Source organism: Gossypium hirsutum, chromosome A08 (genome assembly GCF_007990345.1).
Source record: "Gossypium hirsutum isolate 1008001.06 chromosome A08, Gossypium_hirsutum_v2.1, whole genome shotgun sequence".
NCBI classification, from domain to species: domain Eukaryota; kingdom Viridiplantae; phylum Streptophyta; class Magnoliopsida; order Malvales; family Malvaceae; genus Gossypium; species Gossypium hirsutum.
In genome coordinates this window covers 4400835-4472923 of record NC_053431.1, presented here as the reverse complement: position 1 = coordinate 4472923, position 72089 = coordinate 4400835, and the positions used below count along the sequence as shown (strand labels likewise).

Below are 72089 nucleotides of genomic sequence, written 5' to 3'. Positions count from 1 at the left end.
AGTGAACCTTAGGAGCCCACCATAGGTAGAACCACTTCGAACCCCTAGTATTCACCCAAATAGGTGTTCTATTTATTCTTGCTTGCTTTTGCTTTGTACTAACATGTTTTCTTTTTGTTATGATTGCATTGCATTTTCATCATAAAAAGAGGTGTTGATTCACGTTCAATTGCTAAATAGAGAGCTTGTCATAAGAAAATGGGTTTCTTGATAAAGTGGATGACGATACGGTTGTCCTAATACGGTCCGAGAAGATATAACAAAAGAAGGATGATAGTTCAGTAGAGGACTATACGACTTTGCCTCGTTGCCTGAAGACTCAAGATGATAAAGATTATTCGAGAACCGCTAAACTTTTTAAAGAGAAGCCAACGAGCATCACAAGGATGAATGAGTAACGAGTCGCGGCCCAGATGAAGAAAAAAGAGATAGAAGGGATGTCCCTTTTGAAGAGTTCGGGAGATTTATCTTAACGCTCGAATGAAGAAGAGGATCGAATGTCCCCGCCTATGACGGCAAAGCCGTATATATATCTGCTTTATGTAAATAGATTTGTTTTCTATTCCAGTTGCTCTAATAGAATTGAACCAAGAATCAACGTTTCTTTTGGCATTCATTTCATGCATTTGCATTACATTGCATCATATGCATTAGACTTTCACGAAGTGACCCTAACTAGGTAAAATTATTTCAGTTACCCTGGAAACCAACAAAAGTCTAATCAAATATCACTACGGTACTCGTCGCCAAACGAAAGCAATGGATCAAAGGTTGGAAAGATTGGAACAGTTGCAACGAGAGATGCAAGATCAGATGCACGAACGACTAGCAAAAATCCAGCAAGACATGTTAGAATCCCAGAACACTGTGATGAACCAATTAAAGCAGTTATTGACTGGAAGGAATGACAAAGGAAAAGGCCCTTTAATTGATGCTGGGGATGATCACGATGACCCTGCCTATCCTCCAGGTTTCACCCCAACTAACATCCAAGCGCAACCAGAGGTGTACCCGCAGAGGGCACCTGTTACCATTAGATCCCAATACCAGGTCGGTGCCCCGGCATCGATGAACTTTCCAATAGGCTCGGGTTCTAATCCCGGTGATAATCCTACCAACCCCGTGTTTCTTGATCTCGATAACATGACAGAGATGGAGAAAGCAAAAACGGACTTGTCAAAACAACTTGAGGACCGATGTAGATGGCTAGAGGAGAAATTTAGAGCCATGGAGAACACCGACTACCATTGTGGAGTCGACGCCAAGGACTTGAGTTTGGTACCTGATCTAGTACTCCCTCCCAAATTCAAAATGCCGGAGTTTGAAAAGTACAACGGGACTAGTTGTCCTGAAGCTCATATAACTATGTTCTGTCGAAGAATGACAGGATACATCAACAATGATCAACTGTTGATCCACTGCTTCCAGGACAGTCTGATCGGGTCTGCAGCTAAGTGGTACAACCAGTTAAGTCGCGTCAACATCCATTCATGGAAGGACTTAGCACAGGCTTTCATAAAACAGTACAACCATGTGACAGATATGACACCCGATAGAATCACATTGCAGAACATAGAAAAGAAGCAAAGTGAGAGCTTTAAGCAATATGCCCAAAGATGGAGAGAGGTCGCGACACAGGTCCAGCCACCTCTTTTAGAGAAAGAAGCCACGATGCTCTGAAAGCACCGTTCATTAACCACATGTTAGGAAGTGCTACCATGAGCTTCTCAGATGTAGTGATGTCTGGTGAAATGATTGAAAATGCAGTAAGAAGTGGGAAGATAGATGCGGAAGAAGGCATCAAGAGATCAACCCCAAAGAACAAAGACAATGAGGTGAACAACACGAGTACATATAGCAAGGGTTATTCAAAACCAATTACGGTGAATCAGCCAAAAAAAATGGTCGCTAACCAACAAGGCTCATTGAGACAAGAACCTAGAGTGAAACTAGGTACTGAGAAGCTCCAGTTCACGCCAATTCCGATGTCATATGAAGAGCTATATCAAAATTTATTCAATGCGCATGTTGTTTCCCCTTCCTATTCAAAACCCCCACAACCTCCATATCCAAAGTGGTATGATGCGAACACACAATGTGACTACCATGCAGGAATTACAGGGCACTCAATAGAGAATTGCATCACCTTCAAAAAAACTAGTTGAAAAACTCATCAACATGGGTATTGTCAAGTTGGGTGACTCATCTACTGCAGAAAATCTGCTACCCAATCATGATTGACAATAAGGTGAATACGATGTATGAAGAGATATTGGGAAGTGTTCACATCAATGACATGCATGAAGACACAATTGAAGAAGGGACTTTGTTAGATGTCGACCCTTATAAACTTGGAAGTGTTCTAAATAAATCAGACTGTAAAAGAAGTCTCTGTAGTATTTAGAACCTACTTAGAGTAATATTCAGAATAAACTTGTTGCTTTTAGCCTGAAGCAATATGAACTCTTTTTGTGAAATAGGCTCATGTCTGAACGTCGTTATTTTAATGCATCTTTGCGATCATTTTTGAGCTAATATTCTTTCATTCTTTATGAATAATTATTCTTTCTTCCAAATCATTCATTCATTCATAATCATGCTGTACAGATAATTATTCTTAAATTCGTATATTCTTTTGCACCTACAACGGGTCCCTGAATATCAACGACATGAATGACACTGCTACAGACTCAGAACCTCCTTTTGAGTGAGACATGTGTTTAGAGGAATCTCATGACTTCGAAGAGGACATAGATTGTGGCCTATCTCCGTACTTATTGAGGAGGGTAGAACAAGGTGAAAAACAGATTCCACCTTACAAAAAATCAATGGAGTCCATGACTTCCCCTATGTGGGGCATGAAGGTTGTTAGGTCAATCTCGTCAAAAGAGTCTAGCGGTCATCAGTTTATCTGCACGGGAAGAAGCTGCTTCATATGCTAATGTCACAAAGTCGACAGCAATTTTTTTGAAAAAGATCACGTCAGCTTGAAAAGTCGAAAAGGATCATATTTGACAATGCACTAAATTTGAACAAGAGCACAATATCAGAAGTTTGCAGTCTGTTCAAGATTAACACCATATCGCCAAAAAAAAACTCTCTCAGGGCAACGCCCTCTTTTTGGGCTTATCGCGGTTTCACCTATTGAGGTCAAGATTTCCTTCTCTTTGAGTTTTTGGATCCAATCCTGGTTGAAGAGGAATGTTCAAAATATCTATCATGGTCAAATGTACCAAAAGCAAATGGTATGAGTTCACCAAAACAAGGTTTGCTCCAGAGAATTCCACAAAGGGGACCCGATATCAAAGAAGATCCTTCCCATACAAAGGGGACTTCAGAAGAAAGTGGATGCCAAGCCAGAAGGACCTTATGTGGAAGGCTTTATCTGGGAGAGTGTAGGTATTGACCAAGATAGATGGCAAGAACTTGCCTAATCTTGAGAATTTTGATTCAAGGAACAAATACTTCACTTAAAAAAAAAGAGAAAATTAATGAAAAAGAAGAAAAGAAAAATGAGTGAAAAAAGGAGAGGCCAAGGTGAAAACCCGCAAAGGGCGCCTTGAGACCAGAGGGGCTTGAGTTGAAAACCCAAAAAAAAGGGCGACTCAAATTTTGGATCAAATTGGGGATGAGGTGATCAGAGTAGCTCAAATTTTGATCAAATCGGGGCATGTAATGATCTTGCTATACCTGATTCAACAGGAAAGGGTAGGTAGCATCTTGGGGCATCGACAAAGTCTTGTAGATCTCCTAAACACATGTCAAACACAGAATGGTCTTTCAAAGAGTTGGTACAGAGAAGTTCAAGCTACGATATCTGGGGCATCTTGTCCTCATACTTTTTTTCTTGGAATACTTCATTCTTTTTCAAGATACGTGTTCCCAATTAATTCCCCTTTTATTCTTGCTATCCTTGATAATTTATCCATTTTGAGCTATGCTCTCAAATCAATTCTATTTTATCTATCGTTATGATCTTTTGCAAGCATGTTGCATTGGAATAATGATTAATGGACTAATAAAATTTTCACGAAGGAAGTTTTGCATATTACTCTGAAAAGTTTCTAAATAATATAGGAGCCTGAAGCAGGACAATTGTTTAGAACACTCCAAATTTAAAGGTTGGAAATTTGGGAAGGAATAGTCTAAATTTAGACTTTCTCTTTGGATTTTTGTTGTCAAATGCGTTGATTGACAAGATGCCATGTTGGTGACAAAGCTTGAATAAACAAGAAAGTGATGATCTTCAGGCAATAGGAAGAGGTTACCTCGGGAAGGAGAGCCCTTGTTTGCGCATGAGTCTTTGGTACGACACCTTGGGAACGATGTAAGGGACCAGAAGGATTTAAATCTTATACCCTTGAATTACGATAGGAGAAGATTGAAAAAAGCCATATCTTTCTACCCTTGGGTTACAGTAGGAGATTGATGGTACAAATTTTATGTCACAATGGATTGAACTACGATGTTCACAGTGGGGGCAATCAGATTACGTGTTTCTTTGGAAATGCCGGCTGGTCAAGAAGGCGTTGCGACACGTTAGTGATAAAGCCTTAATAAGCTTTTGAGCGATGATAACCTAAGCATTAAGGAATTATTTTCATGACATTCTGCATTCATTCAAATACCATTCACGCATGTCTAGTTAGGAGCATTTGATTCATTTTGATCATGCCATCCTAATCATTAGGCATAATTAGGTTCTTTATACAGGTCATGTTCCCTAGAGAACAGATCAGTGAAAATTGAAGATAAACCTTGCCTCTCTCAGTCGTAGCAGAGCTGGTTGAAGTTATCAGATCTTGCCTTCCTGCATTGACAGCGAAGCAGATCGAAGACAAACCTTGCCACTCTCGTTTGTAGTAGAGCTGGTTGAAGATAGCAGATCTTGCCTTCCTGCATTGACAGCGAAGCAGATCGAAGACAAACCTTGCCACTCTCGTTTGTAGTAGAGCTGGTTGAAGATAGCAGATCTTGCCTTCCTGCACTGACAGCGAAGCAGATCAAAGACAAACCTTGCCTCTCTCGTTTGTAGCAGAGCAGATTGAAGATTGCAGATCTTGCCTTCCTGTATTTGGCAGCGAAGCAGATCGAAGATGGCAGATTTTACCTCCCTGTGACTACAGTGGAGTAGATTGAAGCCGATAACTCTATCTCCCTGTATTTGGCAGTGGAATAGATTGAAGATTGCAGATCTTGTCTTCCCATATTGGTGGCGAAGTAGATCGCAGAAAGCAGATCTTATCTTCATGTATTGGCGTGAAGTAGATCGAAGGTAGCAGATCCTATCTTCCTATATTGGTAGGAAGTGGATCGAAGATGCAGATCTTGTCTTCCCATTTGGTGGCGAAGTAGATCGCAGAAAGCAGATCTTGTCTTCATGTATTGGCGTGAAGTAGATCGAAGATAGCAGGTCCGGTCTTCCTATATTGGTAGGAAGTGAATCGACGATGCAGATCTTGTCTTCCCATATTGGTGGCGAAGTAGATCGCAGAAAGCAGATCTGGTCTTCATGTATTGGCGTGAAGTAGATCGAAGATAGCAGGTCCTATCTTCCTATATTGATAGGAAGTGGATCCAAGATGCAGAACTTGTCTTCCCATATTGGTGGCGAAGTAGATCGCAGAAAGTAGATCTTGTCTTCATGTATTGGCGTGAAGTAGATCGAAGATAGCAGGTCCTATCTTCCTATATTGATAGGAAGTGGATTCAAGATGCAGATCTTGTCTTCCCATACTGGTGGTGAAGTAGATCGCAAAAAAGCAGATCTTGTATTCATATATTGGTGTCAAGTAGATCGAAGATAGCAGATCCTGCCTTCCTATATTGGTAGGAAGTGGATTGAAAAACAGATCCTATCTCCCTGTATTTGGCAGTGGAATAGATTGAAGATCAAATATGGCAGATTTTACCTCCCTGACTACAATGGAGTACATTGAAGCCGATAACTCTATCTCCCTGTATTTGGCAGTGGAATAGATTGAAGATCGAAGATGGCAGATTTTACCTCCATGTGACTACAGTGGAGTACATTGAAGCCGATAACTCTATCTCCCTGTATTTGGCAGTGGAATAGATTGAAGATCGAAGAGGGCAGATTTTACCTCCCTGACTACAGTGGAGTACATTGAAGCCGATAACTCTATCTCCCTGTATTTGGCAGTGGAATAGATTGAAGATTACAGATCTTATCTCCCTAAGCAATAGTGGAGCAGATCATATTCAGTCTTATATCCCTAAGCAGTAGTGGAGCAGACGAAGAAAACAACAAATCTCATCCCCATGGAGTTGCAGCAAAATAGATTTAAGTCATTGTTTCTCTGGAGCGCAGTGAAGTGGATTGAAGCAACGAGACACAGCAGAACAGAACGAGGCTACTTGAAGAAGAAAAGCACCAAAAGAAGCCAAGGCTCGGCAAGCCCGGGAAAATTTGGTCTTTCTTGGTCTTTGCTCTGTTTTCGTTACACGACAACGAGCAAAGAGGGGCAGCTGTAAAGCCCAAAATCTGCCCGGGGCCCGAAACTCGGAAGCCCAAAATCCAAAAGCAGCATGCCTAGGGCACGCCGCTCCAGCCTCTGCCCAACCCCTCGCACGCCTCTGCTCCGCGCCAGCCTCCACGACGCCCATACCGTCTGACACCCCACCATTGTCGGCCACGGTCACCTGCAAAGCCAAGAAGCAGGCGCAACAACAAGGAAAATAATGTAAAAAAGGAAAAATAATTCGGTTATAAAAACCGAAAATCTCACTACACTAGTGGGGATTTTTCTTGTAAAAACGAATGCACATCAAGAAATCAAAATAGAATAGAGTTTTCAAAGGTTGAATCCTTGCAATTTCCTCTTTGTTTTCTCTTACTTATTTGTTTTATCTTATTTTATTTTACATTTTTTTCTTTTGCAAATCTATTTCAAGTAACTAAAAATCAAAAAGCAAAAATAAAGGGGAGGGGAACTCACCGGGTGGCCGTGGTTGCGCCGTCAGAGGATCTCTCCCCCGTCGCCCGAATCGGGTCTAAGAGGTCGTGAACCTCCTTTGTTTTTGACTCCCGTGGGTTGAGAGAGCTTTGGCTTTCAAGGATACCATGAAGCAGGGGCTAATGGGACCACTTTCCGGCACCGGTCGCCGACCACGTCGGTGGCGCGACGGAGGTCTTGGGAGGCCGTTGGCTGAGCAGAGAAGAGGGAGTTGAGAGCATGAGGGTTTGTTTTTTAGGGTTAAAAAAAATGTGGTTGCAGGTGACAGATTTTTGGGGTTTAAATGATAGGATAAAACGGCGCCGTTTAAGGGAGGAAGACCTGCGCATTATTGCCCTAATGGATAATTTGCGCCTTTGGTCCCTCCAATCCTACTGCAGATTCAAGGCAGCCTTTCCTTTCATTTAATTTTGGCCACATAATTTGGCGTTAGATTCAATCTGGTCCTGTACAGACCAACGCGCATCAGGGACGGGGAATATTGCGCAATCGGTCCCCCATGTCCTCAGCGCCTTTTATTTCAGCCCCTAGCAACCTGTTTCATGTATTTGCAGTTTAAGGCCCGATCTTTTAATTCCGTTTCAACCACATCCCCAACATATTTAATTTATTTATTTTTAAAATATGTTCTGCTATCATTACTTATTTTAAGTTTTTATATTTATTATTTATTTAAAGATGTTTTATACTAAATTTATTTTTATTCTTATTTTTTTACATATATATTATTTCTTATAAACTTATATGAATATCTTTCAAAATTTTTATGTACATATATATATTTTTTTAAAAGTGTTTTATTTATTTTTTTTGTTTTCATTGTTATTTATTTTTATATATATTCTATTTATTTGAATTGTTTTTTTTATTTTTTTGAAATGCCTTTGCACATCATTTATTTGGAGCTATTATTTTCTTTAAATTGACTCTTATATATTGTTCGTTTTGTTTACTTTGATTATCAGCATTTGCATTCAATGTGTCGTGTAATTGTTGTCGTTATGTGTATTATTTCGTTTATTCATATTTCCATGCTATGATAATTCATTTGCGTACCCTATTGTTTGATAAATTGTTTCTCCTTGTTGTAAATTGTCATTCCATCAACACAACCCTTTTTCCATACGCTATTTCAAACGTTACGTCAATTTTTACCCAAATTCGTAAAAAAGGAAAATTTTGGAAATAAAGGCAATACTCGATACTTGGGATCTTCGAGAGAATTGGGCCCTAACGTGCCGGGTTCTAATTTTCTGTTGAATCTAAATACTCGAGAATGCTCTTTAATACAAAAAAAAATAAAAACTCATTATCGGGATTTCAATATGTTGTGTCCTAACGCATTGGATATGACACGTGGTTTTCTCGATATGAGGATTTTTCGAAAGTAAAGGCAATATTCCGTATTTAGAAAATTCGAGAAAATCGTGCCCTAACTTACTGAGCTTCGATTTTTCTCGTTGATTCTAAGTAATCGAATATCCTTTTAAAATTAAAATAAATGAGGTTTAAATAAAAAATAAAAGGCAAGCTTACTCTCAAAAAAAATACAAGGTGTCGTGTCCTAACTTACTGGATGTGACATCTTGTTAATTCGAGATAAGAAGGCATTTTTCATTTTGATTTATCCAAGTAATTTTTTTTAAAAAAAATAACGCAATATAAAGAAGGATCGTATTTTTAAATTCTTTTCGAGTTTTTAATTTTCGACATAAAGACATTAAATAATCAACTAAGGTACCAATTTTGGGCGTGTTGAGGGTGCTAATCCTTCCTCGTGCGTAACCGACTCCCGAACCCGTTTTTGGATTTCGTAGACCAAACTCGTTGTTTTAATAAAATCAAATCGTTTATTAAAAACAACCGTTTTACGAGGTGACCCGATCACACCTCATCAAAAAAAGATTGGTGGCGACTCCCATTTTCGTTTTTATTTTTAAAAACCCAAGTCGACCCCGTTTTCCTAAAAAAAAGGTGTCAACATATATGAAGTTTGATGAATTCGTATGAAAATATTAAATGTGATGGATTAGAATTGATGGATGAATTGTAAACTACTAAGTGTTTATTAATTGATGTTTCGTATTATATAAATTGTTGATTATAATTGATACGAACTTACTAAGCTTTAAAGCTTACTCTGTGAATGTTCTCTGTTTTACAGTGTTATAAAGCTAGCTCGGATCTGTGGATCGTCAACGACTCATTCACACTGTCGGACATCTATTTTCGTACCATTTTGAGAGTTGTATATATGGTATATGGCATGTACAGGCTAGAATTATCTTAGTAGGTTTTGTGATGTAATTATTTAGCCATGTGATATGGTTTGATTATGGTTGAACTTATGGTTTGATTTTGGTATATGATATGTAATGCAATATGGTCAATTTGATATGATCATGGATGGCCAAGTGAATTGGTCAATTTGGTAAGTTTTGGTATTGCTTAATTGAGAAATTGGTAAGATTAGGAATCATATGTTTTAGTATAATTTTGGCTTATGATTTGGCATGATTTGGCATGTATTACAAGCATGGAATTTGTTGATAATGATATGTCATGAATGGTGTATGTTTTGGTTGTGAATTGGTTGAAAATTTGGTACAAAATGTTTTGGTTTGATGCTTGTAGGGATGGTTCAAAGTGGGTGGCAAATTTGGCTTTGCAAATAGCCTATTTTTGTCCACACAGGCAGAGACACGGGCGTGTGTCTCAGCCGTATGCGACACACGGATACGGGCTAAGGGTGTTACAAAAATGGTAATTTCTCAATTTGGATAATTATCAATTATTGAGGTGTAATAATTAAAAAAATGATGTAAAAATCTTACTAGTTAAAATATTTTATTATTATTTTTACTATTATTTTATTTTAAGATATTTTTATATTGAATAATGATTAAGTAAATCTTTCAAGTTCACGCCACCACTATCCATGGAGAAAATGAGCTTTATTTTCTTTTCAATTTGGTCCCTTCCTTGAATTAAGAGAGAAATTCTTGAAATTCCATTAATTTTTTTAGTAAAATCAAGGCTCCAACAATCTCAAGAAGGAAGATTGTATGTTCATGTTGAAGCAGAGAGAAAATCAAGCTAAGGCTTGAAATCAAGAGAACAAGGTAAAAATTTCAAGGTTCCATCATGTTTTTAAGTTTAATGTTAAAGTACAGAATTTTCATGAAAAGTAGATGAAGTGATTCAAGTGTCAAAGAAAAGAGAAAAACAAATTATTTAAGGCTAAAGAGAAGGAAGTACCCTTGAATTCCCTTGTCAACTAAGGACTAAAATGTAAATTTTGTGAACATTGTGGTAAATTAGTAAAATAAAATGTAAAAAATTTTATATGGGAAATTATAATATTTTAAAAAATGGTTTAATTGAAGTGAAATGTGATAATGAGACAGACGTAAAGTGATGTTGAAGTGAGATTATAATAAATATTGTATGTTCATGAAGCTAAGGACTAAATCATGAACTTTTTAAAACTTATGATTGAAATAATAAAAGTGAAGAGCTTATAAAATAGATATGTCAATTTGGCCTTTATTCTTTTTTAGCTAAATTTAGCTCTCAACCTTTGAAAAATAGTTGAATTTGACCATCAATCTTTCAAAAAGAGTCGAATTGTTGTTTTTTTAACAAAAATATTAACTAAAACGTTCAATTTTTAAACATAATAGCTCGCATGTCAATTCATGTGTACTTCATGCTAATTTTTATGAACTTTTGTATAATTTTTTAATGAATTTAATAGTTATTATTTGGTGAGAGCTGGAATTACACAAGGACTAAAAATAACCAAATAATTACAGGGATAAATCCATAACTTTTTGCAAAGTATAAAGACTAATAGTAAAATTTAACTATTATTCTATATATACTTTAAGAATAGAGTTTATAATCAAAATTAAATAAATATTTTTATTATTGAAATATTAATCTGAGCCTAGTTGGCCCAATTTGTAAATAACGTTATCCAAGGCCCAACCTTTGGATAGGTTTACATTTTTTTAAGCAAGTCCAATTAATCAAAATTATTTGATAGAATCATATCAATGATCGAACTGATCAGATTATTAATTTTCAATTGATCAATTGGTCTGGTTTAATTAAATAAATTCTTTACATATTCATTAAAAATAAATAAATAAATAAATTCGATTCAATCAGTCTGTATCAATTTACGTATCAACTTGTTCAACCTTTTTTCTTTGTATTCGTTTTTGAATGATCCAGTCTAGTTCCAGCAGTCTTGATCATTAGGTGCATTCGCATTATATATAATTAGATTTTATCACACCTACGATGTGGGTTAAAAGAAAATATTTTTTTAATTATTCTATAGTGAATATAAGTAGGTTGTAATCGAGCCTAGTCAAGTCAAGCCAAGCCCAAATACTACCAAGCTCGAGCTTGATCAAACATCTATTTTTAAGCTTGAGCTCAGCTTGAGATATAATCAAGCTACTTAAATTTGATGTCGATTAAGATCGTGTACCAATTTTTTTACTCAAGTTTGAACTCGAGCTTGGCTAGATAATTAAGCTTAGGGTTAATAATATAAACTAAGGGTAATAACAAAATTTAATAATATAAAAATATGAAAAGCTCAACAAAACTCACGACTCATTCAGGTCAAGTATTACTAGCTCAAATTCGGCTCAATCATTACCGAATCGAGTTTGAATTTTTTCAAGTCGAATCGAGTAGTTTGCGAGCACCAATGTCTCATTTACAACCATAGTTGGAATGTAAAGGTGTCCATGGGCCATACCAAACAAGGCCAAGGCCTAGTTTCAAAAAATTCAAGCCCAAGTCCATTTTTAGGTCAGGTAGGCTCAGTCCACCCAAAAGGGCCATTTCACCTTTCAAAAAAAATATTAAAACTAAATTTTTAATTGACACTTTATATACATTTATAATTAAATTTAAATTTAAATTTAAATTCTTCTTCATTATTTAAATTGAATTTAGCTCCGGTTGGACTAGCCCAATGTGTGAAAATCCTTATTCAAGCTCAAAATGTTAATAAACTTGTATTTTAATACTATTTTTGTAGAGCCCCAAAATGTTAAGAATTTAATTGTGAGATTCTACAGTAATTAATTACTCGGCCATTGGATAGGTCTACTGAGGTGATAATAAACTTGTATTTTAATACTATTTTTGTAGAGCCCCAAAATGTTAAGAATTTAATTGTGAGATTCTACAGTAATTAATTTTTGTATCTGTGGTTCTGTGTTCTGCGATTGAGTTTAAGGTCTAGAGTTCGAGTTGTATCATTAAAAGTTTTGTTAGTTTTGAAATCAACCCATAAGCACGCGTTAGCCACTTAAGTTCTATTCAGTGTGAAATTGTGACAAGAATAAGCTTGTTGATTCATTGGTTAAACATATTTATGTATTCTATTTGGCTCCGAGTTCGAATACCATTGTATACATTAGGAAAATATTTTTGTTATATGTCAGAAATCTGCTTGGAAGTTAAGGAATTAATTTTAAAGATAGTTTCTTCTCATTATACAATTTTTATTTTTTCTTCATCTTCTTTTCGTTTTTATATTTTAGTTGTTAACTAGAAGTGGAAAGGGGATATGGGATTAACAGAAGTTCTGTTGTTAGTCACTGTTCAGAACGCTGTCGGTAAGTAACTGTCAATGCGAGCATTTCCACGAATTTTCCTTCGTTTTGTAAATTATTTGGAACGGAGGATTTTTGTAAGTTTCTAGAATATTTTCTAAAGGAGTGTGTATTTACTTAGCAGGAAGGGCTATTAACAACAAGGAATAGCAACAAGACAATCTCTGTGATTGTTGCTGAAGTTTCGGTAAGCTTGGGATATCTGAAGGTTTCGTGTCGAAACTTTTGACGTAGGTATTAAGTGAGTAATCGAGAAGTTTTGTTGATTAATTGGTTAAATTGTGTTACTGAATGCTTGTTTTAGGCTTCAAGGATCTTTAGGGTTGTTGTTATTTTGAAATATTTCCATGTGCGTATCGGAAACCTCAGTTTTTTTTCAAGTTTTGGTTGCTGGAAATGGTGGCTGTCAATGCCACACAGCCAGGCACACGGGCGTTTGACTAGACCGTGTGAGCCACACAGGCATTTGACTAGGCCGTGTGAGCCACACGGGCGTGTGACAAGCTGTGTAATCAACTGTGTAACTCACCGTTTGTCAATTTAGGGCCATAAGGGCGTGTGTCTAGGCCGTGTGTGGCCATATTGGTGGAGGGTTCACACGGGCAATTGACACGGGCAATTGACACGGGTGTGTGTCTGGGTCGTGTAACTCACTATTTGTCAATTAAAACCACACGGCTAGGGACATGGGCGTGTGCTCAGACCGTGTAACTCACTGTTGGGGTGTAAAAGTCACATGGGCAAGGACACAGGCGTGTATCCAAACCGTGTAACTCACTGTTTATGCTTAAAAATGACGCAGCCAGGGCACATGGGCATATGACCCGGCCATGTGACTATTAACTGGGACGAAAACTATCGTTTGAGGCCGGAAATGCTACTTAACCTTGATATTGGTTTTCTCATTTAAAGAGTAATCGAAATTGATTATATGAGAACTGTCTAATACATTGGGACTGATAAGTAACAACATTATATGTGCACTGTGATATCTACTATGTTTTGGGACTATCTTAGTTAATTATATAATGTATTAGAATGACTGAACATATGATACGAGTAATTGTAATCTGCATTAGCATGTGGTGGGAGGCTGTGAGAAGGGAGGAAGTTTGTCCTGAAATCGTGGCTATGCCACAATGAGTTTTACTCTGATTTTGGCGCTTGTCGCATGTTAATCTAACAACTAAGTTGCGTTTCTGTGAAAGTGTCATTGAACACTCTAAAGGTGTGCAGGGATGGATGGGCATTAAATGTCCATAGTGGTGTCGTGGGATGGCTGAAGATAGTGTGTAGCGGATGAAAATAGGAATATTGTAACACCCCGTACCCGAGACTGTTGCCGGAGTCGAACACGAGGTGCTAACAGACTTAATTCATTTATTTTCACAGTCCATTTTAAAAATTTCTAGACAAGCTGGCTAACTGCGTCACTGTCACCTTAAAAATCATATCTTGAGTTCCAAAACTCGAAAACCAGTTTTGTAAATTTTACCTGAAACTAGACTCATATATCCATCTACAAGTTTTTTTCTAGAATTTTTGGTCACGCCAATTAGTACAGTTTATTAGTTAAAATCTCCCCTGTTTCAGGGTTCGACTACTCTGACCTTCATGCATTACGACTTAGATATCTCCTTGTACAGGGCTTTAATACTTATTCCGTTTGTTTCTAAAGAAACTAGACTCAAAAATTAAGCTGTAAATATAGGGCATGACTTCTAATTATCTCTGGTTAATTTATAGTGAATTTCCAAAGTCGGAACAGGGGATCCAGAAATTGCTCTAGCCCTATTTCACGAAAACTTAAGCATCACATAAAATACGGCTCATATGATCGTTTCGTTACTTTCATATGAAAATAGATTCATCAAGGTTCGATTACATAATTTATTTACTATTTAATTCCATTTCTACTATTTTTAATGATTTTTCAAATCCATACCACTGCTGCTGTCAGCATCTGTTTTTAAGGTAAACTTTACCTATTTCATGGTTTTCCATGAATCAACTAGAATTTGTCATACAAAGCACCAAAATGATCATGATTAACCATTCCAATGGCTAATCGTTACCAAACATTTCCATACCTCTCAATGAACAACATACAAAATGATTATAATGCTATGCTCAAAGTATATATAAGCCATTTTCGCATGGCTATCCAAATTTATACAAAACCAAAGAGTACATGACCAACAACAAAAAGGGTAGTCCTATACATGCCATTTTCAGAGTTCAACCAAAAGTGTACCAAAAGGGCTTTGATAGTGTGGACGACTTCGACTTCGACAATCCCGAGTCCGATAGCTGACGAACCAAAATCTATAAAACTGAGATTCAAAGAACGGAGTAAGCATTTAATGCTTAGTAAGTTTTGAGCAATGAAATTAGGCACAACTGAAGTATAGCATTCATATAACTAAACGGATAATTTCATATACACATATTCTCAAAAATCAGTCCTACTTCACATTTCCAACCCTTATATTCACACATAAGGGATCAACTTAACCAAAGGCCGGAAGCTCATTAATTGACTGAACGAATAATATTTAAAAGGAATCAACTACTCCAATGCATATACGAAACGTACCTCATCGTTGGGATTTTACGAGCGTATTAATTGAAATTATTACAGCAAGATCGCTCATTCCCAAACCAAGTACCTTCAGAATTTAGCCGGATATAGCTACTTGCTCAAATGCCTTCGGGACTTAGCCCGGTTATAGTAACTCGCACAAATGCTTTCGGGACTTAGCCCGGTTATAGTAACTCGCACAAATGCCTTCGGGACTTAGCCCAGATATAGTAACTCGCACAAGTGCCTTCGGGACTTAGCCCGGATATAGTAACTCGCACAAATGCCTTCGGGCTTAGCCCGGAATTAGTCACTAGCACAAATGCCTTCGGGACTTAGCCTGGTTATCATCCGAATATCCATGCACATATCAATAAATCATGACACATCTATATTTCATTTTCATAACTAGAATTCAAACACAAGTCACTTATCAAGCATTATCATTTTCGGCTCAATAGTTACATACAAAGAGCATGATTTTGATTTACTTAAAACATGATCTAATCGAATCATAATCTAAGATCCATTACTCAAAAACTTACCTCGGATGTTGTCGAACGATTTCGGCGGCTATTCGATCACTTTTTCCTTTCCCTTATCCAACTTTGGTCCTCTAAGCTCTTGAGCTAATTCAAACAAATTTAACTTATTAAAGTCTCATTATGCTAGCTTATGGCCGAATATGACAAGGAGTTTGATAGGTCATATGGCTTCCTTTAGCTCAAATACAAAATGGTCATACGCATTTTTTGTAATGACCCGAATTTTACCGTTACCGAAAAAGTGTATTTTCAGGTCTCCGTTTCTGAAAAACGGATTCGTAAATATTTATTAAAAATATTTACGAAGTAAAATGAGTGGTTAATTAGAGTTTAATTAAGTGAATTTAATTTAATTAAGAGTAATTAAGAAAAAGGACTAAATTGAATAAAGGATGAAAGTTAAATTGTAGATTAAAAGAAAATGAAGAGGACCAAAATGGCAATTATGCCATTTGTCCTAAGTGAGGCGGCATAAACATAAAAATCTGAGATTTTTATGTGTTAAAATATATATTAAATTATTATTATTAAAAGTAAAGTAAATAAAAAGGAAATAAAGGAAAGAAACAAAATAGTAGGAAACGAAACAGAGAAGAAACAGGGGAGAAAGAAAGGAAGAAAAGAAAAAGGGAAAATAAGGTTTTAAAGGTTCCAAGTTAATTTGGTAAGTCAATTTAGCCCCTTTTCTTATGATTTTTGAGTTTTTTGGAATCCTAGAGATAAATAGTACTTGTTTTAAGTAGAAATTTTGAAAGTCATTAGATTTCTAAGTTTGGTTCATGTTGAATAAAATGATGGAATTGGGGGTTTATTTTATAGAAATTTTGATTGGAATTGAATAAAGGATTGAATCGTAAACTACGCTATAAGTTTTGAGTTTTAGGGATTAAATGGAAATAAATTCGAAATTATGAAAATATGCTGGAAATTTAATAGTTAAGTATGAGTTTGGACAAAATTTGAATAGAAATAAAGTATGAATTAAGATATAAAAGTAAGTGAATTTAGTTAGGATTAAATTGAAATTAAAGTAAATTAACATTTTGTACTAAGACTATTTTGGACAGCAGCAGTAGTCTAAGTTTGAAAAATCATAAAAAAATTGTAGAAATTGAATAAGAGGATGAATAAAATATAGAATTAAAGCTTATTGAGTCTAGTTTCTTATAGAAGAAACTATATAAGCAATTGAATTGTAAATTATGAGATATAATGAATTTTGTGAGACAAGGTCAGAATAAATTCGGGTTCCCCTGTTCTGACTTTGGAAAATCACCAAAAATTGGAGAAAAATAAGTAAAGGGTTAAAGTTATATTTTTAGAATCCCTAATGAGTCTATTTTCAGGAGAAATCAACGGGAATATTATTCGAGTTTTGTACTGTGAGATAATTAATTTTTAGTGAAGAAGGGACGAAACTGTCAGACAGCAGAATAGGGGTGAATTTTATTGTAAGAAGATTTGTGAGTCTAGTTTCAGGAAAAATTTGCGGATCTTAATTTAGAATTCTATAACTCAAGATATGAATTAGTAATGTATTAATGATTATGAATTGTATTAATTTCGTAGTCAATGTGGTACCGGAAATCTCGGCTAAGAAAGGACAAGACAAAGTCAACGGGAGTTAGCTCGAAAATTACAGTTTGTATTTCTATAATCCAAACTTAGTTATTATTTGTCATATTTATATACATATGGCAATTGTTAGTGTTAGAATTATGATGTTTTACAATTGGAATGGATTGATTTTGGTATGCGATGAATTTATTGAATTTATATTGATTGAAATTATTTTGATTGAATTTATATTGATTGAATTATATAATATATATGATTTATGTAGAAATTTGAATATTGAATGAATGTTATATTGAAAAATATATTGATTGGAAATATGAGGAAATTGATATGAATATATGAGATTGTGATATTTGAATATTTGATATTGAAAAGTGAATTGAATTGTATTGAATTATGAATTAATGTGAATAATTGAAATATATTGTTGAATTGAATGAAATTGTATGAATTGTGAAAATGGGTGAATATATGTGATTATCAGAATGGTATATTGATGAAAGAATTATTAAATTGAAAAAGTGAATGAAATACCCTATTAACTAGTCGGGCTGAGTCGGATATAATTGGCATGCCATAGGATCTGGAAGTGTACGGGATTTGCCGGCTTTACTGATCAGGCACTTTATGTGTCGTATTTCAGGCACCTCGTGTGTCGTTTTAGGCACTTTATGTGTCGTACTTTGATCAGGTACTATGTACCGTTTTAGGCACAATGTGCCGTACTGGTGTGTTTGGGTTGGAATCCGTGTATCCGTCAAAGTCCGGGTTTGTTAATAGGGGTAAATAAGTGAAAGATAAATTGAATAAATTTGGTTGATCAAGCTATTGAAATGAAACGAGAAATTGAATTGAGAATTGAAAATTTAGATATGAAATTGAAAATATGAACCAAAGGTTCATGAAATGATTGGAGTTCAAATTGATGATATATGATGCCACTTGATGAATTGAAATGTGATTTGAGATATATGAATCGTATGTATATACTGAAAGCTATCAGGGATAGTAAGTTGATACGATATAAATGAAATTGACTGTTATTGAAATGAATTAAAATGGAATATGATTGATAAGTATATAGTTGAATATAGTTTAATGATATTGAATTGTGAGTAAATTAAGGAAAGCTATACCGAATAGTAAGTGAAAGAACGGAGTAAATAGTAATGGATTTATTTAAGAATTGAATAATTATGTTATTGTGTTTATTATATGAACTGTATAAAATTTATATAGTAAGTAGTTGAAATTTATCTATGAATAAATAATTGAATAATTGTAATTATTATTATGATCTTAAGTATTTGTTATATTATTAATTGTTCGGATTATAGAAATACCACTGAGTATACCATACTCAGCGTACGGTTTGTTTCCGTGCGCAGGTTAAGTAAAGATAGTACGTTGAATCAGCATCCCAAGACGATCCCGAATTCATTAAGGTAAAGTATGTTGAGTATTGATAATGGCATGTACCTAGGACGTTTTATGAGAGTCATTTAGGTTATAGAAGTCTTGATGAAATGAGTAAATTATGGTTGGCAACGGTATGTAGTATGAATTTTGAAATTTACTAAGAATTCGTAGTGATTCTAAATTAGTCCCGAATTGAATTTACTGTTTATATTGGACCGCGAGGGCCCATTAAAGGGACGACATCTTAAAACTAGGATGTGTGTGAATATTTATTTTAATTAATGACCGGAATTGGACTGTACTGACTGGTAATGTCTCGTAACCCTGTTCTGGTGACGGTATAGGGTTAGGGGACGTTCAATTTTTAATCACATTGAGCAATTTAATACAATTAATCTAACATTTCCTCATGTTCACCTTTATGACCGAATACACACATCATTAACCTAATATCAATTAACTAAGCACTTTAACAAATTCTCCTCAAGCCGATTATCTAAGTCAAGATAGATTCATCATTATGCTCGCCTATAATCGAATACATGCAACACCAATCTATCTCATGTGGCCGAATATGCATGTCTATGTTGAAACCAATTATATGCTTAATACTTCCTACAATATAGTTACTTGTATTGACTACATACCATTTTGTTTCAAGTTCAAAACTCGGCTAATACACATATATACACTAGTAATCAAATACTAACATTTGCACTTCACCTTACTACCCTTTTTCATCCAAATAACATGAACAACAACCATATTTCTCTTCTACTTCCTACCATGGCCGAATGCATCAAGACACCATACCATTTCAATTTTGGTCATGGGTTAAACAAAGAACTTAATGTCTAACTCAAAAATGCTAAAAAGAAAATCCAAGAGTCATCAATCCACCATCACATGTATCATTACAAAGCTTCACATTTAGCATGCAAATGACATCAACACAAATCCACCTTGGCCGAAACTTAACTCATCTTCATGCCTCATCACCACAACATCAAACACCAACCAAGAAGACAACACCCATGGCCGAATATCATCTCCATCACATAGCAAAGATTTAAACCATGGGCTAGGTAGAACTCAAGCTAACAACTAAAAACATGCATGAATCTCATGGAACAACATCAAACATACCTCCTCCTAAACACCAACCAACCGAACATGAAGCAAGAAAATCCTCTTCTTCTTCCTTCCTCAAGTCACGGCAATGGAGGAGTAGCCTAGCTCATTTTTTTTTCTTTTTCTCTTTCTCCTCCTACTAACCACTATTATTTTATTACCCATGCTCCTTATTTTATCATTCCTCCTATAAAACACTAACATAACATGTTTATGACATGTTTTACCCATCACATTTTGTCCACCCTCATTGTCATGGCCGGCCACTACCAATTAAGTGGGGAAATTGACATGCAAGTCCACCCTTTTGATTACATGCACTAATAGATCCTTATAGATTAACCTATCACATTTCAAAAGTGTCACACATAAGTCCTATTAACTAAATTCACATGCAACTAACTAAATCGAAGCTTAAAACTTTCACACATTCATATTCACATATTTTAGACAATAATTATCATATTCAAATAATTTGGTGACTCGGTTTAGCGGTCCCGAAACCGCTTTCCGACTAGGGTCACTTTAGGGCTGTCACAACTCTCCCCCACTTAAGAAATTTTCGTCCCCGAAAATCTTACCGGTAAATAGGTTTGGGTATCATTCTTTCATAGAGTTCTCGGGTTCCCAAGTAGCTTCTTCCGTCCCGTGTTTGAGCCATAACACTTTTACTAAAGGAACCATTTTGTTTCGCAACTCTTTCACTTCACGAGCTAGGATTCGAATTGGTTCTTCTTCATAACTCATATCGGCTTGAATTTAAACCTCGGAGGGACTTATTATGTACGAAGGATCAGATCTGTAACGTCGAAGCATCGAAACATGAAAAACGTTGTGGATCCTTTCAAGTTCAGGGGGTAAAAGCAACCTATATGCAACTGGACCAACTCGTTTGAAGATTTCATACGGCCCAATGAATCTCGGACTCAATTTGCCATTACGGCCAAATCTAAGTATCTTTTTCCAAGGTGAAACTTTAAGAAACACTTTGTCTCCCACCTGATACTTAATATCTTTTCGTTTCAAATCCGCGTACGACTTCTGACGATCTGTGGCTGCCTTCAGACTTTCACGGATTACTTTTACTTTCTGTACAGCATCTTTAATCAAATAAACTCCGAAAATTTTACTTTCACCGAGCTCGGTCCAAAACAATGGTGTACGGCATTTACGACCGTACTAAGCCTCGTAAGGTGCCATCTTAATACTTGATTGAAAACTATTGTTGTAAGCGAATTCAATCAAAGGTAAATACCGCTCCCATGAACCACTAAACTCGAGGATGCAACATCTCAACATATCCTCAAGTATCTGAATTATCCGCTCGGATTGACCATTGGTTTGGGGGTGAAAAGCGGTGCTAAAATGCAACTTGGTACCCAAAGCTTCTTGCAATTTCTTCCAAAATCGTGAGGTGAATCTCGGATCTCTATCCGACACAATAGAAATAGGTACCCCGTGTAATCTCACAATCTGAGAAACATACAATTCAGCTAGTTTATCCAATGAAAAATCCGTGCGTACGGGGATAAAGTGAGCCGACTTAGTCAGTCTATCAACAACAACCCAAATCGCAACTTTCTTACTTGTCGACACTGGCAACCCAGATACAAAAATCCATCGTGGCTTGATCCCATTTCCATTCAGGTATCATGATTGGCTGAAGTAAACCCGTAGGCACTTGATGTTCCGCCTTCACTTGCTGACATACTAAGCACTTCGAAACAAAATCGGAAATGTCTCGTTTCATACCATGCCACCAAAACTGACGTCTCAGATCGTTGTACATTTTCGTACTCCCCGAGTGAATTGACATTCGGCTACAATGAGCTTCGTTCAGAATCATCGAAATAAGTTCTGAATTTCTTGGAACACACAAACGACTTCTGAACCTCAAACAATCGTCATCATCAATTTGAAACTCTGATTCCATATTCGAAACACATTCAGCCCGTTTTGCAACCAGTTCATCATCGACTTTCTGAGCTTCACGAATTTGATGAATCAACAATGGTTTGGCCTTTAATTCTGCCACTAACACATTGTCGGATAGAACAGACAAGTGTACATTCATCGCTCGTAAAGCAAACAGTGATTTACGACTTAAGGCATCCGCAACCACATTAGCCTTTCTCGAGTGAAAGTCAATGACAAGCTCATAATCTTTCAACAACTCGAGCCAACGTCTTTGTCGCAGATTCAAGTCTCTTTGAGTCATCAAATATTTGAGACTTTTGTGATCCGAATATACATGGCACTTCTCACCAAATAAGTAATGTCGCCATATTTTCAAAGCGAACACGATGGCAGCTAGTTCAAGATCATGGGTCGGATAATTTTTCTCATGTGGCTTCAGTTGTCTCGACGCATAAGCTACAACTCGACCCTCTTGCATCAATACGCAACCCAACCCAAGTAGGGATGCATCACTATAAATGACAAACTCTTTGCCTGATTCGGGCTGCACTAGTACTGGAGCTTCAGTCAAACAAGTTTTCAGTTGATCGAAACTTTTCTGACACTTTTCTGTCAATTCAAACTTAACATCTTTCTGAAGTAGTTTCATCAATGGTGTGGCTATCATTGAGAAACCCTTTACAAAGCGTCTGTAGTAACTGGTAAGTCCCAAAAAGCTCCGAACTTCAGTAATATTTCTCGGAGGCTTCCAGTTAAGTATGGCCGAAATTTTGTTCGGATCAACTCGAATACCCGATGCAGATACCACATGACCCAAGAAGCTAACCTCTCTTAACCAGAACTCACACTTACTGAACTTAGCATATAACTGCTTATCCTGTAAAATTTGCAACACTAATCCCAAGTGTTCAGCATGATCGGTTTCATTTCTCGAATAGACCAAAAAATCATCGATAAACACAACTACAAACCGATCCAAATACGGTCTGAAGATACGATTCATCAAATCCATAAATACCGCGGGGGCATTAGTGAGCCCAAACGGCATCACTAAGAATTCGTAGTGACCGTATCTCGTTCTGAAAGCAGTTTTGGGTATATCCGAATCTCGAATTCGCAACTGATAATAACCCGATCTCAAATCTATCTTTGAAAACACCGAGGCTCCCTTTAGTTGGTCAAACAAATCATCAATACGCGGTAACGGATATTTATTCTTTATTGTCACTTTATTCAGCTGACGATAGTCGATGCACAACCTCATGGTTCCGTCCTTCTTTTTCACAAACAATACTGGTGCACCCCAAGGTGAGAAACTTGGTCGAGCGAAACCCCTATCCGTCAACTCTTGCAACTGAGCTTTCAACTCTTTTAACTCGGTTGGTGCCATACGATACGGAGCTATCGAAATCGGTGTAGTCCCAGGTACAAGCTCAATACCAAACTCTACCTCCCGAACAGGTGGTAAACCCGGTAATTCTTCGGGAAAAACATCCGGGTATTCACAAACCACTGGCACAGATTCAGGCTTCTTTTCTAACTCTTTGCCATCAAGTACATAGGCAAGGTATGCTTCACACCCCTTTCTTACATATTTCTGAGCCAACATCGATGATATTACAGCTGGCAACCTATTCAAGTCAGTAGACTCAACTCGGATTATCTCGTTATTTACACACCTTAAATCGATGGTTTTTCTTTTGCAATTTACAATTGCATCATGTACGGTCAACCAATCCATACCGAGGATAACATCAAATTCGTCAAACGGTAAAAGCATCAAATCGACCGGAAAACAGGAACCTCGGATTACTAGGGGACATTTCTTGCACACTTTGTCGACAAGCACGTAACGACCCAAAGGATTTGACACCCGAATTACAAACTCAGTAGACTCAACAGGTAGAGTCTTACTGGATGCTAAGGTTTCACATATATAAGAATGAGTAGAACCAGGGTCAATCAAAGCAATCACATTAGTATCAAAGAGAGTAAAAGTACCGATAATAACATCTGGCGAGGAAGCATCCTCGCGTGCGCGTATAGCGTAAGCTCTAGCAGGAGCACGAGCCTCAGATCTGGTTGTAGCATCTCTAGATCCTCTCTGACCGCCACTAGCATTGCCCGTATTTCTAGATGGTCTACCCCGAGCAGTAGTAGCACCAGGTTTCCCACTCTGATTTACGTTCTGTTCAGACAATCTCGGGCAATCTTTAATAAAGTGGTCAGTTGATCCGCACTTGTAACAGGAGCGGTCATGGAATCTACAACTCCCCGAATGTCATTTACCACAATACTGACACTCCGTTCTGTCTCGACGATCATTTCCAACACTGGCGACCGAAGTGACTCGTGCACTCACAGGGGGTCGATCACGATCTCGTCTAGAAAAACCCGAAGTGTTTCTAGATCGGCCTAAATCATCTCTAAATTTCTTCGATGACTGTTGAAAGGGCCTCCCCGAAGACCTCTTACGAAACTCCTTTGCTCCCATATCAGCTTTTCTTTTCTCCATACTGAGCTCCTCGGCTTTGCAAGCTCGCTCGACAAGTACCACAAATTCTCGGATTTCCAAAATGCCAACATACAGCTTTATATCATCATTCAGTCCATCCTCGAAACGTTTACACATCACGGCTTCTGAAGAAATGCATTCTCGAGCGTATCGGCTAAGCCTTACAAACTTTCGTTCATAATCGGTAACCGACATAGAACCTTGTTTAAGTTCAAGAAATTCCTTCCGTTTTTGATCCACGAATCTCTGACTGATATACTTTTTCCGAAACTCGGTTTGGAAAACTCCCAAGTTACTTGCTCTCTGGGCACAACAGAAGTCAACGTATTCCACCAATAGTAGGCAGAATCACGTAGCAAGGAGATAGTACACTTTAGGCACTCATCGGGTGTGCAAGATAGCTCATCGAGTACCCGAATAGTGTTGTCCAACCAAAATTCAGCTTGCTCGGCATCATCGCTGTCCGTAGCTTTAAATTCAGTAGCCCCGTATTTTTAGATTCTGTCAATTGGGGGCTTATTTGACCTTATTTGGTCAGTTTCCGGAGGTATTGTAGGTGCGGGGGTGGTATTAGTCGGGAATGGAGGTTGTGGAACAGCCGTATTAGTTCGAATGTATTGGTTGAACCAATCATTCATCACGCTATAAAAAGCTTGTCTAGCTTCATCATTCGGATTACTAGCAATAGGTTGAGAGTCCGCCGACGCTGTCCCTTGTGCGGAAGCAGGCGCTACACTCTCAAGATCATCAGCTACCGCTCGGTTGGGATCGGGATCCATTACTATAAATAAACACATTTTCAATTGTCAGAAATCACCACACTATCAAATAATCACATAATGGCATCTATAGCTAGACCCAAACGTATTACGGTAGTCCTAGAATCGACTAAACTGTAGCTCTGATACCAATAAAATTGTAAAACCCCGTACCCGAGACCGTTTCCGGAGTCGAACACGAGGTGCTAACAGATTTAATTCATTTATTTTCACAGTCCATTTAAAAAATTTCCAGACAAGCTGGCTAACTGCGTCACTGTCACCTTAAAAATCATATCTTGAGTTCCAAAACTCGAAAACCAATTTCATAAATTTTACCTGAAACTAGACTCATATATCCATCTAAAAAAATTTTTCTAGAATTTTTGGTCGAGCCAATTAGTACAGTTTATTAGTTAAAGTCTCCCCTGTTTCAGGGTTCGACTACTCTGACCTTCATGCATTACAACTTAGATATCTCCTTGTACAGGGCTTCAATACTTATGCCGTTTGTTTCTAAAGAAACTAGACTCGAAAAGGAATTTGTACATATAGGGCATGACTTCTAATTATCTCTGGTTAATTTATAGTGAATTTCCAAAGTCAGAACAGGAGATCCAGAAATCGCTCTGGCCCTGTTTCACGAAAACTTAAGCATCTCAGAAAATACGGCTCATATGATCGTTTCGTTACTTTCATATAAAAATATATTCATCAAGGTTCAATTACATAATTTATTAAATATTTAATTCCATTCTTACTATTTTTAGTGATTTTTCAAATCCACACCACTGCTGCTGTCAGCATCTGTTTTTAAGGTAAACTTTACCTATTTCATGGTTTTCCATGAATCAACTAGAATTTGTCATACAAAGCACCAAAATGATCATGATTAACCATTCCAATGGCTAATCGTTACCAAACATTTCCATACCTCTCAATGAACAACATACAAAACGATTATAATGCTATGCTCAAAGTATATATAAGCCATTTTCGCATGGCTATCCAAATTTATACAAAACCAAAGAGTACATGACTAACAACAAAAAGGGTAGTCCTATACATGCCATTTTCAGAGTTCAACCAAAAGTGTACCAAAAGGGCTTTGATAGTGTGGACGACTTCGACTTCGACAATCCCGAGTCCGATAGCTGACGAACCAAAATCTATAAAACAGAGATTCAAAGAACGGAGTAAGCATTTAATGCTTAGTAAGTTTTGAGTAATGAAATTAGGCACAACTGAAGTATACCATTCATATAACTAAACGGATAATTTCATATACACATATTCTCAAAAATCAGTCCTACTTCACATTTCCAACCCTTATATTCACACATAAGGGATCAACTTAACCAAAGGCCGGAAGCTCATTAATTGACTGAGCGAATAATATTTAAAAGGAATCAACTACTCCAATGCATATACGAAACGTACCTCATCGTTGGGATTTTACGAGTGTATTAATTGAAATTATTACAGCAAGATCGCTCATTCCCAAACCAAGTACCTTCGAAATTTAGCCGGATATAGCTACTTGCTCAAATGCCTTCGGGACTTAGCCCGGTTATAGTAACTCGCACAAATGCCTTCGGGACTTAGCCCGGTTATAGTAACTCACACAAATGCCTTCGGGACTTAGCCCGGTTATAGTAACTCGCACAAGTGCCTTCGGGACTTAGCCCAGATATAGTAACTCGCACAAATGCCTTCGGGCTTAGCCCGGAATTAGTCACTAGCACAAATGCCTTCGGGACTTAGCCCGGTTATCATTCGAATATCCATGCACATATCAATAAATCATGACACATCTATATTTCATTTTCATAACTAGAATTCAAACACAAGTCACTTATCAAGCATTATCATTTTCGGCTCAATAGTTACATACAAAGAGCATGATTTTGATTTACTTAAAACATGATCTAATCGAATCATAATCTAAGATCCATTACTCAAAAACTTACCTCGGATGTTGTCGAACAATTTCGGCGGCTATTCGATCACTTTTTCCTTTCCCTTATCCAACTTTGGTCCTCTAAGCTCTTGAGCTAATTCAAACAAATTTAACTTATTAAAGTCTCATTATGCTAGCTTATGGCCGAATATGACAAGGAGTTTGATAGGTCATATGGCCACCTTTAGCTCAAATACAAAATGGTCATACGCATTTTTAATCACATTGAGCAATTTTTAATCTAACATTTCCTCATGTGCACCTTTATGACCGAATACACACATCATTAACCTAATATCAATTAACTAAGCACTTTAACAAATTCTCCTCAAGCCGATTATCTAAGTCAAGATAGATTCATCATTATGCTCGCCTATAACCGAATACATGCAACACCAATCTATCTCATGTGGCCGAATATGCATGTCTATGTTGAGGCCAATTATATGCTTAATACTTCCTACAATATAGTTACTTGTATTGACTATATACCATTTTGTTTCAAGTTCAAAACTCGGCTAATACACATATATACACTAGTAATCAAATACTAACATTTGCACTTCACCTTACTACCCTTTTTCATCCAAATAACATGAACAACAACCATATTTCTCTTCTACTTCCTACCATGGCCGAATGCATCAAGACACCATACCATTTCAATTTTGGTCATGGGTTAAACAAAGAACTTAATGTCTAACTCAAAAATGCTAAAAAGAAAATCCAAGAGTCATCAATCCACCATCACATGTATCATTACAAAGCTTCACATTTAGCATGCAAATGACATCAACACAAATCCACCTTAGCCGAAACTTAACTCATCTTCATGCCTCATCACCACAACATCAAACACCAACCAAGAAGACAACACCCATGGCCGAATATCATCTCCATCACATAGCAAAGATTTAAACCATGGGCTAGGTAGAACTCAAGCTAACAACTAAAAACATGCATGAATCTCATGGAACAACATCAAACATACCTCCTCCTAAACACCAACCAACCGAACATGAAGCAAGAAAATCTTCTTCTTCTTCCTTCCTCAAGTCACGGCAATGGAGGAGTAGCCTAGCTCATTTTTTTTTTCTTTTTCTCTTTCTCCTCCTACTAACCACTATTATTTTATTACCCATGCTCCTTATTTTATCATTCCTCCCATAAAACACTAACATAACATGTTTATGACATGTTTTACCCATCACATTTTGTCCACCCTCATTGTCATGGCCGGCCACTACCAATTAAGTGGGGAAATTGACATGCAAGTCCACCCTTTTGATTACATGCACTAATAGATCCTTATAGATTAACCTATCACATTTCAAAAGTGTCACACATAAGTCCTATTAACTAAATTCACATGCAATTAACTAAATCGAAGCTTAAAACTTTCACACATTCATATTCACATATTTTAGACAATAATTATCATATTCAAATAATTTGGTGACTCGGTTTAGCAGTCCCGAAACCGCTTTCCGACTAGGGTCACTTTAGGGCTGTCACAAATATTGCATCTGAATCGGATCTGAACCATACCTGAACCGGAATTGTATATATGTACATATATGTAACACCTCTGCTCTGAATCTGAATTGAACATGTTTCTATGTCAAACCGAATATCTGAACTGGAATTTCTTTATAAGTAATCATTGTTGAATTACATTCCTTTTTCGCACTAGGTTCACAACTCACCCATTTATTGATTGGATTTCAAGTGGTACCCAGTCTTGATCGGGTCAGTGTCGCAAAAGCTCGGTCAAACTCCTATCTCTCCTTTTAAGCATTATTATTAGGGATCTATGTTTTATGATATTATGGGATTTCTGAAGGTTATATGTATTAAATTATGGTTGTGATAAATACTACGTGACGAATGGTTCAATTTGACTGTGCTATGATAGTATGAATTTTAGTACGAGTGATGTAACTCTCCAACTTGGCCTGGACACTTAGACCGGGTTTAAGGTGTTTCAATTTTTGTACAAGTGTTTGATTTTTAAACTTATAATTTGTAATTATTTATTTAAAGATGATATAAAAAGATAAAAACATTAATACCCCGCTAGGGATTTTCAAATTGTTTAATAACTTATTTATTTAAATAATAATTTTATATAATATTATTTCATTATATATTATTATTTAGTATAAATATAAATATAAATTATTTTTAATGATTTAATTTTTAATATAAATATAAGTTTAATAATTTTTAATTATAATTAGAATAAATATAATTATAATTATGACTTTTTAATTAATTTAAATATTTTTTATAGTTTATTATATATATTAATATATATGTTTTTATTTAATGTATTTATTGCGTTTAAATTCAAAAACACACCCCATTGTTGATTTTAATCTCACCGTTATAGAATTCAATCCCATTGTCATTGTTGTTCTTAACTTCATTGAAGGCAATCTCACCAGTAATCCAAAAGAAGCCTTAATATATTGACCCTCATTTTATCGCCATGAGTTCAAACCCCGCCAAGGACAAATATTCACATTTCCTTGGTGGATGAGGCATTCCCACTCAATGAACCTGTCGAGTAAAATACCTCCATAATTGAAGGGTCTGTTGACTCCCCAAATAATATTTCGAATACTTCTCCCAAAGAGAGTCTAACTTCCTCTCAACAAATTTGAACATTTCTAACTATTTATTTTATATAAAAAAAAACTTTCAGTTTTTTGATAAATATTAATATTGAATCAATTTGAAATTTTACATGCATGATAAGTACAATTACATTGACAAATTCAACGGATTGATCGTTAAAATATTAATCGCACAAAAACATACAAAAAGATGTAAACTACTTTAATTTTACACCAATGTAAGGATCTGTCTGGACAGTACAGAATAATTGAATAAAAGTGTAATTTGTAATTACAAAGAATTGTAATTCCCTAGACATGTTTGGCTGACGAGTGTAATTCTCATGTCATATTTGACAGTACAAATTGTAATTACATAATTGCATCATTTATATTTTTAAAAATATTAATTACTATAAAAAAATATTAGTGTGATAGAAATAAATTCTAAACAACTAACAAAAATTAAACTCAAATCATCAAATGTAATGTGTTAGTCTAAAAAAAGTTGATAATACGATTACTAATAAAATAAACATCATATGCAATTTTACCTAATTGCTCTAGTACATATTTGTTAGGCTATTCCATCTTTAATATTTAGCATATGCATATTAACATCATCTGTTGGTCCTTGATCAAGCTCATCATCATCTGAATTTGAATCTACATCATTAAAATTATCAAGATCTACTTCTTTCATGTACTCTTGAAGTATGAATCATCTCAATTCCACTATTGATTGAAGTTATGAAATATGCAACATGTTAGTACAATCTAACATTGTTTTTTACGATATACTAAGGTGATGTTGTTAATATGATAAATACGTTTTTAGAGCTGCAAATGTCTTCTCAACCACATTTTGAAGCTTTGGATTAAACTAAAGAGTTTGCAAGCTGTTTATGGTGCTTATGCTTGTCATCATTCTTTCAAATAGAATCACACCCCTTTGATATAGTCCATGAAAATATTTGGGTTCACAGTCCAAATAGTATGTAGTTTTTATTATAAAAAAATGTATATAAACTTAATTTGGAGAAAAATTTATGTTAAGTTTTATCCCTTTCTATACTACGTAAATTAAGTCATAAATAATATAAAATTTTAAATATTTAACCTTTATAAAAAATTATTATAAATTATCTAATAGCTTTTATAACATTTTTTATAAATAATATATTTTTTGTCATAACTTTAAAAAATTATTTTTATAAATAAGTTATGATAAAAAAAACCTATAATAATTTTTTATAAATAAATATATCATTTTATATTATATAGCATGGAGACATAAAAAAATTACGTCCATACTTCTTGGACATAAATTTTTATAAATAAATATATTATAATACTTTTATAGCATGTAAATTATTTTTTATAATAAATTTTTAGGCCATACCTTTTAGGATTTAAATAATATATATTTGTTATAACTTTATAAAAATACAAAATATTTTTATAATATATATTTTTAGGATTTATAATATAATAAAATTTTGGTCATAACCATACCAAATACTCATATGTGCTCATGCTTATAATATAATTTTTCTAATTTGTATAAAACTATTTTTTTTAAATTGAATTTGGGTGTAATTACTTGCGTAATTACTTCAATTCTCATCCTCTCTCCTAAGAATTGGAAAGTGTAATTGAAGCACTCGAATTACACCTAATTTGGTGAGATTCACCAATTACAATAGTTACTCAAATATGCTATTCTTATCTAATTACAAACAATTATACCCAAATTCAATTTTTCTAAATCCAATTACTAACTAAAATTACAACCAATGAATTTCTCCTCGATCCATTTAAAATCTCAACTATCAACACAAACTATCATCTAGTACTATAAAAACCCAAAGACCCAATATTTTTTTGTGGGGTGTGCCTCGCATTTATCGAAAAATTTGCAGGCACTTAAGGCAACAATCAACGAATAGTCAAAGAAGGGCCAAAACAGGTTTGGCGTCGTGATGAGCATGCAGGGGTTGTCGGGTTGACGCCATGTAAACTCCATGCAAATGCGACATTGATGTCGCGACGAGGAGAGTCGACATGTCACGACTTGTTCTCCTATTTGGCAACAACATTTTAGACTTCAAGCAGGATTACTTTTCCCAGATGGATTTTGATTATTCTATGAATATTTTAGTATAATTAGAACTCTAATCTAAGCCTATTTAAAGGGGTCATTGTGTCCTTGTTTAGACATGCTAATCAGTAAGGGTTTTTCTTTGAGGACGACAAGATGTAGTCGTATATGAGTTTTGCTGAGAGTTTTTTGTAACTAAGAAGAGAATTTTATTCCCGAGTTAGGACTTTGTTTTCGGGACTGGGTTAATGTACGCTTAGTACATTTAGATTTATTTTCTCCATATTGTACTCTCGTTTGTTTACTCATTTAGTGAAAAAAATTCCTCAGTTGCTCGTGATTTTTCCCTTTTAAGAGTTTCCTGTGTAAAATATTTGTATTCATTTCTTTCCATTTTTATCATCTAGTTGTTTATTCATATCGAGACCAACATTTTTTTTCCTAGTTTCCCAAAGAACAATCATATCTACTTTTCAGCTCACGAACCAACTTTCTTATTAATACACTAACTTCCTAATAACTTCATAGCCTATCATGGAACGAAAAGGAATGGCCAATTAACAAGCACCTCAAATTAAGGTCAACAATGCAATGACACCCTCAAAATCTTGAAGTTGCGCACTCACATGTGAACTAAAAATCTCTAGTCCATTCCCACTCATACATTAATAATGCTGCACCCCACCGAATCTATTTATTTATTTATTAGGTTTAGTTTATTCGTTAAGTATCCACTCATAATGAGATGTAGACTTGTTTTCTTTAGATTCATGTTTGTCGTTAGGAACACATTGTTTTATTTTCGTGGAGAGTGACTGTATTGTTTTTCATGTTGGTGGGATACGGTCTATTTTGCAATGACATATTCATATCTAATATATATATATATGTTAGTACATGTCAATTGCAACGTCAATAGCAACTTCAACAATAGCTGACAGTATGATAAAATTTATTTTATTTGTTGACATGTTAGAGTAATAGAGTAAGGTTTCTTGGTTATTTGTTTATATATTTTTTTAGGATTTTGTATAACTAATTTCAATATTGTAATCGAAGAAGAAGTTAGATACAACAATCTTATTTTTCAAGATTGGACAAACTAAAATATACTGAAGTTTACTTAGTGAAATTGGATTCTAGCTTTCTATATAGAAGCCTTGTTAAAACATCCAATATTCCCTGTCAAAACATCTTATTGGGGGAAAGTGTATTGACACTACTACCGGGGCAAAGTTCTCCTTTGGCATGCTTACTGTTGTTAGTTCTTTTGTTTATTCATGATGCTTCTTACTTGTTATAATTTGTGTTGTTATTAATGAAACTTCAACTTATGAAGATGTTCCTCTAGTTGCAACTGCCTTAAGTTACTTTGGATTTTTTACCAAAAAAGGAAGAATAAGTTGAGCTTGAGTAAGAGGTAGAACATGATGTTGCTTATGCTAGTGTTGTCAAATAGTGAGTTGTAGAACTTAAATAATTTATTGTATGTGTTTGAAGATAGTGGATTAGTTCTTTGAGCAAGGCCTTCATATGTAGGTGCCTTTATATTAGTTTCATTTGTTGTTCTTAACTAATTGAGGGGAATCTAGGGGAGTTGGCAAGGGCCCAGCCCCTTCTAAAATGAAAAATTATTATTTAGACACTTTAAAAATCTTAAAAAATTTAAATTAGTAAAGGTAAAATTATAGTTTGGCCCCCCTAATATTATAAAAATTTGATTTAATCCTTTAAAATTTATAAAGATATAGAGTATTAAAAATTAAAATTTAATTTCGACCCTCCTAAAAAAATTTCCTAGTTTTGTCCCTGTTCACTAGTCACTTGGTCTAGCTGTAATTATCCCAATATCAAGTCACATATCAGCTCAAAAATATCAAACTATTTTCTCATATATCTAGATATAGATATACACGATACAATCCTTTAAATAATTAAATATATATATAACAATATATTTGTTTTTGATATATAATTATGTTGAGGCAGTTTTTAAGTAGTGCTAAAGAGCATTGCCCATTGGCTCAACTCAAAAACTTGTCATGTTTGAGTTGACAATTTTGGCAACAAAAAGCTTTGGGTTTTGATTTAGCTGATACTTTGGGCGACAGCAAGCCCAACTTTAATATCCAAACCGCATATAGTAACATATCTTAGAGATCGTTTAGGTTTGGATCAAAGCAATCAACTTCCCAAGTTTGGTGAGATCGAATAGAATCAGGTAAACTTTAGAAATATATCTTGAAGATTAAAGATTTACCTAAGCTCATTGAAAATCTTCTTTGTTCTTATTATCTTGTTAGTTATACGGGGAGATTCATTGTAGACTTGTCTAAGTGATGCATTGAGTAGAGGACACTTATTCTTGTTCTGATGAACATTTTTATTGAGTGCATTGGGTAAAATATCGAGTGTGTTACTTGACTAATGTCCTAAGTTTTTAGGGGTAAATTTAGAGAAGAATTGTTTAGATATTAAGCACAAAAGTGAGAAGTATAATCTAGTGAAGAATAGAGGTTGTAATCACTTGTTATATAGGTTGTTAAGATAGTGGATTATCTCTCTAAGCAAGATCCTGTAGACTTTGAGAAAATAAATTGTATAAACATATCGTGTGTTCTTTATTTTCTGATCTTTTTTAATCTCAATGTCTGAAAATAGTTGACACTAATCTTCAACGCGGCTTCTGACACTGATTGAATTTTACTCACAATTATCATTTTAGAACTTTCAAATTATATTGAATCCTACTATGAAATTCAATAATTTGTGATGATATTTGAATTATTTTTCTTTTAATGTGAGTGTGTGTCTAAATTCAACACTAGGCAGTGATGTCTATAGATCTCCTTGTTCCGAATCTTTCCAACGAATATACTGAAGAAAGAAACAAAAAAAAGGTGGATTCGGAAAAGCATTATGTTTAGGGATGCTCATAATTTTTTCTTTTAAATTCTGATCTTCTCAAAAAAATTCATGAATTTACATAAATTTTCTGACCTATTAATTATTCCAAAAATATAATGGCAATAACAGTATTTAACACAGAGCAGCACTCTTCAGCATCCTTGCACAGTGTTTTAGATATATGACTTGACATATATTGTTTCAACTCTGATAATCCACATTGTTTAATTCCATGGCCATAATGGAAGCTTGGGTCATGTCTGTCTCTCACCACTCACCACTTTCATGAAGATGCCCTATCATCACCTATGACTTACCTAAAAGATGCAATAAACCAGCATTTGAATTTGTGACAAAAACAATCAAACTAGTTGGTTGCTAGTGATTATGAATTAGATGATTCATTAACTTTCCATATCATGAAAAAAAAAACTCGAATAAATTGGTCTCTTTCTAAAAAATTTAAGTAATTTAATTCGTGTCGATTTTGAAAATAAGTAATTAAGAACAATTAATTATCGCGTTAATAGTCTTTTTACCAAAAAAATAAGTTGGCAAAGTTGATTGCTTGGATGCCATATATTCCAATAAAATCAGTCATATATATATCCCCCATGGAGGAAGCATAGTAATAAACAAATCACTCATATATATATACACACAGAGAGATATATAGGCCATATATTGCTGAAGATCATGAACTGCTGTGGACAATGGAGCTTTGTTATTGCAATGGTAGCTGTCAACTTTGCATTTGCTATAACAAATGCCCTTTACAAAATGATTCTCAATGAAGGAATGAGTGGTTTAATCATCTTAATATATCGTCACTCGATTTCCGTGATTTGTTTAACACCGATCGCCTTCTTTCGAGAAAGGTAAACACATTTCATATATTTGAAAGATTATATCTTGTGATTTGGAACTTACTATAATAGCTTTCTTGCAGAAAAAGTAGACCAAAGCTCACACCTAGTATCATGTGCCAGCTCTTCTTTAACGCTCTTATAGGTTTAGTTTTGACACAATATTTTTTCCTTCTTGGACTTCAATATACTTCACCAACATTCACATGTGCATTCCTAAATATAGTCCCTGCAATCACCTTGGTTTTGGCTCTACCGTTCGGGTAAGTGTATACATATTGCTCTAACTCGATCGAGTTTAAACAGAACCGAACATAACTCTGTTTATATTTCAGGCTCGAGAAAGTGAACATCGGAAATAAGCCGGGGAAAGCAAAGGTTGTTGGCACATTGGTTTGTATTAGTGGAGCTATGGTATTGACACTTTACAAAGGAAGAACATTGGTGGGATCATCCAATTCAAGTGACAATAATACATCGGTAGTAGCAACAAAGAAGAAAGACCGATGGGGCATCGGTCCGATATTCCCGATGGCAGGTGCCGTATGTTTTTCGTCGTGGTTCCTACTTCAATCGAGGATTGGAAAAGTGTACCCTTGCAAATATTCAAGCACCGCCTTAATGTCTTTGTTTAGTGCATTTCAATCAACCATATTAGGGTTGATAACAGAGAGGGAGTTTACTAAATGGATTTTGAAGGATGAACTTGAAGTAACAACAGTCATAATTGCAGTAAGTACCCTCCTCACCGAGTCCCTTTATATATTATTTGAAATCTGAGGTTGATAAAAGTTATATAATTTAATACTTAAAAGTAATAATGTTAATTTTTTAGTGTTTAATTCGAGTTTTAGAATTGATTTGACATAAGTTAATTGCTAATATTATTAGGTTTGAATTTCTCATGATTTTGTTTAATGTATCAAATACAATCCGATTGATATGATTTAATTCGCATTTTAGAGTTAATTCAATGAAAATTAGTTGCTGATATCATTAGCTAATTATGATTTTTCATCAAATCAGCTCTAAAACCCGAAGTAAACACTAAAGAATTAATATAGTTACCTTTAAGTACTAAAATATATAACTTTTGTAAAATACAATTATTAAATTAGATCAAAATGTAACACAAATACCATATTAGAAAAAATATCGAACTCAAATACTAAATTATGTATTAAATCTTACCATATTAAATTATATCTGCAATCGTGATAATTTTTTTTTTAATGTTGTTCAAAATAGGGAATAGTGGCATCAGGATTATGCTATGTGGGAATGTCATGGTGTGTGGAACATAAGGGTCCAGTCTTCACTTCAGCTTTCAGTCCATTGGTGCAAATATTTGTAGCAATGTTTGATTTCTCCATTTTACATGGAAAAATCTACTTGGGGAGGTTATTTATTTTAACACTTCTTGGTGAATTTTCTCAAATATTTATTAAATGTCATAAATTTTTCTATTTTTCATAAATTTAGAATTTAGTTTTTATATTTTTATTTTTAGGAATTTAGTTTTTTACTTTTTAAATTTTAAATTTCAAGTCAAACTGATAACACTGTTGAAATTATTTTGCTAAATTCATGTTCTAACGTCATTTTTTTAGTTATATTGCTACCAAGTGAGGTTTTTTTTTGTAAATTTCAAAATGACACACTAAAATATTTAGCAGTGTTAAAAATTACATTTGAATTTTGAAATTTGAAAAGAATTAAGTTTTTAAAAATAAAAGTCAATAAGTTAAATTCTAAATTTATGAAAAGTACATAGACCTAGCATTTTCTAACCATGCTTTATGCAAATGAACAGTGTCATTGGATCAATCTTAATTGTAATTGGTTTATATATACTGCTATGGGGAAGAAACTCCGAGGCACAAGAAATGAAGCAACCTCAAGAAGGAGAAGAAAAAGACTGTAATGTAAGGTCACAAGTCTAACAAAAATCTCTGGTTTTAGATTAGATACTTAATAACTTACTTTTGTTAGTTAATCGAGCGCCAATTTAATTAGGTAATGACTAAAATATTCATACTTCACAAAGTGAATTATGGGTCAAATTCTATTACTAAATCTTATACTTTGTATAAGTTGCAGTCCTTGTACTTTTAGAATATGAAAATTTTAGTCCTGACCAAATGATAGCCATTAAATTCATTAAGTTCTGTTATTTTTAAATTTTGATATATAAAACATATTATCACATGTGTAATGTCTTGTTTATTTTATTTTTTTCACATATTACTTATAAAAAATCAGTCAATAGATTTAACGATTGTAGTTTGCATTAAGACTGAAATTTTAAAATTCAAAAAATATAGTTTCACGCATAATACGGACTAAATGACATAATTTAACCAAATAGATTTAACTACTACCATTGGGTTAGGACTAAAATTTCAAAATACGAAATATATAGGGACTAAAATTGATCAAATTAAAGTACATGTATTAAATACATAACTTACTCAAGGAACAAAGTCTAATAGCAAAATTTGACCTAATTATATTATTTTAAAGGTGTTTTTACCATTTTATATCTTTTATATAAAAAATAGACATATAAAAACACAAAAATTAAACTCAAACCTCTATAATTTTTAATATTTATATTTTACCATTTAACTAAAATCTCATTTATTAATCATATTATTTTTTTTATAAAAATATTTATTGCATATTGTGTTTTTCAAACCTAATCTATGCCACATAATTTATATAACACATTATTAATTTATCAAAATTAAAGAATATGTGGAACAGCCTTACTTTTGGATTGTTGGGGTTTGGATAATTGTAGTGGGTTAATTTTTTAATTTTGAAGGTAGGAATTTAATAGAAAAATTTTAGTTGTTAGATTTAAATTTTAAAAATAAAGAGACTAAACTCTTAAAAGTAAAAGTAAAAGAGTTAAATTCCAGATGTATGAAACGTAGGATTAGCGAAATTTTGATTCAAGTCGAAAAAAATCGAATTTTGAGTTAATCAAATCTGAGTTATTTGGTTATTTCGAGTTAACTCGAGTAAGTAATTCGAATTGAGTTAAATTTTTCAATTTGAATAACTTAAATTGGAATAACTCAAATAATAGATTGGTATAAATACATATTTGGTCCCTTTCAATTTTGCAAATGAACAAATTGGTCTCCCTCTCATCAAAAATTACAAAATAAATTCAAAATATTTATAAAAATTTCAAAATTTATATTTTTAAAATTTATAAAATTTAAAAATATTAAAAAATCTAAAGAATATAGAAAATAAAAAATCTAAAATAATAATTTCTGAGACCTAAATAAGTAAATTAATTATTTAAATTTATCATACTAAAGTCCCTTTTTTTTCTCTTATTTTATTTTGAAAGAGTTTTAAAAAATATATGATTTTAAATTTTCGTGCTCTAATATAAAATTAATTATATTATAAAAAAATTAATATGTTTGTTTTTTAATTTAATTCGAATAATTTTCATTCGGTTTAATTTAACTTAAATTTTATTTTACTTAACTCGATTCAAAAAAATTTTAAATTAATTTAAGATGTAGATAATTGTACCTCTTTTTCACCTAGCAATATAACACCCGTTCTTCCTTTTCCTCTCATTCGTAGTGATCTATAGGGTCCATCCCCAGTTTCTAATATTTCGACTGCTTAGTGGTTTTTGTCCTTTTATTGATAAGTAGGGTTCATGAATCTCCTATGCCAACGCAACTAACATTATTATTTAATTAAAAGGTAAATTATACAAATACTCGATTAATTATAATAAAAATTTATTTTAAGCTACATAATTTGATTATTTTAGTTACTCTATTAAAATCACAAATGATAAGTTGACGTGGTAGTTAAAAAATTAATATAATAATAAATTTAACCCTAAACTTTTACGTATTATTTTTAAAAAATTAAGTTTATAAATATTCTCCATTTGATCTTAATTCTAAAAAAATTTTAAAAATATATAAAATAACATAAACATTTTCAAAAATATAATAATAAATTTCAATTTTATATTAAATTTAATATTAAATAAAAACAATTATATTAAATTTAAATTTAAAAAAAAAAAACCTCCACCACTCCGCGCATATAATTTGGTCCTAATTTCATTAGGTATTATGCCATGAAAATCTTACGCGCATATAAAGATGTATTGCTCTTTTATTTTCTTATGGTTTTGCAAACTCAGTATGTATGCCCTTTTCAGTTCTGTTGTTTCCAATGAAGAGAAATTGCAAACCAAAGCCTCCAATGGCCAGGGGTTGGGGATGTGAGGGAGGTCCAGTGAGAGAGGGATGAGATGGTGGAAGGTTTTTTTATTTATTTGATATTAATATTAATATAAAATTTTATTTTAGTATTATAATTTTTGAAAATATTTATGTGTTACGATATATTTCTTTAATTTTTTTAAAATTTGAAATAAATTGAAAATATTTGTAAATTTTAAGAGTTATTCTTTTTAAATTATGACTAAATCAATATATTGTGGTTTTAACAAAAATGACCATAAGTACTTAAATTACAAAATTGTTATTTTAAGTGCTTAAAATAAAAACTTTTAATCAACGAGTGATTATGAGTATAATTTACCCTTAACAAAATGTCCCATCTCATTAATAGACTTGAAACAAAGGTCTTTGATTTAAAAAAAAAAATAGACAATCTCATCAAATATTTCCAAAGTCTACCTCATCCTACAATCTTACTCCGAGAGTTATTATAAGTATTGTTCTTTTGTTCATATTCATTCTAGGAAAGCTTGATCTACATGCTCTTCGATGTTACTTTATTGGGTATTCTTCCACAGAAAAGGGATACAAATGTTTTCATCCTCGACTCACAAAACATCGAGGAGGATGAAAGACATGGGAGAAACAAGATGATGCTCGGAGCATTGTAGACATGCATTCACAGAGGAAAATCAGCATCTCTCAACGACTCGACCCGTGCAGATACAATTTCCTATTAGAGCAACTATTCAAAACCTAAAAACACCATATATTGCTAAGCAGCATTGGTTAATACCCAAGAACAACTTCAATGCCTATAAAAGACACTATACCACCAGCTAACATCAATCGACCCATTAATGGTGAACCAGTTCAGCCAAATGTTAATGATCTACACATTGTTCTTAGAAAAAGGAACCAAAACCTACACAAAACATCCACTATACCTTTTAATGACCTACCAAAACTAATTTGCAAGCAATAAAAACTTTCTTGGCAATCTCCACCCACTTCCCATAACCAATAAATTTAGGCAAGATTAATAGCCAAAGGATCTTGGAAAGATACATCTCAAAGCTGTATAAAAAGTTTACAGTATTTATAGGATAATCTTGGAAGAAGAATCTTGTTCAAGAAAAGAGGAAGCATGACTCTAAAAGCTTTATACTGATGTAAACTATGATAGAACATTAGTTGACAGGAGGTTAACTTTATTGTACATTCATAGGTGACAATCTAATGGCAAGGTCAAGTGTGGAGCCAAAATTCAGGTCAATGGCACTTAGAATATGCGAATTACTTCGATTGAAAATAATTCTTAATGATTTTAAAGATAAAATGGCAACGTTCAATGCAATTGTATTGTGACAACACAAATCAACAACCAACATTGTAATGACCTAGTGCAACATGATAAAACCATGCATGTTTAAGTAAATAGCCATTTCATCAAGAAGGAACTCAACAGTGAACTTTTTCAGACCCTATCTGTTTCAACAAAAGATAAAGTAGCAATGTGTTTCAAGACATTATCAACAAGCTTGGAAAAAATTGTATCCATAAGAGGCTGGATCAATTCTCTAAAGTAATGACACCAATCCATTAGCATAAATAGCCTAAGTTATCTAACACTCATGTTGACATAATCGAGTATGTATACGAAAGTACAATCCTTCAAATATATGAAGTAAGCATAGTCATACTAGACACTTATATCCAATACTCGGCTATTGATCAAAACAACAAACTAAACACAAAATCATGCATTACAATGGAATTAACCAAAAATCAATTCATCGCACATAACAATTGGCAAAAATTGGTCTAGAAGACTTTTATATATAGAAGATTCAAGCATACAACTCAAAAAGAAAGTTTTTACTCAAAAGCAGACAAATACTAATAATACCAAGAAACCTCAACAACTACTGTCACAGATTTAATGCATTAAAACAGCAATCAACCAAATCAAGCACTGAAAGGAACTTCTAATCAAACAAACTGAATCCCATATCGTCATCACTCTCTTCCTCTGGTTCTTCCTGCAAAATTACCCAAAAAAATAGTATAAGAGAACAAATGGCAACAAAAGAAATTCATCAATTTATCATTTGTAGTTTTCAGTCCAAACCTTCTTCTTTTCCTCAGCAGGAGGTGGAGCAGCGGCACCACCACCACCACCAGCAGCAACAGGTGCAGCTGCGGCAACTGGAGCACCAGCACCACCAGCACCAACATTGGTTATAAGATCCTCAATGTTGCACTTTTCGAAAAGCTTTGCAAACAAGCTTGGCCAATAAGATTCAACCGAGACATTTGCAGCTTTAACAATTGTTGCAATTTTCTCAGCCTATTAACAAAGTTAAAGAAAACTAACAAAAACCCATCTTCCCCGAAACTACGGCTAATTCATTCAATAACAAATAATCAAAATCACCAGATTTACCCCCTCTTTCTTTGTTCATTACAAAAAGCATAAAGGATACGGTGATGGGAATGCCATCATCATAGAGAATTAAAGCAGCGTAAGAACAAGCAGCTTCGCCAGCCGTAGACATCGTTTCAAACTGTTAACATTAAAATAAATACATAAAAGAGACTAAAACACAATCCATATAAAGATTAATATTAACATCGATACAATGGCAGATTGTTACCTGAGAGAAAAATCTGAGAAATAGGCAAAATCTGAGCAGCCGCTCTTCAAAGTTCTGAACAGACTGTTGCTAGGGTTTCATATTCGGCATTGAAAAAAGGATTTTAAAGAAAGAAAATAGAGTGAATTGGGCTTTAACGATTTCCGAGGCCTATATCTGAAATGAGGCCTCCAAACCATTTTTCTTTTTGCAATTAGATTTTTATGGTAAAAAGATCATTTTAGTCCTTCTCAATTTTTAAATTTAGAAAATTAGTCCCACTCAAAAAAAAATTAGAGCAATTTAGTGCCTGAAAATTTTGAAAGTGAGCAATCAAGGATAATTAATTATCACGGGCCGCGGTTCAAAGCCCATGACCAAAGCACAAAGGGTGTCTCATGGAGGTTTACATATTTAATAAGGCTCATTTGACCTACATGAACTGGTCCGATTCAAAAAACAAGAGACGAAGCCATCTACTTGAAGTCTTGGTGGCTCAACGAAGCACTTATGGAAAATTAGAGCTACATTGGTAAATAGGGAAAGTAATCTTGGAAGATTTGTAATCTGTTAATATTTGATTTTGTAATCTTAGGGATTGTGTAAATCCCTTAATTGTAGATATGCTTCGATCTCATTCATTGATATAAAGCTAGTTGTACTGTTGGATTTGAAAGAGCTCAACTATAAATAAAGGATTCCCCTCATTTTTAATTATCTGTTGTATTCTATTCTTTAGTAGTGAATACTAATTAAAAGTATCTACTTAAACACTTGGCGTGCTTTGCTTTTCTGTGGTTATTCTGTTCTTTCGAGCTTTCTTTTGTCTTTGTGTTGCTTCCGCTTTATAATTTAGTGCCTTGGAGAATTTCTAAAAGAATTCTCACTTTGTGAGAGTTAGGCTGACTTATGTGCATTTGAAGCAAAAAAATCGCCTAAGACTTCAAAGATTACAAGACAAAAGGTCTAGCCCTGTGACATAATCACAGTGTTAATATGTTTTGTCAATGGAAAATAATTTTGATTGGTTTAATAACAAATTTAGCCTTCAATGTTTATATATTTTGTTAATTTGGTCTTGATTCTAAAAAAATCAACAAATTTAGTCTAAACAGTTACACATTTACAAAAATATTCAAGGCTAAAATTGTTAAATCATGATCAAATTGATAGAATGTATAAATTATAAAAGCTAAATTTGTTATTATAAATAGTAAATTTTTGTGAATTTGATGAAAAAATTAATGTTGTGACTAATTATCCTTATTTGCTCACTTTTAAAATTAAAAAAAATTAAATTGCTACGATTTTTTAAAGAGACCAATTTGCTTAATATCAAAATTTAGAGAGATTGGAGAAAATTTTTTATTGATTTTTGACATATCAAAAGATTTTTTTCATTATTACTAAAAAATAATAAATATATTGTGAGTGGTTTTCTTATATGCAAATATTTTTTTAAGAGAATAACTTCAATTATTATTTTTAATTATTTTATCTTAGGTTATCCTAAAATTCAAAATCAACTAATAAGAATATGACATGTGGCACGTTGATCATTTTGATATTTTCTTAAGGTAAATTAAGATAAAAATAATAATTTAAAGTGAACTAAATAAAATTAGATGGTAAATTAGAAAAACACATATAATTTAAATATTTTGAACATGTTTGATAAGTAAATAGTAAAATTTTTTTCATGAAAAAAATGTTGAAAATGATATAATTTTTCAACTCTTTTTATTATGTTAACATTATCTTTTAAATAGTTTATATTTAAATTGTAACAGTCCATCTAATGAAGTCTTTGTATTTGGTTACTGTTTATTGTGTTATGATGTTAAGCGTAGCTCTAAAAAAGTAAGGTAAAAGTAAGGTGTTAGTTTTGTCTAAGTATAATATTTTGTGTATGTGCCAATTGGTGAATCATGTGTTTACCGATTAGCGCAATTTGTTGAGATCGTTGGGTTGGCGGATTATTCTGTTGAATATACGTCACCCAGAAGTTTAGGCGAATTCGTTAAATTTGTAATTAATAGATTTGTTTATTACTTTTATAAGACTATTTAGTTAGCCAAGTAAGAAATAGTTAGAATGGAATAAAGATACTGTAGTTGATAAAACTTATATAAGTACACTTAATCACGAAAATCAAGAGTGTTAGTGAAATAATCTAATCCTTCCACTAAACCTTGTCTCTGTGTTTAGGTATATAAGAATATCAGTGTCTTCACTGAAAAACTTTGTGTTTTCTTTTTTTGCATCCATCTTCTTATTGATTTTCTCTACATTCTCTGAAAAGCTTAAGTCTAGAAACCTGTCTGAATTTGGGTTCGCTGTATTCAGCCAACTTCTACGTTTGCTTTAGCTCTATGGTAAATATTAATGAACCTTAGGTTATTCTCATAGTTGTTTATGTATTTTTAACTCTGCATGCGTAAATATCATATTAGTATGTAAGGAAGGAAGCTTCTTGATTCTGGGTTAAATGTTATTGTTTATTACATGCATGTTTGGGTTCAACGGTGCAATGATTTGACAAGATTAATTATTTGTATTTTAACTCAAGACACTAAAGAAAGTATAAGGGATGAAGGAAAAGGTCTTGTTATATAGACTTTGTTGTACTTCTAGTGAGTTTCTTCATACTTCCATGTGTGTGGTATTTATGTTTTATATTTGGTGTAAGGTAAATACTTATGCTTTATAAAGTGAAGTGTGTACGTATATGAAAAATGGTTGTTCAGAGTTGTCAGTCTAGGTTTCTAATATATGTGTTAAAGAGTAAGAATCATTCTTCATACTTAAGCCACTACCTTATGCTTCTGACAAGAATGATATAGATTGAAACATGGAAATGATGTTAAGGAAATATTCATGGCGATGCCTTCAATGGAATGTACATTGAATTGGCAGATCATGATACATGAAAATGGTTGTGTAGCCTCTGGTAGGGCAAATGTATGTTGCAAATCAAATTGACAAATCATTACAAATAATACAAACAAAAGAATATGAATGGAATATATTATATGAATCTAACTAAGGGCTTGGGTACGTGGCTGGTATGAAGAAGGTTTATATGTATGGTCATATAGGCGTAATGTATGAACCAAAGGGATAGTAAATTGATGAATAGACTGTCTGTGTATGGTACTCGCCATCTGGCGAACTATGTGATTGTGTTCAACTCTTTGATGTGATTTCCTTGAAGTATTAATAGTTATTGATAAGACTTCTTTGTTTTAACTTACCCCATTTTCCTTTTCCTTCTCAGGCTTACTGTTGAAGGAAGGCATTCGTTAAACTACGTTAAAGAACATCTGCTTTTGTGAGACTTCTATTATGTTATACTTCGTATAACTTATGGGAGGTGATGTCTGATTGTAATTGGAGAAGAAATTGTACTTGAAACCTTTGTTGATAAACTATATTTTAATGAAACTTCATTTGAGATATGAAATGATTTTCCAGTGTTATATTTGATACAATGAAAATTATATTATTAAAACTTATATGTCACATGACTTATACTATATTTTATTATTTATTTAAATGTTTAATACAAAACCCCAATTTTATAGGGTATACGACAAAAACAATTTTAAAAATAAATGATTTCTCTGAAGTGACACATCATACTTGGACTCTCCTAAAATGTTGAGTTTGGCGTTGTTACATAAATTTTTAAAAATTATATTTATCGACTAATTTAATTATATTTCGTACTTAATTTAAGACTATACCAATCATATTTTATAACTTAAATTGAATACTTAATTTTTTTTCAATATTTAAATTTTCCAATTTATCAAACAGCAACTTACTAAAATAATAATATATTTATTTTGATGAATTAGTTTTTTTAGGCTTAATGATAAATTTGGCCCCTAACGTTTATATGTTTTGTCAAAATGACTCAAATTGTATTTTTGATCCTTTTTTTGCCATGAACTTTTTTTTTCTAACTGCTTTTTTTAACAAATTTAATTAAAGTAATTTAACGGGAATTATGTGGAATATCTTTAATAAGATGTAATTTATTACTTAGGTAACCTAATAAGATAATTAAATTTATTTTATTTAAATTAAGGATTCTTTTTTTAACTTCATGAATTATTTATTTTATTATTTTCCACACATAATTATTTATTGGATTATCTAAGTAATAAATTACATCTCATTAAAAATATTCCACATATGAAATTTCACATTTTCCTGTTAACTTTTTTAACTGTATTCTTATCATATCTGTTAAAAAAAGCAATTTGAAAAGAATGACAAAGGTTGATGGTTAAAAAATGTTCAAAAATATAATTAGGACTATTTTGATAAAACATGTAAATGTTAGTGGCCAAATTTATCATTAAACTTTTTTTATATTGAGTTGACTTGATTTGTGTCACTAAATTAAATCGAAATTTTTTATTAAGGTTAAGGACATTTATAGTGTATTTAAAATAGCAAAAGCATTATTTCCTCCAAATACAAAGACAACAGAGAAATTGATTAAATCAATAATTCCAGAAAATATTTTTTATTTTTATTTTTCATTTTCAAATTTAAAAAATAATTTTTATTTTCTTTTTAAAAAAATTTGAGAATCACATTTTGTAAATAAAAAAATTATTGTTAATAATGAAAACATATTTAATAACTATTTTTCTTTAATAAAAATAAAATAAAAAATTATATTTAAATGGATTCTATTAAGGGTACCAAATTAAAAAAAAAATCCCTATGATTGGAGATCAATCAGAATCTATTGGTCCCCTCCTGTCCTTGACCTACCCAATACTTCAGTTGGGATTTCAACATCTCCAAACTTAAAACCTTTTAAAACTATTATCCATGCTTAACTTTTCTATTCTTCACTTACCCCTTGGTATATTTTTTTTTTCTTTTGTCAAAATTAGAGTGTCTGTAGCAGTGATTAACCTCTTCATCATAGGAGTTCTCTAAAGAGAAACGACTAGTCATAAAATATTCTCTATTCCCATGGGTGAAGATTGAACGGGTAAATTATAAAAAACAGCACTTTTATTTGTTTCAGATTACATTTTAGTTGTTTATATTTGAAATGTTACGTTTGAATCACATACGTTATCGTTAAACTCGTTACCTCCCTAAAGGCAGTCTTTAATGGCAGTCCAAATGGGCTTTAAATGACAACTTGGATTGTCCAGTTGTTGGGATGAAAATAAACTTTTAGGAAAGAAAGTTCCATATTAAGAAATAAAATAATTTGAAGGATCAAGTTTTTGGTCACATTTGCATAGATAGAATCTTGTCAAGTTGACTAATTACTATTTAATAATAATACAAATAATAGTAAACTTTATTTAAATTTAACATAAATATATTTATTTTTTAATTTTTTTACTGACATAACAAATACTTTTATAATACTAAAACTTTATACTAAAAATCCTATATTTAATTTTTTTCAATTTATCATCATTTAGTACAATATAATTCCAACTCAAAATATTTCTCGTACCGAAAATAAACCTCTTTTGATGATGATCATCTATAATGCATGTATGACGATTTTGTGGTACAAGCACAGAAAAGTGGGGCGTTCATATATGAATGCCACAAGATTTTGGATTTCGGTTTGGCACCGACGATTTCAATAATTTTATCCATTTTAAAATTCTCATATGTTTCTATATTTGCTGGTATAATTTTAATTTATTTGTGATATTAAAGATTATTTTTAAAATGGTTATATATTGGGGTATTTAGTCCACCCTTTTTAGTTTAATTACTTTGAACAAAATTTTTTTATTTTTCAATAAATAAGTTGAAACTCCACTGAAACTATTATATCTTCTGTGATCTGGGATTTTTGAGTTCATAAAGGCAATTTGTCTGTACACTTTGATTCATATGTATATTGATGAGGCTATTAAGATAGATGCAGGACTTGTTGCTGCTAGGGGAGTGATGTACAAGCAAGATGGGGAATGAATCTTTGGATACAATTGTTATTTAGGGCTTTCTTCAGGTCTTGATGCTGAAATCTGAAAGTATTTTAGATGATTTGGCCTTTATCTAAAAAAATGATATAATAAAGAGGTCATCAAAGCTCTTCAAGATATTTACTTTGCTGACTCATCTTCAACTTTGGTAAGATGGATTCACATGATCTTACAAACCATAGAACGTTAGCAAATAAAGCATATTCAAAGAGAGAGAAAGGAAGTCACTAATCGTCTTGCTAAGATGGCTACAGAGGGGATTACAGATGTGCATGTGTTTGAAGACACCCCCTGAAGAGCTATTAATTGTTTTTGAGACTGCCAAAATGACAAATTATTTAATTATGTTAGTTTGATATAGGCAGTTTATTTTTTTAAAAATATGTTATATTTAACTATCAATCACTTAAATAAATTAAATTATTTTTTAATTAAAATTTTAAAATTTTAAATATAAGTTTTCATTAATTTTTTTCTAATTTAAAAAAAAATAATTATATTTCATGGCATAAAACCACACACCCCCATTCCCTCCCTACTTAAATTTCTATAAAACCAAGACCAAGAAGAAGAAGCTTTATATTATTTATTAGCAGCTGAGAGAAAATAGTGAAGAAGAAGACCTAATATGGGCAATTGCGTTTTCAAACCATTCGATGAAGCTGAAGAAACAATAAAAGTGGCAACACCCAACGGCGGCATCATGGAGCTTTCGCCACCCATCTCCGCCGCCTGCATAACAAAACAGTTCCCAGCCATGGCCATTTACCGCCGCACCCCTCACACTTTGCTCTCCCAGCAGCCTTTGTTTAACAACGAAAAGCTCCGTGCAGGCCAGCTCTATTATCTCCTCCCCCTTAACAACAACAACAACAACAACAACAACGATCTTGTATCCACTTCTTCGTCTCCGTATCGTATGTCGTTCGATCATCAGCAGAGGGTACTATTGAAGAGAACCGACACGGAGGAGGCGGCGACACCTAGAGTGTGGAAAGTGAAGCTAGTGATAAGTCCGGACAAGTTGGCGGAGATCATGGCGCAGGAGGCTCGAACGGAGGCGTTGATAGAGAGTGTGAGGGCGGTGGCTAAGTGTGGGGATGGGGTGTCATCGTCGTCGGTGGCTAAGTCTGATCAATGGTGTATGTCCTGTGGTGGGAAAGGATCGTTGAGAAATTATGCTCAAGATAGATGGTGACCTCGTTATTACTGTACAAATTAAAGGGATAATATTTTTATGTTTAATTAAATTTGGGGTATTTATTTTATATGTAATTATATAATTTTCAAAAATTATATAAGGGGATTAATGTCAAGTTTAGCCCTTGAAGTTTAATCAATTTTGCAATATTTTATACACTTAAGGGTGTAAAAAGTCTTAAAACTTTTTCAAAAAATAAAAATAAAAGAAGCAATTAAGTCCTTCCTTTTTTTTCACTCAATTGATCACTTGAACTTTCAAAATGCATAAAAAAAGCTCTCAAACTTCTTAAAAAAAAGCAGCTGAGCCCCTAATTTTTCACCCAATTGGGTACTTGAACTTTCAAAATGCATCAAAAAACCCTCAAAATTTTTCAAAAAAGCAATTAAGCCCCTTCTCTTATTAAAAATTAGAAAATAATTTATAAAAAATAATAAATTTTAAAAAAATTATTAAATTTTAATAAAAATATAGAAAAATTAGAATTTTTTTATAAAAATCGTAACAAAATAAAAAATTGTAAAACTTTATAAAAATCATAAAAAAATTAATGACCCCTGGTATTTTTCAATTAAAGTCATCACGTGTCACAACACAATGTGACATGTGAAAAAAATGATAAAAAAATCAATAAATGTTATAGAAAAATTATAAAATTCTTCTTTGTACGATAAAAAATTTACAAAATTTATATTTCTTTACGACTTTATAAAATTTTATATTTTTTTTTATATTTTTTACTATATTAATATTTTTTTCTAATTTTTAATATTTAAATTTTTAATTAAAATTTAACAATATTTATAGCTTTTATTGGTTTTAATTTTTTATATTTTTTCTAATTTTTAATAAAAGCATGAGCTTAATTGCTTTTTTTTTAAGTTTGAGGGTCTCTTTGATGCATTTTGAAAGTTAAAGTATCCAATTAAGTACAAAAAAATAGTAGGGGCTTAATTGCTTTTTTTGAAAAGTTTAAGGATATTTTTGATACATTTTGAAAGTTCAAGTACCCAAATGAGTAAAAAAAAAAGCAGCAAGAACTTAATTGTTTTTTTAAAAAAAATTGAGGGTTTTTTTGGCAAGCTTAAACCTATTTTATATGTACTAAAAATTGTTCCTTAAAATCCAGAGCTGATGGGTGGTTATCCAATCAAAATTATTTCATACTAAGTTTTGTAATAATAAAATTTGTATATTAGTTATATAAATGGTCAATGTCACATTTAGTCCCTAAAGTTTAATCAAATGAACAATATATGTACTAAAAATGTGTAATTTAACATATGTAGTATAATTCCGTGTTACAATATTCCCTATGTTTAAATTAGTTGTTTAATTCTTTTTGTGTGTGTTTGAAGAGTGTTGAGGAAGACCAGTTCTTTTGGGAGAAGTTTTAAAAGTGTTGTTCATCAGGTAGTCGATCCAATCCTCTAACAATTGAATGAATTGTCTTGAAATGAGAGTTTTATCTCTATGCTCTACTGAGAGCCAACGACTATAAACAACTGCGGTAAAGGCCTAGATAGAATGTCATGTCAAGATAACAAATATAAGTAATATATGGATGATATGTATTCTATCCATGTTAAAGTGTGACCCCCACTATATGAGCTCACAGGTCTTGACCTCACGAGATTGTGAGCTTCCGAGGTCCTAATCTTAAAGGTATTTCTAACTCGCAAGGAGATTCCAATTTATGACGTTGACTATCGAGATTAGTAGCTTAAAATAAATTACTTATTTGAAGCAAATTAAAATATAAAGCCAAGTAACTTACGTACTAATTTGATCTTTGAGATCAAATTTAGATACTGAATTGAAAAAAAGGAGCCCAAAGAATAACACCTTTGATATTTGAGGCCCTAATCAAGATCTTGTCCGATCCAATGGTGACTGCGGCCTTATTGAAGATAGAGATAAATGCACCAGCTGGTATTCTATTCAAAAAAAAAAATTTCAGTGAAAAAAATTATTAAAAAAGTTAGTGAGTCCAACCCCTGAATGTTGTTAATTAAGGGTATTAAAAATCAAGAATTTAAAGTAAAAAATTAAGGGCATTATTAAAAAATTAAAGAATTTATCAGAATTATTAAAAATCAAGAGTTAAAAATTTCAAGTTGATTAATTTTGATAGAAAATACTTACGATTTTTAATGACTAGATTGAAAATTTTAAATAAAAAATAAGAATTAATTTTTAACTTTTTAAGTATATGAATTAAATTTCAAATTTTGTCAAAGCATACTACCTAACAATATATTTTAACCTTTAAAACTGGTTAAAACCCACTATATTTATTGTTTTTTAATTAAATTTGAATTAATTTAATAAAAGAGTTTAGTATATTAAGAGGGTATGTGAGCTTGGGTTGATAACTCCTTCTTTCTCTCCCAATTATAATAATAAAAAAAAGAATAAGAAGAAGAAGAAGTACAATGACAAAAATAGCTTCTGACGTTTGACTGTTTGGTCACTTTGGCCCTTTATGTCTTTTTTAGAGCATTTTAACACTTAACCTTTTTTTTAGGTCAAATTGATCTATTTTTAATAGACATGTTGACGTGGTAGTTAGTTGACTAACTATCAACATTAACTGCTGATGTGGCAGTCCAAATATAATTAAATATTAACGTGGCACTATTTTAATTATCTTATAAATCATGTCAACAAATGATTTTAAAATTATCATCATCACCGTTCCTCATCATCATTATCCCTGTTCCACTTGAAAAGCCTCCTTAATCATTTTTTGGGTTTTTGAAATTGTTCTTAAAATTACTAAAATTATTTTAAAATAACCATCACCGTTGTTTATTCTTCTCCATTGTTTTTTTTCTATTGTTTATCATCGTCATCGTCTCCATTGTGAAGCTTTCAAACCTCGACGAAGCTGCTCTCGTGAGCTAGTACTCCATTCGAAAAAGTTGGATCAATGATGTAAAACCCAAATCCCCATTCTCACCTCAAAAACTCAAACTCAAACCCAACAATCTAAAACACAAAGAAAGAGTAAAAGAATAAAAAACCCATATCTTATTCATGAAACTTTTTTTCTTACTTCTTATTATAATAGTCATTGATATTAAGTCTTTACTGTCTCAGATCTGAACCCAAAAGAAAATGCCAAAAAGAACCCAGGAATAGATATATATACAACAAATATAGGAGAAGCAGATAGTAGAAACCAAGAAAATCGCTTCGAAAATGGAAGCAATTTTGAAAAGCAAATCTTCATGAAAGAAAAGTGATGAATGTTTAGTCTCTTCCACTTGAAAGTTGACCCTCAAATGTACTTCCAACTCTATGATTCTTTCTTCAGTAGCCTTTTGAATATTCTCCATATCTTTGTTCTTCCCATTATCGATTTTTATTTATAAAATATTTTGTGGGATTTTTTTTAATCTTTGATTGAAGAAGAAAGATGGTGATTTTTTTTTTGAAATGTGGTAGGAAACTAGAAATGTAGGAAAGAAATACAGAGTTAGGATAGGATATTATTATTTTAATAGTTTTAAAATAATTTGTTGACATGACATATAAGATAATAGTGACACGTTAAGATTTAATTACATTTAGACCACTATGTCAATGGTTAATGTTAACCTTTAGTCAACTAATGGCCACATCAACATGTCTGTTAAAAAAAATCAAATTGACAAAAAAAAAAAGGTTAAGTGTTAAAGTGCTCTAACAAAAAACCTAAAGGGTCAAGGTGATCAAACGTCCAAATGTTAAGAGCTATTTTTGGCATTATGACAAAAAAGAATTTAGGGCTTTTCATTATGATTTTTATGAATTTATATTTTTAAAAATTTTCGAAATAGTTCAATCACTCTGTTTAAACTTTTGATTTTATATTTTTAACCATGACAAAGGGTGGCTGCATCATCGGAAAGATTGAGATTTAAGTTGTGTTTGGTTGAGTGAAAAAGTAAAAATAAAATAAATTTTGAGTGTATTTAGTAGGAAAGGAAATAAGAGAGATAATTATTTTTCATATTAATCCATAAAAATCAATTCTTTCAATTTGAAATTATCATAAGAGAGAAAATAAAATAGATATGTATGTTAGTTCAAAATTACACATTTTTCAAATATTTTATTTTATTTTTTAACTTTACCAAATAATGGATTGAAAGAAAATTACTTTTTCTTTCAATTCTTCTACTTTTCTACCAAGTAAACCTATGAAAAAAGAAAATTTATATTTTCCAGTCTTTCTCTACCCATTCAAATTTTCATCTTTTTAATTTTCTTTCCACGCTACTAAATAAAACCTTAAAATTCATAACCAACGAACGAGTATATTACTTATCCGACGCAACTTACAAATGAAAATTGAGGTTAGAACAATAATGAAAATGGACGAGTATATAGGAACTTTGTAAAAGGAAGTGACAGGTGATTTTATAGAAGGTTCCAAGAGAAGCTAATGTTACCGTTCATATCTTGACTGATGCAATGCAAAAAATCTCGTATAGTTCTATCAGGATCAAGGAAATCCCGACAAAAATCATTGAGCAAATTCGAATTGATGGGAATTCAATTTATAGTGAAACTGCTTTATATTTATAACTGAACTCTATTTTATTACCCAAAAACAAAGTTTCCATCTGCCATCAAAATGTTCTTCCTCTTTTATTATTGTAATAAAAAACACACACACCATACCTGCAAGTAATTCTTAAATTATTTGTTATGAAATTGGAATGGGATCCAATCTTACATCATCCTAAATAGATACATGCATCTAAGCAATCTCTAGGCTTATCAATACCCAAGCTTTATATATATATATATATTGGTATGATATAAAATTTAGTGCAAAATAGGCAAACCCCAACAATACCTATGGCAATGAAAGCCCAGCAAGGTTTGTTAGCAGAGAAAAGGGTACAAATTGCAGTTTGATTGTCTGGTGTTAAGGGCAGATGTGTGCCCTACAATACCACACAAATTTTAAAATTAATTACAACAGGTAATTCATGTATTTATATCATATTGTTGTCGTTAAAAAATTATTAAGTAAAGCTGATTGAGTTTAGTTAAGTTGTTATTGGTATTGTTGCCAGTGTAAGAGGACGTGGATTCGAGTATGCTGAAGTGCATTATTCTCTTAGTGAAGGGTTGAGAAGAAACTATAAATAGTTTTAGGCATTGTATCAAAAAATAAATATTATGATTCGTAAATTTTATTTTCTTTTAAGTGCAAAATCTATCCGTTAGAGGTCGATTCCTAAATTGACTCTTTTGAAAAACATAATATATGAGAAAAATAATTTTAAAAGTATTTTTAAATCTGTTTAGAACTTTAAATATTTTACATTTTTTTTTCTTGTTTTCAAACATAAATGATATAAAAAAATATGTGAAATTAATTAATATTGTACTAGTAAACATATGGTTTATATTTTTTTTATTGATATTGGTATATTTTGATGTGCATGCGAAATATATACTTCAAATTCATACATATAAATATACTTATATGTCCAAATATAAAATTTAAATTTAGTAATTAAGTTGAATAATTTAATTAAATGATTATATTTATTTTTAAATGTAAATATAAAATAAAAAATTAAGATAAAAATATTGAAAATTAATTTAAAATAATAAAATCTCAAGCTGATATTCAATTAGATCAAAACACATATACTAAATTTTGACTGAAACAAAACATAAACTATTTGATACTAATTTAAGACTGAGAAAATATATGTTACAGTTAATACCAAAATAGTGCCGACCACCAAACTATCATGTTTCAAAACTATATATCACGATTTAAATGAAAAACAAAAGATAAATTACACTTAATGTCACTAAATTATTAGTAAGTTTATATTTTAGTCACTAAATTTTAAAAAATTATAAAATGATCACTAAGCTATTCGAAAGTTTTCATTTAATTCATTGGGTTGTTGAAATTGTTGTTGTATGGCCTTCTCCATTCATACCGTTTGTACCAATCGAAAGCTCTTCTTCTGCTTCTCTTCTATAGTTTAATTTTTTTTCATGAAATAACTTTAAATGTCAGAAATCTGCGAACCAAAATTTAAACAACTTTCTTCTCCAATTTCTGACATTGACCGTCAAATAGACTTAGATCTAAGGTTCTACTCGTCGACAGGTACCAATTCATTGTATCAATGGTCGAATAATCGATTGGAGCTCACTAACTGAATATTTTAAAAAAAAATTAACAGTTCAATAACTTAAATAAAAACTTTTGAATAATTTAGTGACTTAAATGAAAACTTTTAAGTAGTTAAGTAACCAAAAAATAAACTTACTAATAGTTTAATGACCTTGGATACAATTTTTCCAAAAAATAAATAAAGTAATTGATTAATTCCGTAATTGATTAAAGAGTCTTTTCCAATGTATCAACTTAAAGCAACAGCAAGGACCCTACCAATATCCCTTGTCTATTCTAATGATGCCAAAATACCATTAAGACTTGGGAAAAATAATTACATCATACAAATAAAAATATTAATAGTATTAATAATTAAACTCGAGTTTTAAAATTTAAAAATAATTAATTAAATTCTTAAAAATAAGAGTAAAATAATTAAATTACAAATTCGTGAAAATTAAGTAAACTTTTAATTTTTTAATTATTAACCTTTAAAATGATAAAATTATGTTCAAATCCCTTGAAAATTTATAAAATCATAAATCAATCTAACAATAAATTATATTTTTAATCCCTTACAAATTTATAAATTAATTTCAGTATCTTTAAAATATTGAAAAGAAAAGAATTTTGCTCCGTTTCCATCACGGCTCCTAACCAAAAACTACAAACAAAAGTTACTGATATTATAAGCAACATTTATATCGTCATTATGGCATCATTGTTTAATCATCATGGATCGATTCTTTTTAACCACCACCCACCATATCTAACCTCTACCAACAACAACAAATTAATTTATTAGGACTAAATTAGCATCGATATTATTATTAGTGCGGTAGGACGTGTGTTTGAGTACGCAAAAAATGAGATAAACTACAATAATTATTACTCATCTATTAGTAAATTTCTTTTTAATCATCTAACTATAAAACGTTACAAAGTTATCACCTAATTAATCAATTTTTTAATCACAAGCTAGTTAATGTAAAAATAGAGACACTCACAATTTCAAAATAACTAATAAGTGATGAAAAGATAAAATTGAATAATTGTGAGTGAACATAATAAAAATTTATTAATAGTTAAACAAATACCAGTGTAGAGATAATCAAAAATCTATGATTGATGTTAATGGTTTCGGCCGCAACCCATGTTCAGCACTTGCAAACCATTAATTTTTTTTAAAAATTATTACATCAAACCCTAAAACACCAAACATAATGATGGTGATGATGATATTGGTGAAGAGAATTTTCCCTATCAATCAAACCCCTTACATTTCTAAACTCTTGTACGTTACAAGGGATCGTAATGGTACCCTTTTGGTCGAACCCGTACTCTTCTTCAGCTTCTTTCAACAACTGCATGAACAAAGGATGATTGAAGTAAATGACAGGCACCACGAATCTTTGTTGCTCCTCTCCTTCGGACCCGACCTTGATGGCTAAACACCCTTTCGGCACATCACTCCCTTGCTTCTTCCCTTGCTGATGTTGATGATGGTGAAGATGAAGGTGTGGTAGGTGTAAATGAAAGTTCCTAAAGCTTTTCTCTCCACTACCCATCGTAAAAAGGAAAATAAAAATTGTGTTCGTGTTTTCAGTTGATACCAATCTTGGTCCGATCTTTAAAAAAAAAAAACCCTAATTTAAGAAGAGGGAAGAAGAAGGGGAAGGGTTCATTGTTGAAATGGGAGGTAGTGAATTGAGTAAGTGAGAGAGTTGGGGGAGTTGGTCATGGTTGACAAACAATAATCTACACAAATATGCTTAAAACTCATACCGACCAGAAATTTGGAGAAGATAAATATTATATATAATATTATATAAAGATGAAGAAATTGGGAGATGCCGCCAAAGAGGGAAAAAGAAAGATGGAATTTGATGTTAAGAATGGGGATTTTATATGGTGCGGAAAGTACTAGATTATAAAAGTTGATGATTCGTAGATGGGTTTATTTAAAATGGAATATTATCGCAGATTGGGTCTTAACTCAGTTGATGTAAGTATTGTTGTCAGTACAAGTATAAGAGGACGTAGTTTCGAGTATGTCAAAACGTATTATCTTGTTATTTAAGGGTTGGTAAAGAGCATAAGTAGTTATAAGCATTATATCATAAAATAAAGATTAGAAATCATGATATGGACCCGTTCTTAATATTTTTGAGACCCTAAGCAAAATAATAAATTGGACCCTGGCCTTTTTAAAAAAAATTATAAAATATAATATAATAAAACTTGAAAAGTTGTTAAGACCCTATTAGATGAATCCACTCTAAAAGTTAAAAAAAATTAGGCCCCTTTTAATCTTGGGCCCTAGATAGCTGCATTCTTAAATAGCCACGGAACCGAGCTTATTGTGATGCTACACTCATATTAAAAGAAGTAAATAAAAAATAATAATATATGATAAAAGAGGGAATTAAGATTTTAATTGAGATGGATTAGTTTAACGTTGTAATGGACGAAATGGGTTAGTTTACATGATATCATGGTGAAGGTAAATATATATATTAATAAAATTATATAAATTAAAAAAGTTAAAATTTACTCTAAGTCCTTATACTATTAGAACATTTGTAATTTAGTTCTTCTACTTTTAGTTTTTTTTAGGAATTTAGTTATGCTACTTTTTAATTTTTAAAATTCAAGTCTAATCATTAACATCGTTAAAATTTTTTTATTGAATTCATGTTCATTACAATGTTTTTTTATTACATGTCTATAAAACTAGTAGTTTATTAATTTCAAAATGTCATACTAGCGAACTTAACTGAAGAATTTTGATATTGTTAACAATTGGTTCTGGATTTTGAACACTTATCAAAAAAATAAATTGGTTTTGGATTTTGAAATACGAAAAATATAAAAAGACTAAATTTCTAGAGGGACTAAATTTCAAAAGTACAAAATGTACAAAGATTTAGAGTATATTTTAACAAATAAAAATAATAGAATAGAAATAATTGTGTTGATGTTTAAAATTTCTGTATAAGCCAATTGAGATGTAGGTTAGTCGATATTGTTATTGTTGGAACAATTAGAAGGGTGTATTATCTTCAAATTTAAAATGAAATGCAAAAATGTGAGTGAGAATAAAATGGGTAAAACCATAAAAATGTTATAGAGGCCCTTATACTAGGAGTCAGATTACATTAATTTATCCCATTTACTAAAAAAATGAACAAATTAGTTATTGTACGTTATATTAAAAAGCAAATTGGTCATTTTGTTAAAAATTTTATACATTTCTACCGTTAAAAATTGGTCCTTGCACGGAAGCAAAAGATACGTGTGGCATGTTACGTATCACTATTTGGTTTAGGGGTGTTCAATCGGTTAACCGATTCAAATTAGCATTAACCAAATTAATTGAACTTTTTAAATCCTTAACCGTTAACCGAATTGAAATTTTTTCAAAACAAATTAATCGAATCGAACTATTTCGATTAATTCTGTCGGTTAACCAGATTTTTTATTTTTATTTTTGGTTAAAACAAGTATAAAACATATCAAAAAAATAAATTAGTAATGTTCATTTAACCAAATTAACCAAATTAAAATTAATCAAATTAACCCAAATTAACTGAATTGGTAATATATAATATTAGTTTTTTGAAAGTTTGGTTAATTCAGTTAATTACCCGGTTTCGAATCTAATTAACTGATAACCGAGCTTTCAAAAAGTCATTAATTGATCTTCGACCGAATTAAATTGGTTAACCGACTGATTAATCAAATTAGTTTAGTTCGGTTGATTAATTCAGTTTTAACCGAAATTTAAACACCCGTAATTTAACTATTCAATTAACTACGTCGATTTTTAATAATATAAAATAATAATTATTTTTTTAAATACTAATTTATTCATTTAAAAAATAGACAAAATATAAATTAACTTTAATACAATGTCCTCCGTAATATTTTTACTTAGAAAAACACGTGGATGGAGGGTGGAGTGGGGGATGTGGTTTTCAAGGAAGGACAGACGACAAGGAAAGTGAAGTGTCGTTTAAGAGTAGAAGAAAGATAAAAGGAAATGAAGACAAGGCCAATGGCAGGTCACCAACATGTCAAATACACATTGAATTGAGGTGGTCTGGTCTCCTCGGCTTCTGCTCTTATGTTCACTTATGTCCACAGGTACAGTTTTTTTTTTCTTTTACTTCCGTATAGAATTTTTTTCCTTTAAATTATATATAATTAAACAAATATTAGTCACAATTAAAGTTGGATGTATAAAAATATAAATTTCATCAAAGATTATATATGATTTTTAAAATTTATATCAAATTTTAAATTCATTTAAAATAGATTAGATTTGGTCATTCTAGAATTATTTATGGGTGGAGTTATTTATTGAGGCTCGAAAGTTTATCTAAAATTTGAGAATGTTTGAGTAAAAATGTTAGCCAATTATTTATGGGTCGAGTTATTTATCGAGGCTCGAAAGTTTGTCTAAAATTTGATAATGTTTGAGTAAAAATGTTAGCCTCGAAAATAGATTTGGGCAAATAAACTAGACCAATTTAAAATATAGATTGGGCTTGGACTTGAACATTCAATGCCCGAGCCCGATCCAACCCTATTAAGTTTACAATATTTTATATTATGCTTTTTTATATATTATGTAATTTAGAACATATTAAAAAATAAACCTACACTAAAAATACTATAATATAAACATTAAAATAATGTTAATATGAAAATATAAAAACTTTCAATAAATAACAAAATATAATATAATTAAAAAATAATATGAGTAAGGTAAAATAGACTTGGGTTAGTTTTTTTTTTTTTAAATATGGGCGAATTTGAGCAAAATTTTAGGTCTATATTTCGACCGAGTTGGGCTTGAACAAATATAAAATATGTTAATATCATATTTAAACCTGACCTGACCCACAAGCACCTCTAAGCTCGACTTCGATTTATTTTTTAATTTTATAATATTATAATTTTAATTAAATACATAATTCTATTAACATAACATTAAGTTGTTCGTGTTTGAAATTTTAATAAGAATAAATAAAATTATTAAATATTAAAAAAATATTATAAAAAAACAAAATTAAAATGAGCGAACCTAAACGTATACTCATATTTTGAGCTGAAAATACGAGAAAAAAAATTCTATTAACTAAAAATCCGTACAAATAAAATCGTGTGGCTTTAATTTTCTACGAAATTTTCTTTGATTGTTTTTTTTCCATAGATTTTTAGATTATTTTCTTTATTGGGGAAAAAGTTCTAGAAGCAGTCTTTCTATTATTATTTTAGTTTTCATTATTAGTAAAGTTTCTAAATTTTAGATTTAAATTATTAATATTATATATTTAAAAAATAATTTCAAAATTAATATTATATATATTATTTATAAGTGATTTAATTAATCTTAAATCGGTTTAATATTTTTATTAAAATAAGATGAGTTTTAAGATAAAAAAAATTCATTTTGAACAATTTTATTATAGGTTCTTATCATATCTGCTTCTCCCTAACTCATAAATAAGAAGATAATGTGCTTTAGTATACTCGAACCCATGTCTTCTTGCATTGACAATAATATCCATACCAATTGAGCAGAGACTCAATCAGAAAAAATTAATCGACTCGATTCAAGTTATTAATTAATAAAAATTCATGTTTTTTATTTAAATATGGTTAAAAAATAATTAAAAAAAAAACGAATTTTGGAGTCCAAGGGCAATTCTTGATCGTACGAAAATAATTCATATTGGTCGGACCCATAAACGTTTACATTTATTAATAGTACTATTTCTTGTTCCATACAAAATAATGTTGTCGATTTCATGCTTTCATGAGAGACAAGCAAAATTAGGAAACCATTAATATCTCTTCTCCGTTCTTCCGTAAACCCAGTAGCCGTTTGGTGGATTCCGTAAATTAATAATAATCTGTGATGATTTAATTTCTATATTTTACGATATTTGATTACTTGATTCGATCTTTAAAAAATTTATCGTTTTACAATATGGATATTCAAATATAGGTCAGCATACATTCACAGAAAATATTTAATTTGTTGCCCTACTGATTTGGTTGAAAAGATTTCTAACTTCAAAAGTGACAAGTTATGTTTCCTGTCAAAGTGCTAGTCGAAGTGGCCACTTTAGTTGCACTTTGAGAACCATTTAAAACAAAAATTGTATCAATAATAAAACATATCTATTAAGATCGATCAAGCCTTCAATATTTAGAGTACGAATCTATATTCAAAAAATAACCTTTCATCCATTTTGATATGTACAAATCTTACCAAATCAATTATCCTTAACATAATGATACAAAAATCATAAGACTTATCCATAACTCTTGAATTGCATATCTCTGTATATAACGTAAGTAGATCACATAAAAATTATTGAAAAATAATATTCCTTGATTCAATCCCTTCTCTGATAATAAACATAAGATTGATTACATAAAATCCTCAAAAATATTTTGATCAAACGTGTCAATAAGTAAGACAAGATATGTATATGGTACAATAATAACTGAAGTGGACATTTCTGCTAACACATAAACAACCACTTTAAAAACTTGCTGCAACCTTATCTTATTAAAAACTCTTAGAATAGGTTTGAATGGGCGGTGATGTGTTTAGCTACAATTAGTGCAAAAATTACGATAATAGTGAGATTAGATATTATAATAATTCTGTAATACGAGACAAATATAAATTACCAAAACCATCCTTAAATTATCATAGCTGATGGGACCCAAAATCTTGATGGTTAGATTTCATTAGCTAACTACATGGATATATATATATATAGTAAACTTGTGAACCTCAAAAACAACCAAAAAGGTTTTATGACCGTCTGATGTGAGCCGATCAGGGTGCAGATTAGATAGTGTGAGCATTAATGTAGAGGGTCCATTAAGTTGGTTGCGTCATCTCGGGAGGATTTTTGCCCCCTAATTTTTGAGGTCAACATTTTAGTCTGCTTTTTTTAATTGTAATTAATGTATAATGTTTTAATTTTTGAAAATTAAATAATAAGTTAGAATGTTATTTATTTTTTGTTTCAATTAATTTGAAACTAATTTTAAATTATTTTAAACTTAATTTAATTTTTTGAAATTTGGCATGGGTTGATATTTAATAGATCAGATCTCGCGTGGTCCTGTCCGAATATTTATCAAAAAAGTTAGAGGGTTTGAAAAAAATATAAGTCTGGGTTTTGGCAAAAAACAAGACTGATTTTTTAAATAGGTCGGGTCTCGGATAAGTGTTTTTGGCCCAAGCCCACGTATATATATAAAAAATTGCTGCTTTTTGCTGTTATTTTCATTGTTTATGTTGTTATTTCGCTATATATTGTTATTATTTTGTTGTTATTATGTGAATATTGTATAACTTTTATTTTATTATTAATTTTGTTACTATTTTAGAGGTTTTTGCTTACTAAGTTGCAACTATCTTAGTGTTATTTAAGTATAAATAATTTTTTAATTTATTTTCAATTTGTTGGGAATCATTTATCATAATGTTTTTAGTATATTTGATGCATTATATTTTTTAAAATTTGTTTTTATATAAAAACAGTAATATAAAAAAATTTAATACAAACAGGACAAATCACTTACGTTATCGTTTTGTTATGAATTAGTCACTCTACCGTTAAGTTTCGTTACCTCCCTAACGACGGTCTTACATTGCAGTCCAAATTAAATTTATTTAATTAAGAACCTATTTTTATCTCAGTAACTGGACATCCAAGTTGGCATTTAAAACACATTTGGACTGCCACATAGGACTGCCATTAAGGAGGTAACAGAGTCTAACAGTAGAGTGATCACTTCGTAATAAAACAATAATGTGAGTGACTAAAATGTAACATTTCAAACATAAGTAACTAATATGTAATTTGAGGCAAACAAAAATGACTATTTTTATAGTTTACCTTTATTTTTATGGAATTAATGTAGATTTAGGCCCAAAAGTTCAGTCTAGCCCAAGCTATTTTAAAGTCATCTCAAAGTCCAGATTTAATCCAGTCCGTTCATTAAGTTTTAAAATCATTAACGGTCCAATGAAATAATTTTGGTTAACTATATTCATGGTATAAATGTTTTAATTACGAATTTATTATATTTTAATTATGTTTAACCATTTCAATAATAAATTTATAAATTTAATTAAAATATATTATTTAAAAACTAATTAAAAAATTGAGTTTTGGCTCGATTGGTATGGGTATTGTTACCAATGCAGGAGGATGTGGGTTCAAGTGTGCTGAAACACATTATACTCCTATTTATGGGTTGGGGATGGTCTATGGGTAGTTCTAAGTATTGAGTGAAAAAGAGTATATACGATTAGAGCTTATACCGGTGTAAAAATACTATAATTCTATATATTTATATAAATTGGAGGGATCCATTTATACCGATGTAAAAATAATTTTATATTCTTTTGTATGTTTTTATAAGTTGTAATTGTTATGGGGTAAAAGAATTATTTTACCTATTTATAACATCCCAAACACCAATTCTAGCAGCAAAATTGACAGTGAGACCAAGATTTTTAAATCTCAAAAAAAAAATATAGGGATTAAATGCTTCAAAATTAAAGTATAGGAACTAAAGTTAAAATTTCTAAAGAGTACAAGGACCCTTGGAAAAGTTAAGCTTTTACCCGCCCTTAGCTTTTCACTAGAAACCTACGTCTTTGATAATCAAACGGATATCATCGTGCCACGCTGGACTTAACAATAATCAAACGGTATGGGCTTTGTTTGGCGTTAATAAGTACAGAATTTACGCCCCTATATAGATATAATCCCTACTCTCTTATTTATGCTATCTTTACAACCCAAATCCTAAACACGCTCTCTCTCTCTCTCTCTCTCTCTCTCTCTCTCTCTCTCTGTCATCTAGGGTTTTTTTTTTAGGTTTAATCGCTACATCGCAAGGTACTTTCTCTCTCTTTTCAATTATCTCATTTGGCTTGTTTGTTTCCCTGGAAAATAAAGGCAAATCATCATTAAACACGGTCCTCCATTTTATGTTAGTACTGGTAGTTTTTTTTAAATTAGGGTTTAAAATTGTCTTTTCTTTTTCTTCTTGCACGATTAGGTTTCTGGTGAGGATAAGGTGACGATATATTTTTTTACGGGGAAAATGAGGCCTGTTTTTGTGGGGAATTTCGAGTTCGAGACTCGGCAGTCAGAACTGGAGCGTTTGTTTTCCAAGTATGGGAGGATCGACCGAGTTGATATGAAATCTGGTAAAAATACTGTTAAAACAGTGGAATGTGAACCTTTATTGCTTTAAAATGCATGCTTTCTTTTTGTGGTTTGATCCGTCTTCTCATTTATTTTTCTTGATAGTTTGGCTGATCGTAGTACATTTTCTTTACTTCAATTGACAAGGAGAACTTAATGTCATCGTTCTTTCTTATTATTGTTCTGGAATCTGGAACATTTGATAATGATGACGTCGTTAAATTTTGTTTCCCTTTTAGCTCTAATGGAGTTTACCTCATAATGATTACGCTTGTGGAGTTACTATTTTAGAATTTTCTTTCTCGGTTAACTTTCCATCAATATCCCTTGTTTTTTATTCATCTTAAATTAGAATATGCATGTGCTAGTTTTGACCTTTGCCTTCTGTGACCTTGTTTTCAATTCTGTAAGGTGCACTCTAGGTGCTAGAACCCTTATATTGCATCAGGCACAGTGCGCCAAAAAAAAAAACACAAACAAAGAATGAAGTAAAGCGCAAAATGTGTATGTGTGTGTGCATTTTTCTATGCATCTCTCTATATAGCATCAGATATATGATAAACTCTAAAGCTTGATCTGTATCTACAAAATATGCAATTTTCTTTTTGGTATACATGATTTCCCTATGGTCCGTGTCTGTTGTTGGATACTGAAATATTGAGAAGTATAGAGTTTAATATTATCCCTTTCTTACATTTAAAGGAGGTATATCTAATGAAATAAGTGAAAGAAAAGAAAACAATGATCACACTATAATGTCTTAACTAACCTAAAGCTATGATAATGTGGGGAATGTCCGGTGATTTCTTGAGCTGTAGACTTGCTTATATTCAGGCTCAAGAATGCATGTCGGATTGATTTTTGATTGATCGGAATTGTAAAATGGTCATTTACTTTGTTTTGGAATTGGATGTCAGATATACATCTACAGCGGTCTGTATATCTGATCACACTATCTGGGAGAAATTAAATGACACCTGAAGGATTCCAGTTTACTGGAGGATACCACCTAAGTGTTTGTTTTGGCGCAGGAACTTCTTCTGAAGGAAATTGAGCTTCTATATGGGCTCGCCAACTTTCTGCAAAAAAAATCTTGTCTGCTTGCCTATCTACTCTCCTGCCACTCACAGATGGCATCATCCTGCATTTTCTTCACTCAATTATGTTACTCACCATCCTCACTGGCTGGTAGTGACCAATCAAACTATCATGTCATGCCTTGTACCACTGACTATAGAGGACAACTGAAATCTGTCATGCCATGCCTTCAATTTCTGAACTCCTGCTGTCTGAATGGCGAAACATGCTTTGCAATAATGTCTTCAGACCCTGAAAACTTGGATTTTAACTTTTAATATGCCACCATCTTGATTTAGTGCATCATGCAACGCTTCTACATCCTTATGTGCATCAGCCATTCCTTCACATATATGCAGGTGCTGTATATTTTCTTAGTTCTAGCAGGGAAAAGAAATCCTCTCTAATTTGGCTGATGTACCTGTCGATGTGTGGGTATAACACCAATTGTAAAACTGTCATTTCTGCCTCTGATTTCGGTTTATGTTATAGGGTTTGCTTTTGTTTATTTTGAGGATGAACGTGATGCTGAAGATGCTATTCGTGGACTTGATAATAGTGCTTTTGGATATGATCGGCGGCGACTGTCCGTGGAGTGGGCAAAGGTATGTTATTGCTCTTTCTGAGTTGTTTTGTTTGATAGTTGCTGGTTTTGATTTTAAGGATGGTTTTACTATCAGGGAGAACGTGGTAGGCATCGTGATGGATCTAGATCAACAACAAATCAAAGGCCCACCAAAACCTTGTTTGTTATCAACTTTGACCCGATTCGCACCAGGGAAAGAGATATACTGAAGCACTTTGAGCCATATGGGAAGGTTCTTAATGTTCGCATTAGGCGGAACTTTGCATTTGTGCAATTTGCCACACAAGAGGATGCAAGCAAAGCCCTTGAGGCTACACAAAGAAGGTAGAAGTATACTCATTTTTGTATTAATTTCATGGTGAGACAGTATTGATTCTAAGCTACTAATGTTATGCATTTTACAGCAAGTTACTGGATCGAGTTGTGTCAGTTGAATATGCTTTAAGGGATGATGATGAGAGGGATGGTAGATATGATAGTCCTAGAAGAGGAGGTAATGGCAGACTTGGGGATAGTCCATATCGGAGGTCTCCAAGCCCTGCATATCGAAGGCGACCAAGTCCTGATTATGGTAGGGCTCGGAGTCCTGTTTATGAACGCTATAATGGTCCTGCTTATGACAGGCACAAGAGTCCCGAGTATGGGAGATATCGCAGGTAGTTATTAAAAGCCTATTTATTGTTTCTTGTTGTTCGAGCCACTTATAACATGTTTCAAATGATATATTAGTTCTTAATGTTCATTGAATTAGCAGCCGATCCCCTGTTCGAAGGTCCCGGACATGAATGGCGGTTGGAATGATGGAGAAGAATATGTTGAAAATATGCACTTATTAGAGTTTGCAGTTTGAGTAGAAGAATGAGTAGCATTTTTCTTGATTGAACTCTTTAAGTTGGAGAGATTTGTTAGGTCAAAAGTACAATTGGATACGGTGGTTGTAATTTTCAGTCTGAATTGGGAATCATGGGCTTATGATGATATCTTGGTATGCACTCTAGAATCTTTTATTCCTGTTAATATATAGAATAGTTCCCATAGTTGAAGCGGCAGTTCTTTTTAACTCTAAAGTAGCAATTTGTAAGCTCAATCTTTTGCTGTTTACTAAACACTAACACAACGCAAGAAAATTATAGGACACGACAGAAATATTTTAATTGTTGGAATATAATACAAATCAGGATTACACATTATCAAATGTGATCCAAATCTAGATGAGTTTAGAAAATACTAGAAATGCGTTTGTTAGTTTGCTCACTGATTTTCTAGATTTTAGGATGGTGTAACTGCATTTTTTTAATTAAAAAATTTCAGAGGACTAAGTTGATATATATACAAACTTATTCTTAATTCCGCATTGAGTTCAAATATGTGAATTTTCCTGTACAAAATAATAATCCATGAAATAAGCTATTTTAACGGATACATTCAATTTAAATTTTTATATCAATCATTCTCCAGACAATTCACGGACAGTGCCCAAAACTTTACATTATGAACTTAACTATAATATTTGATAAAAATTTTTAAACATGAATTTGGCTTTTGCGACTCATCAAACGCAAAGGGTGTCGTGGTGTAGTTGGTTATCACGTCAGTCTAACACACTGAAGGTCTCCGGTTCGAGTCCGGGCGATGCCATTGTTTTGTTTTTCCATATTTTCCTCTTTAAAACAAAATTTAGCAGAAGGATCTAAAATTGCCCCACTCCAATATCTATGGTCGGTCATCACTCTCCAACTCAAGAACTAGGCCACCACAGCATTTGCATTCAATAATTGAAAGCAGGGCACATGATGACGACGACTTTTGAATTTTATAATTTATTTTGAATCAGGAGTAAATTGGCAACCATGTTTATATATTAGGAGTTAAATTTATTATTATGTCAATTTTAAAATTATCACGTGATTTACCCTTTAGTTGGTTAACAATTAACGAAATTGGTCCAAAAAAAAAACTTAAGCATAGTTGGGCGACCTCAAATATAGTTTACCTAAAAATATTTTTAATTAAGTATTTTAAAGTGAAATTTTTTTTGATTTTTCGTTCTCTTATTAAAAGGAATAAATATACATAAAATTACAGTTTCATACAATCGTTTTTCTAAAATTATAATCATAAATTGATTTTTTTATTGAATAAATTACAACACTTAAAAAAAGTTGATTTTTGGGTACATAATTAAAAAGTTTATTTAAGGCACCCTAAAAGCATCAATTATAGATATGATGGGTTAAAATTATATAATTTTTCTAAATATAGATAAAATACTTATTGATTAAAATTGTACTTTAAATTTTTAATTATTAGATTAGATATATAGTTTAGGACTTTTTTTTTAAATACTCAACTACTATAACTTATAATGCTTTAACAATAAATTTAAAATTTATTTCATATGTGCATCAATATTTTCAAGCATGTATAAAAAATAACTGTTGACTATAAACTGGTTTAAGGAATTTTTTTTTCATTGCGAAGATAGAAAAACAACAACCACTGGTGAAATCATTTTTTTGAAAAAGGTCGACTTTTATTTTGAAAACGAAGATTGGGAGTCGCCACCAATCCTTTTTATTAGGTGTGATCGGGTCACCTTGCGATTGATCATTTTAATAAAACTAAAACAACAATTTTGGTCTACGAAGTTCGAGAAAAATGGGTTCGGAAGTCGGTTACGTACGAGGAAGGATTAGCACCCTCGTAACGCCTAAAATTGGTACCTAATTGATTAATTAATGTCTTAACGTCGAAAGTTGAAAACTCAAAAAAAATTTAAAATACGATCTCTTTTTATGAATGTTGATTTTAGAAATGCTTAAATAAATTGAAACAGACATTAAAGGCTCTCTTGTCTCGAGATAACAAAATGTCACATCCCGTAAGTTAGGACACGACATTTGAAACCTCAAAAATAAGCTTGCCTTTAAATTGTTTTATTTTAAAATTCGAACTTTGATTTTTAAAAGGGTATTCGATAGTTTAGATTCAATCAAGGAAAATCGACCTTCTCGAGTTTCTAAGCACGAAATATTGCCTTTGTTTTGTTTAAAATTCGTAGATTTTAAAAATTAAAAGGACATTTAGCAGTTTAGGTTCAACGAGAAAAATCGAAACCTCGTAAGTTAGGGTACAATTTTCTTGAATCTTCTAAATTCGAAACATCGCCTTATTGTTGAAAATTCATTTTTCATGCATTTGAGTAAAGATTAATGTAATGTTTAAAATGATACATGTTTGATTGATTTGATTGTGTTAAAAAAATCGTTTTAAAAAAACGTAAAATGGGTCGTACTGTAACACCCCCTACCCGTATCCGTCGCCGGAATAGAGTACGAGGCACTACCGAGAAGCACGAAACACTTACAGATAATTTAAATACATTTTCATAACAACTTGTATCGATTTCATACTATTTCATATTTAAGCTTTATTCATCAAAGTATTTGAAATATCATCTTTATGCAAATAGCACATATGAGGTACATAATTCCATAATTATGAATGAACACATTTATCAAACATATTCCATGTTTTTTTTATATATATATCATAGTTTCATATTTCTATGTATCAATTACCATCACTTCTTCGTATTTCAGACAAATACGTGTAACAATTCATAAATATGCAATTTACTAACTCTTCCTGCCAATCACGACTTAAATTGCCAAATCACTTATTGAGCCCAATTTCAATGTTCACTAAAATCTATCATATAAATTTGGATGTACGTATTCATCAATAAATTCCATGTACAAATATCATCATCTCATATTTCCACATACATTTACTTTCCACAGTTATGAATTCAAATAGCATATACAAGACATACCAATGTATTTCAAGTACATTTTCATGATATTTCATTTCAAACTTAGATTATTTCATACTAGAAGTTTTCTCATTAACTCATTTGGAATACCAATTCATACGGATAATACACTCAAGGCGTAGAAATATATAATCACAAATGAACTCATTCATCAACCAAGTTTTATGCTCATGTCTCATCAACTCGTATTTCTTTATGTCACATAATTCCATGTAATACTTACCAAACTTCTTCAAATTAGTGAATATCTTATGGAATTGGTCTGCACCTGTATGCACTGAATTTCACTGATAGTCACTGATGCCATAGCATAGCTATGGTCTTTTCACTAGAATGCCATAACTTAGCTATGGTCTTATATCTTATACACATATCACACCGATGCCAAATCCCAGATATGGTCTTACACAGAAATCACTTGTCACTTGTAGCCGAAGCTACCACTATTCACTGATCAGGTAGCCGGAGCTACCATTTTTCACTAATCAAATTACTTATTATCAAATTAGGAAACGTCTTATGAAATTGAGTACGTCATTGCTCAGTGCCACGATTCATAACTCAGTATGGTTTTCCTCATTGAAATACCATACCTACGTTTCACAACTCGATATGGAAAACACCATACCTACTTTTCATGCTCGGTATGGAAAATACCATACCTATATTTCATAACTCAGTATGGACGATGCCATACCTACGTATCATAGCTCAGTATGGACGACGCCATACTTACGTTTCATAGCTCGGTATGGAAATACCATACCTACGTTTCATAGCTCGGTATGGAAATACCATACCTACGTTTCACAGCTCAGTATGGTTAATACCATACCTATGTTTCACAACTCGGTATGGTTAATACCATACCTACGTTTCACAACTCGGTATGGTTAATACCATACCTATGTTTCACAACTCCGTATGGATGATACCATACCTACATTTCACAACTCAGTATGGTTAATACCATACCTACATTTCACAACTCGGTATGGATGATACCATACCTACGTTTCTTAACTCAGTTTGGATTTGATAATACCATACCTACGTTTCATAGCTCTGTATGGAAATACCATACCTACATTTCACACTTTGCCATGGACCAACCACGGTCTTTTCCGTCAATTTATCTTGTCATTGAACTGAAGTGCTCAATTTGATCATTTATTCAATTTTCATGCTTTTACATTATTCACTATTTTATCATCAATACATATGAAATAACGCATCATGAAATTCATAAAATTAACAAATGATCATTAAAATTTAGCCATATAAACTCAGAAGTTCGATTTTTGTATTATAACGATAATCATAGTTTCATAATAAATATTCCAAATAAAACATTATATCATTTCTAATTCAACACTTATCGATTATAATCGGGCATGTGATCAATTTATACACGAGTCATTCATATATATATGTATATTTTTCCTCCTCCTCCTCTCCATCCACATCCTTAGTATAAATAACACACTTGTAAATAACATTATCCATAATTTTCACTATTTACTTATGTGAATATTCAAGCTATTCATCCGTGTCATAGTCACTAAATTATTTTTATCTTCAGCTAAAGAACTCCAAATTAAGATCCATAAATTTTCTTAGA

At 32.1% G+C, this 72089-nt stretch overlaps 5 protein-coding genes and 1 non-coding gene across 8 annotated transcripts; 4 read left to right on the top strand and 2 right to left on the bottom strand.

Annotated features, from left to right (window-relative positions):
* Positions 1 to 35287: 35287 nt before the first annotated feature.
* Positions 35288 to 37722, top strand: LOC107930483 (WAT1-related protein At3g30340). The gene is made up of 5 exons (XM_016862151.2): positions 35288 to 35527; positions 35599 to 35778; positions 35851 to 36247; positions 36764 to 36915; positions 37329 to 37722. Exons 1-5 carry the CDS (start codon positions 35346 to 35348, stop codon positions 37456 to 37458), a joined length of 1041 nt encoding a protein of 346 aa, XP_016717640.2. The 5' UTR covers positions 35288 to 35345; the 3' UTR covers positions 37459 to 37722.
* A 3837-nt stretch (positions 37723 to 41559) lies between these two features.
* On the bottom strand, positions 41560 to 42584 carry LOC107930453 (60S acidic ribosomal protein P1). The gene is made up of 4 exons (XM_016862126.2): positions 42408 to 42584; positions 42237 to 42317; positions 41882 to 42100; positions 41560 to 41792 (listed from the first exon to the last, which is right to left on the bottom strand). Exons 2-4 carry the CDS (start codon positions 42306 to 42308, stop codon positions 41739 to 41741), a joined length of 345 nt encoding a protein of 114 aa, XP_016717615.1. The 5' UTR covers positions 42309 to 42317; positions 42408 to 42584; the 3' UTR covers positions 41560 to 41738.
* Positions 42585 to 48804: 6220 nt separating this feature from the next.
* On the top strand, positions 48805 to 49691 carry LOC107930481 (uncharacterized). The gene has a single exon (XM_016862150.2). It carries the CDS (start codon positions 48999 to 49001, stop codon positions 49566 to 49568), a length of 570 nt encoding a protein of 189 aa, XP_016717639.1. The 5' UTR covers positions 48805 to 48998; the 3' UTR covers positions 49569 to 49691.
* A 7081-nt stretch (positions 49692 to 56772) lies between these two features.
* Positions 56773 to 57425, bottom strand: LOC121204895 (auxin-responsive protein SAUR32). The gene has a single exon (XM_041075675.1). The coding sequence runs from the start codon at positions 57279 to 57281 to the stop codon at positions 56913 to 56915; it is 369 nt and encodes a 122-aa protein (XP_040931609.1). The 5' UTR covers positions 57282 to 57425; the 3' UTR covers positions 56773 to 56912.
* Positions 57426 to 64518: 7093 nt separating this feature from the next.
* LOC107930501 (serine/arginine-rich splicing factor RS31) lies at positions 64519 to 67670 on the top strand. Of its 3 annotated transcripts, none has more exons than XM_041075672.1 (6): positions 64519 to 64658; positions 64822 to 64972; positions 66540 to 66652; positions 66728 to 66957; positions 67038 to 67289; positions 67385 to 67670. In XM_041075672.1, the coding sequence occupies exons 2-6, from the start codon at positions 64867 to 64869 to the stop codon at positions 67416 to 67418; spliced, it is 735 nt and encodes a 244-aa protein (XP_040931606.1). In that variant the 5' UTR covers positions 64519 to 64658; positions 64822 to 64866; the 3' UTR covers positions 67419 to 67670. The 3 variants fall into 3 exon arrangements, with proteins under 3 accessions (XP_040931606.1, XP_040931608.1, XP_040931607.1); XM_041075674.1 differs by having other exon boundaries at positions 64526 to 64658; positions 67363 to 67670; XM_041075673.1 differs by having other exon boundaries at positions 64536 to 64658; positions 67388 to 67670.
* A 527-nt stretch (positions 67671 to 68197) lies between these two features.
* TRNAV-AAC (transfer RNA valine (anticodon AAC)) lies at positions 68198 to 68271 on the top strand. Its single transcript has one exon. It is a non-coding gene; the product is annotated as a tRNA-Val (tRNA).
* The last annotated feature ends 3818 nt before the right edge of the window (positions 68272 to 72089 follow it).

What these genes read in the sequence shown, in the direction of transcription:
- LOC107930483 (XM_016862151.2), top strand. Translation starts at nt 35,346, where the DNA reads ATGAACTGCTGTGGACAATGGAGCTTTGTTATTGCAATGGTAGCTGTC. An exon ending in GTTTTGGCTCTACCGTTCGG is followed by an intron (nt 35,779 to 35,850) that starts GTAAGTGTATAC and finishes TTTATATTTCAG; the next exon opens with GCTCGAGAAAGTGAACATCG. An exon ending in TAACAACAGTCATAATTGCA is followed by an intron (nt 36,248 to 36,763) that starts GTAAGTACCCTC and finishes TGTTCAAAATAG; the next exon opens with GGAATAGTGGCATCAGGATT.
- LOC107930453 (XM_016862126.2), bottom strand. Translation starts at nt 42,308, where the DNA reads ATGTCTACGGCTGGCGAAGCTGCTTGTTCTTACGCTGCTTTAATTCTC. An exon ending in ATGATGGCATTCCCATCACC is followed by an intron (nt 42,101 to 42,236) that starts GTATCCTTTATG and finishes CTTTGTTAATAG; the next exon opens with GCTGAGAAAATTGCAACAAT. An exon ending in CTGCTGAGGAAAAGAAGAAG is followed by an intron (nt 41,793 to 41,881) that starts GTTTGGACTGAA and finishes GTAATTTTGCAG; the next exon opens with GAAGAACCAGAGGAAGAGAG.
- LOC107930481 (XM_016862150.2), top strand. Translation starts at nt 48,999, where the DNA reads ATGGGCAATTGCGTTTTCAAACCATTCGATGAAGCTGAAGAAACAATA.
- LOC121204895 (XM_041075675.1), bottom strand. Translation starts at nt 57,281, where the DNA reads ATGGGTAGTGGAGAGAAAAGCTTTAGGAACTTTCATTTACACCTACCA.
- LOC107930501 (XM_041075672.1), top strand. Translation starts at nt 64,867, where the DNA reads ATGAGGCCTGTTTTTGTGGGGAATTTCGAGTTCGAGACTCGGCAGTCA. An exon ending in CCGAGTTGATATGAAATCTG is followed by an intron (nt 64,973 to 66,539) that starts GTAAAAATACTG and finishes TTTATGTTATAG; the next exon opens with GGTTTGCTTTTGTTTATTTT. An exon ending in CTTGAGGCTACACAAAGAAG is followed by an intron (nt 66,958 to 67,037) that starts GTAGAAGTATAC and finishes TGCATTTTACAG; the next exon opens with CAAGTTACTGGATCGAGTTG.